At 38.4% G+C, this 72,089-nt stretch overlaps 2 protein-coding genes, 1 long non-coding RNA gene and 1 other non-coding gene across 4 annotated transcripts in view; 1 reads left to right on the forward strand and 3 right to left on the reverse strand.

Annotated features, from left to right (window-relative positions):
• LOC138894942 (uncharacterized) overlaps positions 1–456 on the reverse strand; it is a 1,553-nt gene extending 1,097 nt beyond the window's left edge. The window contains exon 1 of the long non-coding RNA XR_011409131.1: positions 1–456. This exon is cut by the window's left edge and continues 567 nt beyond it. This is a non-coding gene — a long non-coding RNA (uncharacterized lncRNA).
• An 18,991-nt stretch (positions 457–19,447) lies between these two features.
• On the reverse strand, positions 19,448–21,484 carry LOC117274281 (uncharacterized). The gene is made up of 2 exons (XM_070178550.1): positions 20,479–21,484; positions 19,448–20,106 (listed from the first exon to the last, which is right to left on the reverse strand). Exons 1-2 carry the CDS (start codon positions 21,482–21,484, stop codon positions 19,448–19,450), a joined length of 1,665 nt encoding a protein of 554 aa, XP_070034651.1.
• LOC117274282 (small nucleolar RNA R71) lies at positions 20,873–20,977 on the forward strand. Its single transcript, XR_004504379.1, has one exon. It is a non-coding gene; the product is annotated as a small nucleolar RNA R71 (small nucleolar RNA).
• Positions 21,485–22,772: 1,288 nt separating the features above from the next.
• LOC138893883 (uncharacterized) lies at positions 22,773–23,528 on the reverse strand. The gene is made up of 2 exons (XM_070178551.1): positions 23,087–23,528; positions 22,773–22,831 (listed from the first exon to the last, which is right to left on the reverse strand). The coding sequence occupies exons 1-2, from the start codon at positions 23,526–23,528 to the stop codon at positions 22,773–22,775; spliced, it is 501 nt and encodes a 166-aa protein (XP_070034652.1).
• Positions 23,529–72,089: the final 48,561 nt, after the last annotated feature.

The following is a 72,089-nucleotide window of genomic DNA, read 5'->3' on the forward strand; positions in this document are numbered from 1 at the left end:
ATATTGTCATACATATTTTTTTCAATATGCATGACGTCTAAATTGTGGCGTATTAGATTATTTTTCCAATAAGGAAGTTTGAAAAAGATGCTTTTCTTCCTCTAATTATGAATGCCTTTACTTTTTTTTGTGTCTTTTTCTCTTTTGGGTCTTACCAAATTTAATGTCTTCCAAGCTATCCAACTGGTTTAAAATATCATCTCCAGAGAGAATTTTTGGAGTAGGTCTTCTTTCTACTTCCCCATTAAAATCACGTTTATTTCCCCGCCACTTATGATTAGGCGATAAAAACCTACGAGTACCCATATAAGAGAACTTACGGCCATACTTTAATCGAGTAGACGGAGTCTCTTTGTTGCATGAAGGGCAAGCCAAAGCTCCCTTTGTGCTCCATCCAGACAAGTAGGCATAGGCTGGAAAATCATTTAAAGTCCATAAGAGTGATGCTCGCATACAGAAGTTCTCCTTTCTCGATGCATCATATGTATTGATTCTATTATACCACAATTCTTGCAACTCATCAACCAAAGGTTCTAAGTATACATCGATATCATTTTCAGGAGCTTTAGGGCCAGGTATCAACAAAGACAAGAAGCAATATGGTTGTTTCATGCACATCCAAAGGGGTAGGTTATACACAATAATAATTACTGGCCACGTGCTATAAGAAACACTTAAATTGCCGAAAGAATTTATCCCATCAGATGCTAATCCAAGTCTAACATTACGAGGATCTCTGGCAAAGCCCGGATTACATGTATCAAAATGTTTCCATGCATCTGAGTCGGCTGGATGTCTAAGAACCCCATCTTTCAAACGTTGATCATGATGCCATGTCATGTCTGAAGCTATTCCCGATGACGTAAACAACCTTTGCAATCTTGGTTTCAAAGGAAAGTAACGTAAAACTTTCCGAGGAATTTTGCTCCCACTCTTTTCTGTATTAGCCCCATTAGCTTTTTGACCTTCTCTTAATTTCCACCTAGACTCGCCACAAACCAAGCAAGATTCAGCTTTTGCATTATGTTTCTAAAACAGGCAGGCAGCCCCGATCCACACTCATCCTCACAAATCAGGCCATCGGCCTCACTCAGCCATAAATATATTGCAGGCGGGCAGCCCCGATCCACACTCATCCTCACAAATCAGGCCCTCGACCTCACTCAGTCATAAATCTCTCAAGCCACTCGGGCATTTCAGTAAAATAGGGCATTCGACCCAAAACATTTATATGCATCAAAATAGAGTCATAAAACTGAATTATGCGGTAAACAAGTATAAACATGACTGAGTATAGATTTTCAATCAAAAACAATGAGAGGATGGCAAGAAACAGCCCCTAAGGGTCCAAACAACATTGGCGCAAGGCCCAAACATGGCATTCAGCCCAATTTAAAAAAATTCTTTCTAAAACATATAAGTATCAAATGGTTTCAACAAAGTATGCAACTTTATAGTTGCTACGGGGCGGACCAAGTCACAATTCCCCAATAGTGCACGTCCACATGCCCGTCACCTAGCATGTGCGTCACTAAAAATAGTAGAATGATACAAACTCCGGGGTTTCATACCCTCAGGACCAGATTTACAATCGTTACTTACCTCAACACGTGAAACTTTTTACTCTGCTATGCCTTTGCCTCGCAAATCGGCCTCTGAATGCCTCGAATCTAGTCACAAATAATTCGTTTCAGTCAATAAAATTTATTAGAAGTAATTCCATAAGAAAATACTAATTTTTCATAAAAATCCGAAATTTAGCTCAAAAATCGCCCGTGGGGCCCACATCTCGGAACCCGACGAAAGTTACAAAATCCGAAAGCTCATTCAACCACGAGTCTACCCATATCAATTTTACCAAAATTCGACCTCAACTCGACCCTCAAATCTACAAATCTTATTTCTAAATTTTTAAGTTCTAATCTCCGATTTACACCTCAAAATCATATAATCTAGTCGGATTATTCGAGGATAATTCAATATTATGGAGTATAAATGATCACAAGGGACTTACCTCAAGTTTTTTCTTGAAAATATATCAAAAATCGCCTCTCCTCAAGCTCCAATTTATCAAAAATGGCAAATGGGACGAAGTCCCTGTTTTTATAATTCTGCCTAGACAACCTCGGTTCTGCCTCGATCTTGGCCTTCGATCGAGGTCCTCGATCCTGGTCCTCGATTCTAGGCCTTCGATCCTGGCCCTCGATCTTGGTCCTCGATCCTGGCCCTCGATCCTGGTTCTCGATCCTAGGTCTTCGATCCTGGCCCTCGATCCTAGTTCTCAATCCTAGGCCTTCGATCATGTCTTCGACCCGGCCTTCGACCGTGAGCCTCGACCTTGGACTCGATCATGGCTTCGATCGTGGTCCTCGACTCTGGGCTCGATCATGGCTTCGATCGTGGCCCTCGACTATGGGCTCGATCATGACTTCGATCGTGGCCCTCGACCCTGAGCTCGATTCTGAGAGATTTTTGGGCTCGAATCTGGCAGAAGAAATTTCCAACAGAAGGAAATTGCAGCAGCTGTTGTAGTTTAATTTTTGATCTGTTAACCATCCGAAACTCACCCGAAGCCCTCGGGACCTCAATCAAATATACCAAAAAGTCCTAAAATATTATACGAACTTAGTCGAATCCTCAAATCACCTCAAACAACGCTAAAACCATGAATTACGCCCCAATTCAAGCCTAATGAACTTTGAAATTTCTAATTTCTACAAATAACTCCGGAACCTATCAAATCACGTCCGATTGACCTCAAATTTTGCACACAAGTCCTAAATGACATAACAGAGGTATTCCAATTTTCAGAATCGGATTCCAACCCCGATATCAAAAAGTCAACTCCCCGGTCAAACTTCTCAAAAATAAAACTTTCGGTATTTCAAGCCTAATTCCTCTACGGACTTCCAAATAATATTCCGGACACGTATGTGCGTCACCTCAAAACCAATCACATAACATATAATTAAGGGTTTCATACCCTCAGGACCAAATTTAGAACTGTTACTTACCTCAACCCGTGTAATTCTTTATTCTGCTATGCCCTTGCCACGAGAATTGGTATCCGAAAGCCTCATGTCTAGCCACAATTAATTTGATTCAGTCATTACCAATTATTGTAATTGATTCCATAAGTAAATACAAATTGTTTTCCCATAAAATCCAAAATTTAACTAAAAAATCGCCTGTGGACCTCACGTCTTGGAACCCGACAAAGTTACAAAATATGAACGCCCATCCCACCACGAGTCCAATCATACAAATTTCACCAAAATTCGACATCAACTCGACCCTCAAATCTTCAATTAAAATCTTTGAAGATTTCTACCATTTTCAACCAAATCTTTAACCATTTGAACTCATAAAGTTTTCCACAAACCTTATTGATACAACAACATATAATTAATACTCTTACACCCAAGAATCATACTCATAATCAACCATCTTCTACCCAAATCCAAAATTGAAAAACTAGGGTATGAAACCTTACCTCTTAGATGAAGAACTTGAGAGATTTCTTGTTGGATTTCAAGGCTTGAGCAAGATTTGATGAACAAGACACTTGAGTTTCTTCCTCTCTCTCTAGAACACTCTCACTTCTCTATAAAAATATTAGGTTTTAGCTCAAAAATAATTTAACCCCTCTATCTACCCGGCCTTGGGGTATTAAATGAGCTCCTACGTGCGCGATCGCGCACCTGGGCAAGTGGCCGTGCATCCAGCCACACACACAAGGCAGAAACTCCCAAATATGCACGGCCGCACATCTGGACGCGCATATGACATAGGTCCAGTAAAATGGCCATAACTTTCTGTATACATATCCAAATGACGAACGGCTTGATGCGTTGGAAACTAGACTCAATATTATTTAATTTGATAGGTTATACACCATATGATCATCTCTAGTTAATATTTATTAACTCCTACATCAAATTTAAATAAAACTTCTCTAAGTATCACTCAAGATTTATCCTGACAAATGCTTCGAGAATAGTTATTTTACTCGGACCTTCTTTTTTTTATATATAAAAATAATACCTTTTAGCGTAATTAGAGGTGTTCATCATTCTATTCGGCTTAATTTCGCAGGAGCTTAATAGCTTACTAGTAAATTTCACATATAACTAAAATAAATAGGGTGATCATTTCTAATTAAAATTGATTAACTAATCTACCAAATTTTAATAAAACTTCACTAAATATCTGTCTCGACTCGAAATTCCCTTCTTCGGACCATGATAGCGTCTAACATTTCACTTGCTAGGCAAGCCAACGTTAGAATAATATTAACCAATTTGTAAACAACTTTTAAATTATTAATAATCAAGGAAACAAAAGCGGAAGCAAAGTTTGAAATATAGTGAAATAATTTATAAAAATAACGGTGTCTAAATAAAAATAGCATGTAACAATTAATGCAGAAATTCAAGAATTAATATTTGACAAAGAATATGAGAGAAATAATTATTATAATAATTAATTTATGATTTTTCAAGTAAGCATGCAAACAATTAATTTCACGACGTATAAACACTCGTCACCTCGCCTATACATCGTTCACATGCTTTTCACATAACAAATAATTTAAGAGTTCTATTCCCTCAAGTCAAGGTTAACCACGACACTTACCTCGCTTTGCAAATTCCAATCAATTATTCAACCACAACTTTTTCTTTTAATTTTATCTCCAAAAGTTTCAAATTTATTCACAAACAATTTGATATATTCAATACTAATCATAGGAATTAATTCCATATGAATTTACAAATTTTTCGGATAAACATCTGAAATTTATTAAAATATTCGACAGTGGGACCCAAGTCTCAAATCCTGAAAAACTCGTGAAATCCGAACACCCGTTCCGATACGAGTTCAACCATACAAAAATCGTCCAATTCCGATATCAAATGGACCTTCAAATCTTAATTTTTCGTTTTTGGAAGAATTTATAAAAATCTGATTTTTCTTTCATAAATTCACGGATTCATGATATAAATGAGTATGAAATCATAAAATATAATCAATATAGGATAAAGATCACTTACCACAATATTTTTCCGTAAAAATTGCCCAAGAATTGCCTTACCCGAGCTCAAAAATAAAAAGAGTTAAAAATGGGTCGAAACCCCATTTCCAAAACTTAAGTTCTGTTTCTGGAATTTTTACTCATCGCGATCGCGGAAATTCGTTTGCGATCGCGTAGAACAACTTTTGCCCAGGTTCATTTTACTCTTCGCGATCGCGGGAATGGCTTCGCGATCGCGAAACACATTTTGGCTGCCCAGACTTTTAACTTTACACGATCGCGGAGTATATTTTTCCAGCCTTACGCGATCGCGTAAATGCTCATGTGATCGCGGGGCACAATTGACATGCCTAGCTCTTGCCTTCCTTCCTTCCACATGATCGCATCTGGTCCCTTGTGTTCGCAGTGCACTGGGAGTTTACCTTCCGCGATCGCGTGCCTATCTTCGCAAACGCGAAGGGTAAAACTCACTACTTACAATTTACTCTTCGCGATCGCAGGAATGGCTTGGCGATCGCGGAGCACAATGCACGAGATGACAACAGAAGCTCAAAAACCAGATTTTCTTAGTTCAAAATCATCCCGTAGCCTATCCGAAACTCACCTGAGCCCTCAGGGTTCCAAACCAAACATGTACACAAGTCCTAAAACATCATACTAACTTGCTCGCGCGATCAAATCGCCAAAATAACACCTAGAACTACGAATCGGACACCAAATCAAAGGAAAATTTCAACTCCGATTCTCACCAAATTCGGCAGACAAGTCATAAATATTATAGTGGACCTATACCGGGCTCCTGAACCAAAATACGGACCCGAGGTCAATAAATCCAACATCAGTAATTTCTTAAAAATCATTAAGCTTTCAAGCTTTTAATTTTTCATCAAAATTCCATATCTCGGGCTAGGGACCTCGGAATTTGATTCCGGGCATACGCCCAAGTCCCAAATCATGATACGGACCTACCGGAATTATCAAAACACTGATCCGGGTCTGTTTGCTAAAAATATTGACCAAAGTCAACTCAGTTGAGTTTTAAAGTTCTATTTCACATTTTAATCTGTTTTTCAGATGAGAACTATCCGGAAAATTTTTTTCGGACTATGCACGTAAGTCGAGAAATGATAAATGGTATTTTTTGAAGTCTTAGAACACAAAATTACTTATTAAATTTAAAGATAATATTTTGGGTCATCACATTATCACTCAAGCTTTATCCTGATCAAGCGCTTCAAGAATAGTTATGTTAATAAAATATAATTATATTAATAAATTATATAACATATAAATATAATTAGATTATATGGAATAACAATGTGTTTATATTAATAATATTATTATCTAACTTCTTTTGGACTGATTTTTACGAGGAGGGAAACATAAATTCACAATTTGAAAAATAAAATATGAGTTACCAAAAGAAACAAGTTCCCTCCAAATTATTTCCCTCTAATGTTTTTGTGCCTAAATCACAGTGTTCTTTTCCTATTAGAGCCAAAACATAAACTAAAAGAGGCAAAAACCCTAAAATACTAAAAGTCTCAAGATTTGGGGAGCAAAGGTACGTCTCTTCCCCTGCATCAAAGGTACGTCTCTTTTCCTTTAACTTTGATTAACTATTATCCACTAACTCTTTTGTTTTTATGGATGAATTACAAGATTTGAGTGTCTTACAAAATAAAATATTCTAGTTTCATTTTATGTTGAGAATTTAATATTTTTTTTTTGTGTGTGTGTGTGGAAGGGAATATTATTATTAATGTTAGAGAAATATTACATGAGTACTAGTGCCGTTTGCGCTATGGTTATCTTTATTTTAAGAAAAACTTATGATCATTATACTAATTTAGTTGTTTCATTCAGTTTATTTTTAATATTAAAAATTATAGTTTGATAAAACTGCATATTGAATTTCTACTTAATTATAAATAGTTATACATCTTGCTTCAATTACTGATGTGGAAATAGTTTGGGACTTAGTGAATAGTAAGCAGCCTTTTTTGTGGGTTCGACCGGTTCCATTACTGAAAATGATTGAAAAAAAGGTTACGCTGTGGAATGGGCACCACAAAAGAAGTACTAAAATATTCTGCACTTGGAGCCAATGTGGTTTGATTCTACACGGAGAGCATTTGTGAAGGGGTTCCCTTGATAAGTAGGCCTTGAGCTTCTACTTAATCTTAGAGAACTACCATTTGCTTTTATACTTATTATACGAAATATATTGATGTCTTACAAATACTTGTTTATAATCAGACATGGGTAGAAACGGTCTTCGAAAAAGAAATAATGGATTGACTGATGATCATGAGACGGAACCTTCGAAAAGTTCCGAGAAGGCATTTGTTACAGAAGATTTAACCACACAACATATAGAAGAAGTTGTTTATTCGGATAATTGCAATAAAGCTTTTATAAAATATAGAATTCTTTATCAATTCATTTTCAATTAGACAACATTTTGTGTTTGTTTAATCATCTAGCTAACCTATATTATAAATTTTCTAGGAAACATGAATATGACAAGAGAGTTGGAATTTAGCTTCCATTATGGTGGCCATTTTATATTTTCTCCTTCTAGAAAATATGTAAGTGGGCAGTTGGTGAAAGCAAGCATTGATATTGATTTCATAGCTTTCTTTGATCCGCTGGATGAAATGAAAAAGCTTTGTAACTTCAATATTCTTGAGGGAGATAAATTTGTTTATTTGAGAGGTGATAGAGTTATCAGTGATTGTGATGGGTTAGTGGATGTCGTGATGATTCAGATGTTAAGAATATGCTTCTCAGTTATGAGAGGCATAAGGATAAGTCAATTGATATTTATACCCTCAGAAAAAATGATATTTTTATGAGTTCTTTTCTAGGAGAAAATAGTTCTAGGGAGAACTCGTCTGAACAAGTGAGTGAAATAGTTGTGGAAGAACATGAATCAGCAAATTCAATAGGTATTCTTTTTCTTTTATTGATCTTTGTCAATCCTTTCGATATTTTTACGTGAAGTATATTTATGTAATCTTTAAATGTAGGTACTAACTTTGTGAAAAGAAAAATCAGAGGGCCTATACGATGCGTGAAGATAATCAATTTACAGGAATGACAAAAATTGATCGTCCAAGTTGATGAGGATCATCAAGCTGTTGGCGAGAATGCAACCGATTTTACTTGGTTTTTGGGTCAAACAATTAGAAGCCGAACTTGTTGCCCATTAAAAGTAAATGGTTGGAAAGAAATAGAGCAAGACAAGATCGACCACATGTGGGACATTATCTTGGTAAGAAAACTAGTAAACTATTAAAGTTTATAATTTTTTTTAATTTTTGGTGGGTTGACAATCTGAGATACTAAGCAAGTTTGGTTTTAAATCAATAGTTCTAACTTTTATAATGGTATATTTTATTTTTTATAGGAAAAGTTTAATTTTGATGTCTCTGAGGGAAGAAAAGGTGTAATTCTTGGTCATATGAGTGACCTCTACAGAGACAATAAGCACAAGTTAAAAAATAAGTATTTTGATTCAAAAGCAACTTATCAACTTCGCTTACGGAATAAGCCTAAACTTCTAACTGTAGATGAATGCAAATATTTGGTCAACCTTTGGAGCGGTGATGACTTTCAGGTATTTTATTTAATCTGTTTGGTCTTTTTAACTTATTATATGCTGTAGAAACTAATATTATTAATTTTTTTTAAAACTTTCGTGCAGAAGAAAAGCACGCAAAATAAGACAAATAGATCGAAATGTTCCTTGCCTCCATATAGTGAGACCAAAAGTTATGCAAGACTTAGATATGAAATGGTATGAACAACATGATATTTTTTTAGAATAAAGTTATAAGAATTATATTCACATATCTTATTCAATTAATGAAAATGATTAATATTTTCACAGGAAAAAAAAAAATGGAAAAGCTCCATCCCGTGTTGAAACTTTTTTGGAATCTCGCAAGAGAAAAAAAGGAAAACAAGTTGATGCTTTCCAACAAGATGTCATTGTAATGTCAATGTGTTCTATTTTATCTTTATCTCCTTTTAGAGTATACATTTGCTCTTATGTATGATTAATTTGCATTATTGATTGTAGGTTCAATTTGACCAATTAAAGAGCAGCAAAAAGAAGGAGAAATTTCTTTAAATGATGATGATATATTTGAAAAAGTACCTGGAGCAGAAAAACATGGATATCTTCGAGCATATGATCCCGAAAAGAATATCAGTGAATATTTTGGAGGTAGACCAACAAAGATACAACTTATAAAGCAAATAGAATTGACTAGAAAAGAAGCAAATGAGCGTGTGGAAGAAGTTAAAAGGGAAGCTAAGAAACAAGTCGAAGAAGTTAAAAGGGAAGTTGATGAAAAAGTTGAAGAAATCAAGAAAAACACTGATAATAAGCTAGTGCAGATGGAAAAACGATGGAATTTTTTTTTTCAAATAATACTTGCTGCTCGAAATCGACGGCCAAATGATGCAAATCAGATCGTAAGTAACTTATTATACTACTTACTAATATCTTTTAATGTTATCATTTCAAAAAAATATTCTTATTAACAAGTAAAGTTTATCTTTTTCAGCGAAAATATTTTATTGTACTATTTTCTTATATATTTTTTATTTATTGTTGCAGGTTATGGAATAGTGATGGAAGTATCAAGATTGAAGGGAAGATGAATAATTATTATTTCTTTTGTAAAAATGTACTGATATGTTTGAATAATGTAATATTCCACTGTTTTGAATGATATTATTGAACATTTATTAATTTTTTTTAATATTGCATTTATTGAATAATTACAATTGAAGGTATATTTCATGCCAAAAAACGATTCTTATCTACGTTATATGAATTATTGTGGCTAACAGTATTTGAGGCAAAATTCTCAATTAGTAGCTATGAATTTTTGAATCGTAGCAAAACATATGTACAATTGTCACATAGTATAAACATGGCTATACGTTTTTATTTTCATAGCAAATGAAGAATCTTTTGCAATAATTTTATGCTTTGTGGCAAAAAAGAATGAAATTTTAGTTATGCACTTTTGAATTTGTAGCTAAACATGGCTACGTTTTTTAACTTTTCGTAGCAAATAAAGAAAATATTTTGCTATAATAAGATATATTACATAACTAAAAGTATGAATTTTTAGCTGCAATAAGAAAATATTTGTGACTAATACTTCAATTCATTGCTATGAATTTTTGATCCGTAGTTGAATACGAGTACTATTGCTACGAAACTAAGCTGTAGTAATAGCAACAAAATATAAAGTTACGTGGCAAACAAATCAAATCTTTTGCTACAATACAACACTTTGTAGCTACAAAATAAAGATAGCTATACATTTTATTTGTCATGGCAAAAGAATAAAATTATTGCTATAATCTTCTTTTTCGTGGCAAGAATGTATTATCATCACAGCTAGAACACATAAAATTTCCATAGCAATAAGTATTAGTCCTTAGCCATGGATCATGTAAAGTTTGTAGCTAACTTTTAGTTACGCCACTTCTTGCTACGAATGCTACGAAAAAAATATTTGTGGCTAAAGTGTTTAGCTACGTAAATTTTTATATTTAGCTACAATATATTTTATAGCTATATATACATAATGTTGTAGTGAGAAGAGTAGCATGAGTACACCACAATCGGTACCCAATAAGTGCCAAGCCTAACCTTAGTAGAGTAGTGACGAGGTCAGGTCCGGGCCCTACTGGAATATGATAATAAAGCAAGGCAAAAATGAAATATCGCAGTAAAATAAAGACTGGAATTTAACAAGAAAGAATTTATAGAAGGTAACAACTCAATACACAGAAATACAACAGGGGATCTCCCGAGATACCGTCTCGTAATCCCAAACGTAAATGTGCAGGGGGGATCTCCCGAAATATCGTTCCGTAGTCCCAAAGTAAATATGTAAAACAGGGGATCTCCCGGAATACCGTTCCGTAGTCCCAAAGTAAATATGCAGTATAGGGGGATCTCCCGAAATACCGTTCCGTAGTCCAAAAGCAAATATGCAGTACGGAGGGATCTCTCGAAATACCATTCCGTATTCCCAAAGTAAATATGTAGCGCAAAAATAGAAATATAACTACATCATGAAATCTTACGAATTAGACTAAGTACCAGTCAAGGAATAAGAAGAAAATTCACTAAGCCTGCTGCACAGAGCTCATATAAGCAATTAAGACATGTAGACATATTGTATTAGACTAAACAGGATAGCTACACATATTAGAATAACTCAATTAAGAATGAAAATAGATTAATACTCATTAAAATGGTGTAACTCAAAATAAAAGGAAACCGGGTTGCTGCTGAGCAAGAAAATCAGATTTTTCCACAACTAGCCCGTGTACATACTCGTCACCTCACGTACACGGCGCTCACATATCACAATAGTTCCAAATCTTAAGAGGATTTTTCCCACACAAAGTTAGGCAAGCCACTTACCTCGAACCAAGCTCAATCAATCGGTCACAATGCCTTTCCCACGAAAATCCGGCTCCGAAAGGCCCAAATCTAGCCAAAAGCAATTACATATCATAAATACAACCATAATAGACTCATCTAATTAATGAAATCAACACTTTAACAAAAATTCTGAAATTAACTCAAAAATCGCCTGTGGGGTCCATGACTCGAAATCCGATAAAAGTCATAAAATACGAACACCCATTCACTCACGAGTCCAGCCATATAAAAATTACTCAAATACGACCACAAATCCCCTTTCAAAACTCGAAATCTTTGTTGAAGAAGTTCTTCCATTTTTCTCCCAATTTCAACCCCAAAATCCGAAATTAAAAAGCAAATTAATGATAGATTAGTGGAATATAACCAAAATAGAGTGTAGAATCATTACCCAATTGATATCTCTGAAACTCCGTCAAAATCTCGTCCAAATCCGAGCTCCCAGCTCAAGTTTTTGATAAAATGGCAAAAACCCCATTTTTGTAATGTTTAAGCACCTGCCCAGTGATTCCTTAATCGCGATCGCGGAAACAGCCTCGCGATCGCGAAGAACAACTTCGCTCCGTAAAAAATTTACTCTACGCGAACGCGATGCACTAGCTGCCATACCTACGCGATCGCAATTATCCTCACGCGACCGTGAAGAGTAACACTCAAACTACACTGCTGCCTCACTTCTTCTTCGCGAACGCGGCCTAGCCCACGCGTTCGCAGTGCACTACCTGATAACCTTACGCGATCGCGTCTTCATCTTCGCGAATGCGAAGAGCAATTTTAGCTGACCTCTCATATGACCTACGCGATCACGAGATCTCCCTCACGAACGCGATGAAGAAAAATGTCTGCAATAACACCAGAAAATCTGCCAATTCCCCAAGTCCAAAAATGACCCGTTGAGCATCCAAAACACGCTCGAGACCCCCGGGACCTCAACCAAATATATCAACCAATCCTAAAATACCATACGAACTTATTCGAACCCTCAAATTACATTAAATAACGCTAAAATCACGAATCACCCTCCAAATCAAACTTAAAGAAACTTGAAACTTCCAAATTCGACAACCGATGCCGAAACCAACCAAACCACGTCCGATTGACCTCAAATTTTGCACACAAGATATATTCAACACTACGGACCTACTCCAACTTTCGGAATCGGAATTTGACCCCAATATCAAAAGTCCACTACCGGTCAAAATCTCCAAAAATTTGACTTTCGCCATTTCAAGCCTAAATAAGCTACGGACCTCCAAAACACAATCCGGACACGCCCCTAAGTCCAAAATTACCTAACGGAGCTAACAGAACCAACTGAATTCCATTCCGGAGTAGTCTTCACATAGTTTCGACTACGATCCAAATCCTAAGGCTTAAACCTTCATTTAGGGATTGAGTATCCCAAAACACTCCAAAAACCAAAATGAAACTTTCCGGCCTCCCGGCTAGTCACAATAGCAGAAATAGATATGGGAGAAGCAGTAAATAGGGGATCGGGGCTATTACTCTCAAAACGACCGGCCGGGTGGTTACAAATTTTCTCTTCCCGTGCTCCAAAACTCAAAATAATGAAAAATGAGCAAAAACCTCAAAATATATCAAGTTGTTAGGCCTCTCGTATCTGCGCTCCAAAAATGCGCATTTGCGAGCTCGCTTCTACGGCCAAAGCCTCGCATATTCGAGCTTTGAGCCTCATGCTTCTCTCCTCTTCTGTGACCATCACAAGCATATATGAAAGCGCAGGTGTGACAAAACTCTGTAGGCGCGACCTCTCCATGCATGACCAACCTTCGCAGGCGCGGAATCCATCTCGCAGGCGCAACCTTGCACCTGCATACAACTAGCCGCAGGTGCGTCCAAGCTAAAAAACTTGGACCTTCACTGATGTGAACTATCCATTGCAGGTGCGGCCTCCGCACCTTCCTCTGCAAGTGCGAGATGCACCATAAATCAGAAAAGTTCCAGCAATACTAATATGGTCCGAAATCGCCCCGAAACTCACCCAAGTGTCCCAGCAAGTGTCCAATCATACCAACAGGGACAAATACGTTATCCAAACTTATCCCAAAGCTCAAACATCCAAAATAACATCAAAATCAAGAATCGAAGATCAAAATCTATCTCTTAATTTCCAAACTTTCCAACTTCGCCAAATACGTTCGAATCATACTTAAACATTCCGCATTACAACTAAACTTTGCAAACACTTTCATTACAGCCAGATAGGCCCCAAAACCACAATTAGAGTCCATAATAACAAACAACTATTGGTCAAACCTACAAACTCTCTAATTTTTCAAATTGCCAACTTTTGGCAAATGGAGTCAAAACCTCATAAGAATGTCCAAATCACGAACATACTCCTAAGTCAAAACTTACCATACGAACCTTTTGGGACCATCAACTCACCAATCTGAAGTTGTCCACTAGGTCAACTCTTACAACTTAAGCTTTCAAAGATGGAACTAAGTGTTCCAATTCACATTCAAACCTTCCAGAAACCAAACCAACCATCCCCGCAAGTCACAACCATTAAACAAATATTCGGAAAGCATCAAATAGGGAAACATGGCTCTAATATACAAAACGACCAGTAGGGTGGTTACATGCGCGGCCCAGTGCACTGCCGCGCACCAACCGCGCACCTGGGCAATTTCATGCACTCTTCTTCGTTCTTCTTTTTAAGCGCGCTAACCTCCTTCGATCCTCAAATGGGATCCCAATTTATTCCATAAGCTTTTACTTGGCCTTCAATGCTCCATATTAGCTCCAAAACACTCCTTAACTTCATCATAGCCCGGAATTGCTCCTGCAAAGCATAAAGTTTTCAATCAGAGCAATTTATTATCATTTAATGCTCAAACATCAATAAAGTTCAGCCAATTTAGAGTGCAAATAGTGGCCAAACTACATAATTATAGCCTACTATCAATACCCCACACTTAAACCATTGCTCGTCCCCGAGCAATCAAACCACACTCTACATAGGCACAACTTCACTAAGCAAATTTCCTAACTCATCACACCAAGAATATTTCACATAGATTAAGCACAATAGTGTAACATCTTCACCTCAAGAGTTGACTCACAAGCACCACGCATTATTCCCAACTTACTCACTTACTCTAACACAGAGGTCAAGAATTACCTTCCTTCATGAATCAAGTGCCTGCTCACAACAAAAGAGATTCGTCCTATAATTAATAAAATTCACGAACAATGAGGAACTTCAAAATAGACAGAATTCACTCACTCTTAGAAACGATATTCATGTGCCACAAAAGATGCTACATAGGCTTGCCCGTAGTGTACTACTCTACTAATCGAGTTCATTCAGTCAAGGATCAAGTAGGACTTTTAACTGGTTGTAATGTAGGCTACGGGACGGGTAGGATACATTTGTATAAAAGGGTGACTCAACCTCCCTAAGCACTTTGCTACATACACTTTAGCAGTCAGAACCCCACACTTATGTCAAACCATACTCCACCTTCAAATCAATATACATTAACTCCCAATTATTTAAGCACATCATATCAAGAATCACCACTTATCAAGGAATATATATATATATATATATATATGTCAAACCATACTCCACCTTAAAATCAATATACATTAACTCCCAATTATTTAAGCACATCATATCAAGAATCACCACTTATCAAGGAATATATATATATATATATATATATGTCAAACCATACTCCACCTTAAAATCAATATATATACACTTTTTTTTTTGTTTTTTTTAATTTCAATTCTAGTGACTCTTACTTTTTCAAAATAGTGCACCTTTCTCCTTATTTCATTAGTTCCACTCAAAAGCCAAACCAACCACCCTCACTTTAACTTTTACCAAGTTCATAACTATTCAAGTGCTCATGCGAGGTTAAAGGGTTCAAATAGATGGCTAATTCAAACAAAAGGGTAAGACTTGTAATGTGGTTGCCAAAGAATCAGGATTGCGGCTCAAAGGGGTTAACTACGATACATAACAATTAGGTGGGTAAAATATACATATCTGGCTCAACAAAGAAATGCCTATATCACTTCCCAGACTGAACAAAACTACTATTTCACTTTGCAAACACACATGGCAAGTTCTAGGCATCACCTGCAATGCACAAAATACAACAAGCCTCACACACATATGGCACATGACTCACTCAAGATTGGATCATCAGAACACTCTAGTCAAAGTACTTAAGCCAAGTTAAGAACATACAATTTAAGGCACTTCTACAAGAGTCAACAACTGAGCCTAAGCGTCGCACTACATCACCCACTATCTTCAAGGCATAACACAGTTAAGAGACCCTGTTTCCATTTCAGCCCATAGCCCACGGGTTCCTACTTCTTAAAAGATACACCGGTTCAAACGAAACCCTTAGAAAAGAACCGTGGCCCAAAGAAAAACCAAGGGGGAATTGATACACTCCTAACAAAAGAAAATCTTTTTTTTTTCTTCTTCGACTTTAATCTCTCAAGAAAACCGTCGAATGATATCCATCGTCGGGACAAATCGAAACTTTTGATTTTTGTTTGATAACATCCCGATCCCCCGAGCCTTTTATATACCCAATTTACATGTCCTACACCATTCTAGTTATAATTTCTATGACTACAAAGGAAATGCAACTCTACTCTACTTTAACTAAAAAATTTAAGAAGCTAAACTATTAAAGCAATAAAAATTGGGTTGCCTCCCAACAAGCGCATGATTTAACGCCGCGACACGATGCAGGGCGTCGCTTACTCATCTGCGAGTAAAACTTTGGTCTTCTCACGATCAATTATTCCTCCCAAATAATGCTTGACTCTTTGTCCATTCACCAATTAAAGCTCGCAACTCAATTGCACTATAAGGAGTGACTCTCACCACCTCAAAAGGGCCTGACCATCTCGATTTTAACTTCCCAGGAAATAGCCTTAGTTTAGAATTGAACAATAATACATGTTGGCCTGGCTCGAAGTGACGTGGCTTGATACGCTTGTCATGCCATTTTTTAGTCTTCTCTTTATATAGCTTAGCATTTTCATAAGAGTACATCCTGAACTCATCTAATTCATTCAACTACAGGAGTCTTTTCTCACCCACGGTGTCAAGGTCCATATTCAACTTTTTAATGGCCCAGTATGCTTTGTGTTCAAGTTCAACAGGCAAGTGACATGCCTTTCCATAAACAAGCTTATACGGCGACGCCCCAATTGGCGTTTTGTATGCAGTTCTATATGCCCACAAGGCATTATCTAACTTTATCGCTCAATATGTTCTTGTGGCATTCATAGTCTTTGTCAAAATGCTCTTTATTTTGCCTGTTCGACACCTCAGCTTGTCCACTTGTTTGAGGATGATACGCTGTCACAACTCTATGGCGGACCCCATATTTAGCTAGAAGGTTATTCAACAATTGATTGCAAAAATAAGTTCCTTCATCACTTATCAATGCACGTGGAGTCCCAAACCTCGAAAATATGTTCTTTTTCACAAACGCAGCTACCACCATGGCATCATTTATTGGCAATGCGATCGCCTCTACCCATTTTGACATGTAGTCAACTGCTAGCAAAATGTATTTGTTTCCTCTGGATAATGGGAATGGTCCCATGAAATCTATCCCCCATACATAAAAAATCTCAACCTCCAGGATGTTATTCAAAGGCATCTCATGCCTCCTAGTGATTATTCCTGTTCTCTGACATTGCTCACACTTCTTAACAAATGCATGGGCATCCTTGAATAAAGTTGGCCAAAAGAAACCGGATTGTAATACCTTTGCAGCTGTTCTATCTCCTACATGATGGCCCCCATAAGGTGATGCATGACAATCATACAATACTAATTCTGCCTCCTTTTCTGGAATGCATCTCCTCATCAACTAATCAGCACATTGCTTGTACAAATATGGCCCATCCCAATAGTAGAAGTTCACATCATGTAGAAACCTCTTTCTGGCTTCAGATTCAATTTTAAGAGGAAGTACCCCACTCATAAGATAATTCACATAGTCTGCGTACCATGGGGGAGGGTCTTGGGTGGTAGCAAAAAGTTGCTCATCAGGAAATACTTCTTTAATTTGGCCACCCTCCTCCACGTGGTTGTGATTTTCCAGCCTTGATAGATGGTCAGCTACTTGGTTCTCTGTGCCCTTTCGATCTCGTATTTCTACATCAAATTCCTGCAACAATAAAACCCAGTGCATCAATCTAGCCTTGGATTCTTTTTTTGTAAATAAAAACCTGATTGCTGCATGATCGGTATGGACTATGACTTTTGTTCCCACCAAGTATGCCCGAAATTTTTCAAAGGCCCACACGACTCCTTTTCAGTGGTGGTGTAATTCAGTTGTGCATCATCAAGAGTCTTACTCACATAGTAGATGGAATAAAACACCTTGTCTTTCCTCTGGCCTATCACTGCCCCAACAGCATGGTCACTCGCATCACACATAAGTTCAAATGGCAAGGACCAATCTGGTGCCACAATAATGGGAGCAGCCACCAACTTCTTTTTGAGTTCTTCAAATGCTTTAAGGCGGGCGTCATCAAAATTGAAAGTTACATCTTTTTCAAGCAACATGCACAAAGGAGTAGCAATTTTAGAAAAATCTTTAATAAAGCGCCGATAGAATCCTGCGTGTCCCAAGAAACTCCGAACACCTTTCACAGAAATAGATGGAGGTAATTTTTCAACCGCCTCCACCTTCGCCTTATCAACTTCAATGCCGCTCTTAGACACTCTGTGACCCAAAACGATGCCTTCCTGCGCCATAAAGTGACACTTCTCCCAATTCAATACCAGATTTGTTTCTTCACAACGGGCTAACACCTTGCTCAAATTCTTCAAACAATCTTCATAAGAAGACCCAAAGACTGAAAAATCATCCATAAAAACTTCCACAAATATTTCCACCATATCGGTGAAAATAGCCATCATGCATCTCTGGAAAGTAGCTGGTGCATTACAAAGACCAAACGACATTCGCTTGAAGGTGAAAGTGTCATAAGGACAAGTAAAAGTGGTCTTCTCCTGATCCTTTGGGCATATGACAATCTGATTTGTATCCTGAATAACCATTAAGGAAGCAATAATATTCATGCCCCGCTAATCTGTCCAACATTTGGTCAATGAATGGAAGTGGAAAGTGGTCCTTGCGGGTTGATTTGTTGAGCCTTCTATAATCAATGTAGACTCTCCACCCCGTCATAGTGCAAGTAGGAATTAGCTCATTTTTCTCATTCTCAATTACAGTCATCCCTCCCCCCCTTTTGGGCACACATTGAACTTGGCTTACCCAGTTGCTGTCAGAAATAGGAAGGATGATACCTGCATTGAGCAACTTGATTACTTTCTTCTTCACGACCTCTTTCATAATGGGATTTAACCTCCTTTGGTGCTCAACACTAGGGCGGTGTCCATATTCCAAGAAGATTTTATGCATGCAAAACGATGGACCGATTCCCTTGATGTCAGCAATTATCCACCCAATAGCCTTTTTATGCTTGCGAAGGACTCTGAGCAATTTTTCTTCTTTTGTGTTAGTCAAGATGGATGAGATAATCATGGGCAATGTCTCAGAGTTCCCCAAATAAGCATAGCGCAGATGCGCTGGTAGGGGCTTGAGTTCTAGCTTTGGAGCTTATTCAATAGATGGCTTAGGAGGGGTCAGAGTGACAGGCTTGTCCAACTTCTCAAATTTTCCAAACCCATGGACATAACTGCAGGACATATCAAGTACTTGCTCAAATTCTCCCATCATTTCATCTTCGTTGTCTTCTTCATCCCCAATCAAAGCTCGTTCAAGAGGATCTATAGGGGTCATATAAGGCACTAATGATGTAGCATCACTTTTCACCACAGAAATCATGGATAACTCTTCATAGTGGGCTGGCAATCTGAGTGCTTTATATACATTGAATACCTCCACTCAATCTCTTACTCTCATCGTCATCTTTCCTTTACAAACATCAATAATAGCTCGGCCCATGGCTAAAAATGGATGCCCCAAAATAAATAGGACTTCTTGATCAGGCTCGTAGTCCAAGATAATGAAATCAGTAGGGAATATGAAAGAACCCACTTGAACTAACACATCTTCAATCACTCCTTCAGGATGAGCAAGGGAGCACTCAGCCAACTGCAAGATTACCGTTGTTGGGCGTGGCTCACCCAACCCCAACTGTCTGAACACAGATAGCGGCATCAAATTAATGCTCACTCTAAGATCACATAAGGCTCGCTCGACTGTATGCTTACCAATCGAGATTTGGATAGTGAAACTACCCGAATCCTTCAATTTCTGAGGTAGCTTGCTTTGAATTCTTGAGCTACATTCCTCAGTGAGTGCCACAGTCTCGAACTCGGTCAACCTCTTTTTATTTATCACTATGTCCTTGATGTATTTTGCATATTTGGGCACTTCTTGCAAGATGTCTACCAAAGGAATATTAATTTGCACCTGCTTCAAAATATCAAGAAACTTCTTATACGCGGCATTATCCTTCACTTTCTGCAATCTTTGAGGGAAAGGAGGTGGTGGCCTCTCATTAAAAGTCACATGTTTTCTCTTTTTCGATTGGACTTCTTCTAATTATCTCCCATTCCTCAATGAAACAACATTAATGGATGCCTTAGTATTAGCTTCAGTATCACTTGGAAGAGCTCCAACTGGTCTAGTATTTTGGGCACTAGCAAGTTGTCCCACTAGGGGCTCCAAATTTCTCATTGCTGTGGCTTGGGCTTGCTGATCAACCATCAATTTCTTTATCATTTCCTCAAGGTGACTTGTTGAGTTTTCCTGTTGTTCAGAATGAGGTGGTCTATATTGTTGTTGAGGTGCTTATGGTTGGTATTGATTTTGAGCACCTTGATTTCCACCCCAAGAGAAGTTTGGGTGGTTCCTTCAGTTAGGATTGTAAGTGTTCCCCTATTGGTTTGTCTGGCCCCTATTTGCATTACCTACAAAGCAGACAGACTCTGGATTAACTGGGCATAAGTCGTTCGTGTGACGTTCTCCAAATACTTGACAAAACACTTGAACCTGTTGCACTAGTTGAGCTTGTTGCTTGTTAATAACCATGGTCATCTGATTAACTTGGTTGGTCAGTGTAGAAATCTGTGCTGATAATGCCGAGATGACATCTAACTCGAGAACCCCTGCAGATTTTTGCACCGTGTGTATGCCCATTTCTCCTTGCCAATCCGGATTGATTTTGGAGAATTTGTTCAATAATGCATATATCTCGTCAAAGCTTTTCTCCAACACTTGACCTCCAGCTGCAACATCTACCACAATTTTTGTTTCAGGATGTAGCCCTTCTATGAAAGTGTGAGCTAACACTTCGTTTGTCTGATTGTGATGAGGACAGTCTCTAAGTAGCCCCTTGAACCTCTCCCAAGCTGAGTATAAAGACTCTCCCGCTTTCTGTTTGAAGGCAACTATCTCACTTCTGATCTTTGCAGTTTTGCATGAAGGGAAGAACCTTACCAGAAATTTCCTTGCTAGATCATTCCATGTTGTAATAGAATTAGCTGGTTCTGCCTTCAGCCATCGCTTTACTTCACCCAACAGAGAGAATGGAAAAAGTGTGAGCCTTACATAGTCTGGAGTGACCCCGTTAGTGATATAAGTATCACTAATTTCCAAGAAGTTCAGGATATGCTGTTGTGGATCCTCGTGTGGAAGACCCATAAACTGCCCATTCGCATGAAGTAGCTGGATCATGCTCTTTTTCAGCTCAAAGTGCCCAGTGATCCTGGGCTTCGTAATGCTGGAGGTGACATTAGCAATGATGGGCATTGCTACCTCCTGAACAACCATATGTTCCTCTGCCATGTTCACAGGAAATTGAACAAGTGCCTGAATATTATTCGTGTCCCTTGCTTCCCTCAACCTCCTATGAAATGTTCTCTCAGGTTCGGGGTCAAAGCCTTGAAGTCGGTCCTGGCTTTTGACCCATCGCATTCAATCAAAGTTCTTGGGATCAGAGTAAAAATCAAGTAACGTTAGACTTGACGAAATAAACAATGAAAGTAGAAACTAGAAAGTAGTCAATATTCAAGTCCCCGACAACGACGCCAAAATTTGATCAAGCCCAACTATGCCTTATAAAAAGGACTAAGCGGTCGTTGCAAATATAATCTGGTTTACAAGTCCGGAGTCGAATCCCACATGGAATTAATGTACTAATCACAACTTTTAGTTCAGCAAGAATCCAAATAATCAACTTCCAACAAGATAAAATAATGACTTGAGTGTTTATTAACTAATAACAAGGTAATAAAAAGCTATAATTTTATTACTAACAAAGCAATTGTTTTAGACAAGATTAGGAAGATCTAGAGTTACGATTTCCCCTCTTATCGGAATCCTCCCTGCTACATCTGCTACAAATCCGCCAAGGTATTCTCTACCGATTGTGAGCAATTTAGGTGTTGAAATTCCCTTCCAATTAACTACAACAATTTTCTAAACGTATTCTTCCGAATTACGCTAGCTAGCACTATTTGACCGCTCACTACAGTCGCATCAAGGTTTTGTTATTCCTAAACCCACCTTTAAACCCTCCGTATTGATCCCTCTTATACGTTAGGAGTGATGTTGTTCAAAAACTACCTAAACATATACCTTTTTCCAAGTAATACACACTAAATAGGCATAGCCGATTGAGGGCCCTTCAATCAACCACAATAATCACGTGGTTGAACAAGTAGAGAAAATTCAATGGCGAATTTATATTAAACACAACAAAGATTCATCCTCCACGAGGTTCCATCAAACCCTAGAACAAAGAGTTTAGCTACTCATAATTGTTTTCACAATCACAACATAAGAATTCATCATCAATGATAAAAAAGGGAGAAAGAAAGATAAAACTCGTTTTCGAATCTTTCGTCTCGCTCCTTGCCTGTTCTTGCCTTCAAAGTTCTTCTAAAAACCCAGATACCATCTTTTTGGGCGAGCTGGGCTTCATATAGGTCAAGGATGGTCGCCTCTGGAATTATAATTTTAACCTTGGAATATTTTTTCTCGGAGGGACGTGTGCGGTCGCACACCTGGGCAGGTGACCGCGCATCTGGCCGTGCACTTTGGCCAGTTTCTGCCTAACTTGCGCGGCCCAGTGCGCGGCCGCGCACCAACCGTGCACCTGGGCAATTTCAGGCACTCTTCTTCGTTCTTCTTTTTAAGCACGCTAACCTCCTTCGATCCTCAAATGGGATCCCAATTTATTCCATAAGATTTTACTTGGCCTTCAATGCTTCATATTAGCTCCAAAACGCTCCTTAACTTCATCATAGCCCGGAATTTCTCCTGCAAAGCATAAAGTTCTCAATTAGAGCAATTTATTATCATTTAACGCTCAAACATCAATAAAATGCAGCCAATTTAGAGTGCAAATAGTGGCCAAACTACATAATTATAGCCTACTATCATTACATTTCCCCCTCCAAAACAAACATTCATCCTCGAACTAGTTTAGAATCATACCTGGAATGCCAAAAAGATGAGAATATTTGCTCCGCATATTATGCTCGATCTCCCAAGTCAATTTCTAGACCGGTTGACCTCTCCACCGAACCTTTACCGATGCAATCTCTTTCGACCTTAACTTCTTAACCTGCATATCTAGAATGGCCACTATATCTTCCTCATAAGCTAGATTCTTATCCGACTGCACCGAACTGAAATCCAACATATGTGACTTGTCTTCATAATACTTCTGAAACATGAAAACATGAAATATCAGATGAACTCCCAACAAGCTGAGTGACAAAGCATGCTTGTAAGCTACCTCACCAACTATCTCAAAAACCTCAAATAGGTTAATATATCGAGGGCTCAACTTGCCCTTCTTCCCAAATCTCACCACGCCCTTCATAGGCAAAACCCTAAGAAAAACATTCTCATCCTCCATGAATGCCACATCACGAACCTTCCCATATAAGGCCTCATACGGAGCTATCTGGATATTAGACCGGTAGCTATTGTTGTAAGCAAACTCCACCATTAATAGAAGCTAATCCAACTTATATCCAAAATCAATGACACAAGCTCTCAACATATCCTCAAGGATATGAATGGTTCGCTTGGACTGCCCATCTCTATGTAGGTGAAATGCAGTGCTAAGCTCTACCCGCATGACCAACTCTCTCTAAACAACTCTCCAAAAGTGCTATGTAAACTACGTACCATGATCCGATATGATAGAAACTAGCACACCATGCAAACAAACAATCTCTCTGATGTAGACTGAGCCAACTTCTCTGAAGTATAGGAAGTCATCACTGAATGAAATGCGCAGACCTAGTCAATCCACAATGACCCAAATATCATCAAACTTCCTTAAAGTCTGTGGCAATCCTATTACAAAGTCCATAGTAATGTGCTCCCACTTCTACTCTGGTATACCGCTGAATCAAACCACCTGGTTTCTGGTGCTCATACTTGACCTACTGACAATTCAAACAACGCGAAACATGTCCAACAATATCCTTCTTCATCCTTCGCCTCCCAATAATGTTATTTTAAGTGACTATTTATCTTTGTAGCACTTGGATGAATAGAACACCACGAACTATGAGCCTTCCCAAGAATCAAATCCCTCTAGCCATCAACATTGAGAACATAAATCCGACCCTAAAGTCACAACACACTATCATCACCAATGATCACCTTCTTAGCACCACCTCGCAACACCGTGTCCTTAAGGATAAGCAAATAGGGATCATCATATTGGCGAGCCTTGATGCGATTAAACAAAAATGACTGCATAACAATACAAGCAAGAACTCTCCTAGGCTCGAAAATACCCAATCACACAAATTTGTTAGCCAATGCCTGAACATCCATAGTCAAAGGCTTCTTCTCAGCTGGAATGAATGCCAAACTCCCCATACTCTTCGCCTTCCTACTCAAAGCATATGTTACAACATTCTCCTTACCCGGATGATACAAGATAAATAATGTCATAATCCTTAAGCAACTCAAGCCACCTTCGCTACCTCAAATTTAAATTATTTTGCTTGAACAAGTGCTGAAGACTTCTATGATCAATGTAGACCTCAGATGGCACACCATACAAGTAATGCCTCCAAATCATGAGTGCGTGCACAATAGCTGCTAACTCCAAATCATAAACTAGATAATTCTTCTCATGGGGATTTGACTGCCATGACACATAAGCAATTATCCTACCACCCTGCATCAACACCGCACCAAGAACAATGCGTGAAGCATCATAATACACTGTGAATGAACCCCGAACATGTGGGCAACACCCGCACTGGGGTTGTAGTCAAAGATGTCTTGATCTTCTGAAAGCTCTCTTCACACTCATCAGACTATCTAAAATGGATACATTTATGAGTCATCTTGGTCAATGGGACTGCAATAGATGAGAACCCATCCACAAAGCGACGATAATAGCCTGTCAAACCCAAGAAACTCCTAATCTCTGTAGCTATAGAAGGTCTATGCAAACTCTGAACCGCCTCAATCTTCTTCAGATCCACCTTAATACCATCACTAGACACCACGTGGCCCAATAATGCTAGAGAATCCAACTAAAACTCACACTTTGAAAATTTAGCATACAACTTCTTCTCCCTCAGAATTTGGAGCACAATCCTCAAATGCTGCTCATACTCCTCCCTACTACAGGAATACACCAAGATATCATCAATGAATATAATGATAAAAGAGTCCAAATATGGCTGAAACATATTATTCATCAAATGCATGAAAGTTGCCGGGGCATTAATCAAACCAAAGGACATCACCAAGAATTCATAATGCCCATAACGAGTCCTGAAAGTCGTCTTAGAGATGTCCGAAACCTTAACCTTCAACTGGTGATAACCCGATCTTAAATCAATCTACGAGAATATTTTGGCACCCTGAAGTTGATCAAACAAATTACGAGGTAATGGATAATTTTTCTTAATAGTGACCTTGTTCAGCTGCCTATAATTAATGTAGATCCTCATAGAGCCATTCATTTTCTTCAAAAATAACACCGGTGCATGACAAGTAGATACATTAGGTGTGATGAATCACTTATCCAACAACTCCTGCAACCGCTCCTTTAATTTCTTCAACTCAGCTAGAGCCATGCGATACGGTGAAATAGATATGGGTTGAGTGCCTGATACCAAATCAATATCCCTATCTAGTAGCATGCCCGGTAGGTCAATAGAAAACACATCTAAAAACTCCCTCAACACTGGGATTGAATCAACAGTGGGAGTGTCAACACTAGTATCTTTAACAAAAGCCAGATACGCCAAGCACCCCTTCTCAATCATCCATTGAGACTTCAGAAATAAAATCACCCTACTAAGGGTGTGACCAAGCGAACCCCTCCGTTCATACCTTGGCAATCCCGACATAGCCAACATTACTGTCTTAGGATGACAATCAAGAATAACATGATAGATAACCAATAACAAACATCACATCAAAATCTGCCATATTCAGCACTAGAAGATCAACCCTAATCTCATAACCCCCAATAGTAACCATACAAGATCGATATACATGATCCACCATAATATAATCACCAACGGGTGTGGATACATGAACATGAATATCAAGAGAACCATGAGGCATATCTAAGTAAGGAGCAAAATATGATGACACATATGAATAAGTAGACCCCGGATCAAACAACACATAAGCATATCTATGATAAACCGAAATCATACATGTAATCACTACATCTGAGGCTACCACCTCGGGTCTAACCGAAAAAGTGTAGCAACTAGCCTGACCACCACCAACCTGGACCCCTTTTCTTGGGAACCCTTTAGCTGCCTGACCTCTCCCTCTAGCTGACTGGGCATCAGATGAAGCAACTGGGGCGGGGACTACAGATTAAGAAATCTGCGGAGCTGCTCCTCTAGCAAGTCTGGGCAATACCTCCTCATATGGACATGCTCTCCGTACTCATAACAACCCTTAGCTGATAGAGGCTGTTAAACCTGAATCTGCCCTTGATGACCCGAATACCCACTAGAAGAACCCTGAACAAACAAAGCATTGTACGAACTCACTGGGAAGGCACTAAAATATGATGGAACTGGAGTGCTAAAAGATCGTCGAGACACTGCACCCCTGCCTACATGCTGTGTAGAATAAGCTGGTCTACCATGATGGCCTTTACCAAACTCATCCCTATATCCTGATGAGGTACTACTGAAACTACCAGAACGACGAGGCCTCTTATACCTCATCATAGCCTCTCTCCCCTGAATACGAATACGATCGATCCTCCGAGCTATATCCATAGCATGGTCCAAATCTCTAACTCTCGAGCCATAGTAATCTTGATGCCATAAGTCAATCCCTTGATGAATCGCCTCACCTTCTCTGCCTCGATGGTGTTAACACCCAATTTTGGCTCACCGTATTTAAAAATTAATATCAACAAGCTTTCTAGTCCTTAATAGTAAAATATAATATTTTTGTTCATTTTTAGCTTTAATACAATTTATTGATAATTATCCTTTTTTTTTTGTAAAATACGAGAATTTTTATCATTTTATTGCAATTAGTTAAATACTACTATTTTATGCATTTTTTTGAATTTCAAAATAATTTATTGATAATTGTCCTATTTTTCAAATACTAAGATTTCCTATAAACTTATTGTCCTTGGATAATAACTAATAGATTAAAGAGTCTTTGAGTGGACAAAAGGGTTTAATTTAATATCCAATGGGTTCAAAGGGGGTTAATTTGCACTATTTATGAAGTTTTAAGGGGTCAATTTTAAAAGGGGATCAAATTTTATTCAAAGGGTTTTAACCCTAAATTGCTTCCCCCCCCCCCCCTCTCTCTATCTATCTCATTTTATGGAAGATTAGCCGTCTCTATCCCTTGGCCACTGCTGGCGCCGGAAAAATACTGGTCGGCCACCTCAACATCGACCCTCCCCCCTTTCATTTTTCTTTCCTGTTCCTCCCTTCTCCCACTCTCCTTTTCTTCAACAGCGGACGACCCTACTATTTTTTCCCTCCATGCCACTACTGTTGTTCACGCAGTCGCTATCAGATTTGACTACTGGTTGGCGACTGCTACCAGTACCACCACCACCGACTTGGCAGAACCAACAATCCCATATGATCTTTGCTCTTCTTTCTCTTTTCTTTTGTATCTTTCTTGCATGTTATAGACATACGAATCCGAAACTTCCCCTTGCTAGAAAAGTAAACCACGCCAGAGTTTATTTTTTTTAAAACTGACCGAAAACTGCCATCACCGGTGACCCCTCTTTTGTGTTGTTTCATCACTGTTCTTGGTGGTATCTGGTGTCGCTCCAAACTGGCCTTGTCTCCATTTTTTGTAGTGATTCCATCATGAATTCGCTGGTTCTCGGGTCTCTTGACACTGTATTTGTTTGACTGATATTATACCCATTATTAAATTGATGATATTGTTATAAAATAAAGACTGTAAAGTAAATAAATCGAAGACAAGTATAGAGGGAGATTGATATTTTTATTCAACTTCAAACTGTTGTCCATAATGAACTGAAAACTCCTTTATTTATAGAAGAAATGAAGCAACTGCGAGGCTTTTCAGGAAGCAGCTGCAAGGCTTTTCTTTAGCTGCTTGTAAGCTATCTGCATGAGCTGCTTGCAACCTGCCTGTTTAATAAGAAGTTGTTGCAAATCATTTCATTGAGTTGCTTGCAACCTGCCTGCATGAGCTGTTTGTAAGTTGTCTGCATGAGCTGCTTGCAACCTGCCTGTTTAATAAGAAGCTGCTGCAAATCATTTTATTGAGTTACTTGCAACCTGCCTGAATCAGCTGCTTATAGATAAACTTCAACAGAGTACTAAATGGATAATCTTCTTCAGAAAGATTATCTATAGCGGAGTAATGAATTAACATCCACAATATAATATTTTCATAACACTCCCCCTTGGATGTTCAATTAAAGATATTGTGCCTCGTTAAAACCTTACTAGGAAAAACCCAGTAGGAAAAATCCTAGTGAAGGAAAAAGAGTACACATATTTAGTAATACGCAATTCTAGTTGCCTCATTAAAAACCTTATAAGGAAAACCCTGTGGGAAAAACCTTAGTAAGGGAAAAAGAGTACAACGCGTATTTTACTCCCCCTGATGAAAACTTTGTTTCAAATATTTGAGTCTCCGCATTATAATTTTGTATATTATTTTCTCAAAAGTTGAAGTTGGCAAAGATTTAGTGAACAAATCTGTTGGATTGTCACTTGAACGGGTTTGTTGCATATTGATGTCACCATTTTTCTGAAAATCATGTGTATAGAATAATTTTGGTGAAATGTGCTTCGTTCTATCTACTTTTATAAATCCTCCCTTTAATTGGGCTATGCATGCAGTATTGTCTTCGCATAAAATTATGGATCTTTTATCACATTCTAACCATATTTTTCTTGAATAAAATGAATCACTGATCTCAACCATACGCATTCCCTACTTTCTTCATGAATAGTTATTATCTCAGCATGATTTGAAGAAGTAGCAACAATTGATTGCTTTGTGGAGTGCCATGATATGATAATACCTCCACATGTAAACATATACCCGATTTGAGATCAAACTTTATGGGGATAGGATAAATAACATGCATCTGCATAACCAATATGATCTGCACCATCTATGTTAGCATTAGCAAGATACATAAGTGCACCAATTGCACTGACATAGAGTATTTCAGGACCAAGGAGTTCCTCATCCTCTTATGGAGGTCAGAACGGATCCTTATTCACTTCAATTGATCGAACACCCATTTGGTGTACTTAATGGGTGCGCTTTGTCCATGTAAAAGCGTTTTAAGATATTTTCTGTATAGACAGATTGATGGATAAAGATCCCGTCTGCTAAATATTCAATTTGTAGACTAAGATAAAGTTTTTCCCTTTGGAGCTCTTCTGGAGTTCTTATGAGATTTATGGCATTAACATAAACAACACGTATAACAAACTCTGATGTTGTTTTCTTTGTAAAAACGCATGGACAAATGCCATCATTTATATAACCTTCATTCATCAATTATTCACTAAGGCGATTATACCATATGCGCCCAGATTGCTTTAAACCGTACAAAGATCTTTGTAATCTGATTGAATACATTTTCCGAGATTTTGAATTTGCTTCAGGTATTTTAAATCCTTCAGGGATCTTCATATAGAATTAATCAAATGAGTCATATAGGTTATGATTTACATTTAAATGGCATGACATCTTTAGGTGTCTGGACTACAGGTCCGATCCTCACAATCTTTTACAATATTGTGCACTATATTGTATCAAATATATCGTCGACGATCATTTCGTATCAGTTCGCAAGCGACATAACTTGTTGAGATCTCATCACTTTCTTTATTTTCAGGTACCTAAACTTCTTCTGGAGTTTCATGAAATGTTATGTCGTGGGCTCTTCCAGAGCTTATTTCCTCCTTATTATGATTATTTTAATCATTTGCTCCTATTCTTTTCAAGGATTGTTACCTTTGGAACCGATTGTTCTACCACGCTTCATGCGTACAGTAAACTCTATCCTTCAGGGACTTTAATTTTAATAGGAGCATTTGCAACTGAAATATGATATTTAATTTTGGATTAGCAAATGCTTCTGGCATTTGACTTGAATTATCTTCTAAGAGAGGATCATATTAATGATAATTCGATTCATATAATATATTTTTCAGCTGTTTTATTCCATGACCCAAATATTAGAAAAACTAACTCATATCCCTAATATTCTTTGGGAAACATATCTTTGTGCATTGTGGTAGAGAAATTAATCATATACCACACATCAAAAGTTATTAGATAGTAAAAATATTTGATTTCTGATCCTAAACCAATTGTGAGGGGAGGACTTATCATATTTTGTTGGTCTGATGCATACAAGTGTTGATGTATGCAATTTAGAAAATCTTAGACCAACATATGAGGCTTTGGTCTCATAAGCAATAGTTTAGCCATTAATAGGAGGTATTCAATGCTAAACTAGCTTGGATATAAACCAGCATCATCAAGTTGAACCATCTTGATTTCATAATTTGAAAATTTTGCTCTTAATTGAGAAAGATAATTTCAAATGCCAAACTGCAGGTTGACAATAAGCATACATGTAACCATCTTATATATGCATCTATATGTGGTTCACATGATAGGTGAATGGGCACATATTCACTTTTTTATATATTCCAGAATTCGGGGATTTTAGTCCCAACTTTAGCTGGTATAATCAAGTTATTATGAGAACAAGCAACACAAGAGAATTCTTGAAAAATCTTCTAGTTCTTCAGTATATGCTTATCTGAATTCTCAAATAACTCATTTAAAAATGGCAAATGAAAACTTCAAGTTTATCATGGCATGTGTTATCTCTAAGTAAATTTCTGGTTTACTATGGTATAAAATTTTGTATCAGTAAACTTCTGATTTACTGTGGCTACTTTTGTATCAGTAAATTTCTGATTTACTATGACTGCTTTTGCATTAGTAAACTTCTGGTATACTGTGATACATGATGTAGTACAAATTTGAAGAATAAGACAGGTAACTTCTCACATACATATTTACCCTATATGATTGTAGAAACATGAAGATTTTTAATCTTTCAATTATTTGTAGTCTCAGTATGATAGTCATATGTATTAGTAAACTTCGGTTTATCATAACATATGTTTTGACCACAATAATGACAAATAAGCTCTTCGAGAGCCTTCCATTTATTGTCCACAATCAAATATTATTCAGACACTACTTGTGTCATGTGTCTTCTAGACAAACAATTAGCTATTCAGGAGCTTTTGTTGTACTACCAAATATTCCTCAGACACTTCTGGTGTCATGAGAGAAAATCATAATCAAATGAATAATATAAAGCTAATTCTAAATTTATAAATGACAAAAATTAAGAATTTTAATATTTCTACCACTAACTTTGTGACAAATATCTCCTTCAAGGAGAAATATCATTAAAATCTGAATATTTTGAATCAATACGGCAACCACATAGTCATTGCATCTTTTAAGGAAAGATACACGAGTTGTTATTTCCTTCGGGGAACTCAATAACTAACCATAATATATTAATGTGGTTGTAGTAGAAAGCATTCAACAAGAATGCTTTTGCCTTAGAATGATACATAATAAAATTATCCATGATATTTTACGTACAACAGGTACGTACGACAATGATCTTTATGCTACAAAAAATAATATTTATATCCTCTGTTATTCTAGCTCTTCCGGAGGTAAGTTGTGGTATTTCTTCATTCACTCCAGGGAATGAAAATGTGCTTCAAAAATAACTTTGAATCGCTCATTATTTTATTTACGCACAGAAAGACACAATTTCATAATATTTTCCTGCTTCGGGGGAAAATTTCAATTGTGTTACTTCTTCAGGAGCAAATTAAAATACGAAAAATTGAGTATATATTCTCTCAATCATATTACCTCTTCTGGAGGTGAATCGTAATAAATTTACATCAATAGCGCGCTCATATTTACGGCTTTATTAATATTGTCACATTCACTTCAGGGAATGGACTAATATTTATACAAATTCACATCCTTCAGGAAATCGAACATAATTATCTGAACACGCATTAATCACATCAAATTATGATGCTTCAACCTATTTTAAAATATTTACTACTTCAGGAGCAAATCGAGGCATGCATATAATATAGAGAATATTTCTCTAGCTTATCTTTAATTGTAACCATAGAAAGCCTAAATTATCACTTCTGGTAGTCATAGGCATATACCACTTCTAGTGGTTAACAAAATTTAGTTACAATGAGATATATGAAATATAACCACTTCTGGTGGTTGTATATTTCTTGCAAACTCTGTTGTAGTTTAAGTGGATCTAACAATGTTATCCACTTTGTAATCCTTTATTAAGATAATAAGGATGAAAACAAATACCAAAATAGGTACTGTATACGTAACATACAACCAAACAAACGATGATAAAAATATTAAAATATAAGCAAAAGGCTCAAATTAAATTACGCAAATTTAGCCACTCCAGATGTAAGTGATATCTACATCACTACCGCCAAGAAGAAAAACTCACCACCTCAAGGATATAATCTGTCTTATGATGCTAGGAATGAACAAGATCTAACCACAGACGTAAGAGAGCCACCTTACATCGGAGATGAACACTAAAATAAAAATTAAATTCGAAGTAAGTGCCCAAAATGGTAGAGTCTCATGCTGATAACGTGTTATAAAATAAAGACTGTAAAGTAAATAAATCGAAGATAAGTATAGAGGAAGATTGATATTTTTATTCAACTTCAAACTGTTGTCCATAATGAACTGAAAACTCCTCTATTTATAGAAGAAAGAAAGCAGCTGCGAGGCTTTTTAGGAAGCAACTGCAAGGCTTTTCTTTAGCTGCTTGTAAGTTGTTGTCACGACCCAAAATCCAACTAGTCGTGATGTCACCTAACCCAACCCGCTAGGTAAGCCAACTTTCAATTATCCAATTCCAATAAAAATTATTAAAGCAATTTAAGTAAATAAAGATCTTAATCTTATACAATCCCCAAGAACTGGTAGTACAAATCATTAGCTTCTAAGAATAGAGTATACAAAGCGGAAATGAAATAAATACAGAGTCTGTTTGAATAATACATAAACAGAGCTTTTATAAATCTAAGACTACCCTGAACAAGAGGCAGCTACAACAGGAACGCAGGTACATCATCAAGTCCCGCAACCATCGAGCATAGCAACAACAACAGCCAACATCTGCACGCAATGTGCAGAAGTGTAGTATCAGTACAACCGACCCCATGTACTGAGTAAGTAACAAACCTAGCCGTAGGTTGAAAGTAGTGACGAGCTTCTACCAAGGCCGGGTCCATAACCAATAGTCCACAACAGTCCATAACAACATAAAGCAAATAATACCAGAAGTAACTCAGAGATAAAATGCTCAGCCAAATCATGATTTCAAAAATAATAGTTCTTCCTTTTAAATACATCAGTGAAAACCCAAATCGTTTGCCGAAGTTGCCAAAAATATGAATAGTTTGAAAACAATAATTTCTCCCAAAAGTTTTTCAATAATAAATAAGATATTTTATTTTCCTTCCGGATAACCCGTGTAAAACAAATGCATCACTATGCCTATTTGTAAAAATGTGTGAGAAATTATGAATGATGTGATGTTGTACAGCATGAGGAAAATACATCTCTATGCCTGTATGTCATGTGTGCATGCCAATGCGATGCAACTCAGTGATAAAATCATAAACAGCCCCTCAAGCAGACCTCACAATCACTCGTATACAGCCCCTCGGGCTTACCTCACAATCACTCGTAAACAGCCCCTTGGGCATACCTCACAATCACTCATGCCTCCCAGTCACTCATCACTCGGCACTCGCACTCCATAGGTACCTGCACTCACTGGGGGTGTGTACAGACTCCGGAGGGACTCCTTCAGCCCAAGTGCTATAATCTGTACGGATAACTCACGTGCCATAATATAAATATCTGGATCTGCACGGCTAACTCACGTGCTACATGGCGAACTCATGTACTCTATGGCCAACTCACGTGCAATAGTATAATATAAGGATCAGCACGGCCAACTCACGTGCAATAGTATAATATATATATAAAGCCAACATAGCCTACTGCGGCGTGCAGCCCGATCCCAAAAATATCCTCACAATCAGGCCCTCGGCCTCCCTCAGTCATCAGTCTCTCCAGTCTCTCTCTCTTGGGTTCACAATGTCATGAAAATATCCCAAAAATGATGATATAATGTATCAATAAATAACAAAAGAGACTGAGATATGATATGGAATGAAATAAATATGACTGAGTATGAATTTTGTTTATTTAAAATAAATAATTCACAGCAATATGATCTTTGTGGGTCCCAATAATACTGGCACGTAGCCTCAACATGATTTTTAATATGCTTTTCAGATCAATTTCTTTAACTCATAAAACCGCATGGAAAATGACAAGATTATTTAACTACAAAATTCCACAGTAACAATTATGTCACAATTTCTATAGTGCACGCCCACACGTCTGTCACCTAGCATGTGCGTCACCTCCCAACAATTCACGAAATATATATATTCAGGGTTCATACCCTCAACTCCAAGTTTAGAAGAGTTACTTACCTCGAACAAGCCAAATCCAATGTCGAGCGAGCTAAGCAATGCTCCAGAAATTCCATTATGAGCGTATCAACTCCTGAACGGCTCGAATCTACCACAATTAATTTGATTCAGTCCACATAATTTATAGGAATTAATTCCATATCAAAATGCTAATATTTTCCACAAAATCCGAAATTACGCCCCAAAAATTACCCGTGGAGCCCACGTCTCGAAATACGACGAAACTCACAAAATACGACAACTCATCCAATTATAATTCAACCATACTAATTTCACTCAAATCCGACTCCAAATCAGTATTCAAACTTGAAATATTCATTTTGTGACATTATAGAAATTTCCTTCTATTTCTCTTGAAGATTCTTACACCAAAAATAAAGATTAATTCATGGAATATAATTACAAGGGAGTTAAGAACACTTAGCCCAAGTTGTGTGGAAAATTTTCTCTCCAAAATCGCCCAACCTGAGCTCCAAAATCCGAAATTGGGTGAAAAATGTTGAACCCTCGAATTTTAAAGGATTCTGCCCAGCACTTTCGCAGATGCGGACAAGAGGTCGCATCTGCGACCTTCGCTTCTGCGGGAAAAATCTCACTTCTACTAGAACAGCTTGGCCAGCCATAATCGCTTCTGCGATGCCAAGGACCGCACCTGCGGTTGCACTTCTGCGCCCTGGCTTCCGCTTCTGCGATGCCTTCCCAGCCAGCACTCCCTCGCTTCTGCGACTTGAGTGTCGCTTCTGCGACCATCGCACCTGCGAGCCCATTTCCGCAGGTGCGAAGACACCAGCAACAGAAAAATTCCAGCCTTAGCCAAAACTTCCAAAATGCTCTGAACCTCATCCGAAACTCACCCGAGTCACTCGGGACCCCGTCCGATTATACCAACAAGTCCCATAACATAACATGGACCTACTCGAGGCCTTGAAACACACATAACAACATCGAAACGACGAATCACACCTCAATTCGAAATCATTGAACTTTGAAACTTCAAATTCTATATCTTGTGCCGAAACACATCAAATCACGTCCGATTGCCCTCAAACTTTGCACACAAGTCACATTTCACATTACGGACCTTTTCAAATTTCCAGAATCGGATTCCGACCTCGATATCAAAAAGTCAACCCCCGGTCAAACTTCCCAAAAATTCATCTTTCAGCATTTCAAGCCTAATTCCACTACGGACCTCCAAATAATTTTTTGGACACGCTCCTAAGTCCAAAATCTCTGTACGGAGCTATTGGAATCATCAAAATTCCATTCCGTAGTCGTTTACACATAAGTCGATATCCGATCACTATTTTAACTTAAGCTTTAAACCTTGGAACTAAATGGTCCAATTCATTCCAAAACCTCACCGGGCCTGAACCATTTACCCCGGCAATTCACACAATAACTGTGAAGTACAATTTGAGCAGTAAACGGGGTTGTAATACTCAAAACGACCGGTCGGGTCGTTACATTCTCCCCCACTTAAATATACATTCGTCCTCGAACGTGCCAAGAGTTATTTCCAAGCCATCAAATCACTGTTCCATCTTACCACACACGTACCCGGGGGTGAACCCACGTCACCCTATTCCACATAGGCTTGACTACACAATACAACTGAAAATCATTAATTTAACCTTAGCCCATAAACCTTGGAGTTTAATTTCCAACCTTTAGAATTTCTTTCAAGACACAAATCTTACATTTACACATCGTATAAGTCCGAACAAGTTGCATCACATGATCGTAGCACCATTCTTGATCGCAATGACTACTCCCAAACCAACCACATACTAGTATTAAACCCTTATCGAACCAAACCTCATCCTAAAACCTTCGTACACTGTTGATAATAAATGAAACATGCGAAATTTCATGACCACTCACCAGATCAACAAGTCACGGAGCTCTCTCGCCCCAACCAGAACTGTAATCACTTTCTGAGCCAACTTTCAATATTATACTCCCGAATATACCGAAATTAAACCTGATAGTACCAATTCCAGGTCCAATAACCTTATATTACTAAACATAACTGTTCCACGGACATACTGCACCAATATAACTCGGAGCCACAACTCGTGCCATCCGTGCACCAATACGTAACCATTCAAATGTACTCAATCATGAAAAAAAATGACTCAAATGAGAGAACTGCCCCGCCAGATTAACAAGTACCGCCACAACGAAATGCTGAAAATTCATCACACACCGTAGAACCATCACCCGATCCTAACACAAGGTTCATATCTTAACATAACTCCGCTGCAGTGCGTGACCCCATCCAAACGCTGGTCCATAATATATATCTCGAGCCACCCCGCTCAAAATCAATAACCACAGAGAGGCAAATGACAAAAATGCCACACAAAACCTGAAAGAACATAACCATTACGCAATCGATTATGCAATACCCACATACTCATCACACTCAAATTTCGCTATAAAGTTCAAATAGAACTGCACCATCTGTGCACATAACCAATGAATCACAACTCCTCGTAGCATAAAGGAGTAACTCACAGATCATTTCAGAACACAAATAAGTTCAACATCAACCGAATGACACATCCCTCAATAATAGCATTATAGAGCCAACCACTCCAGCTCGGTGTAGAATACACATCTTAATTGGGCATACCTATGGACCCCCAAATCAACTCGGGTTACCCACAAATAGATAAAAATCCCTCCGAAAATCCATAATGACTGAATCATAACAGATTTTATCATCTGGCTAGCTCCGGCCACAACTTCACAGTCTACAACCATGAAACAATCTGCTCCTGAGAACTCCCAATCTCCAAATCCATAAAACACGCGAATCACAATATTTGACTCCATCTCCATCGCCCGAATGCCTAACACCTCTCTCATATACGATCATCCCACGGAAAATACTTTAAAAGTTCTTCCGTGCCACTTGAGAAAATTTGAATATCAGCAGTCGATCAACCAGGAAAATGCCGCAATACCTATGAGATATCCATAATTCAAAACATAGTGCGCCTTCTGAAATGTACACTCTACTCACGCAATACCAAATAGTTATAACATTCATCTAAACATCGAAAACTATTCATGCCCTCTAAGAATTTATGACCTCCCTTTCAAAGCTAAACCATGACCTTGCACACGCCAACCTTAATCCCACACAACACACCGCATCTATCATGCCATCATTTGAAAAATACGAGAACCTCATAATCATTCTGAGTCACAAGTAAAATACATATCTGATCAGTCAGAAGCCTTACATTTGATCCCATCCGGTATAAAATCACAATACTTAACAAGCTCCTCAGGCCGGTAGGAGAATACCCATCTCAAACCGTGGTAGAAAACCTCGAGAATGCTTTGGAATCCATTTGCACATAATCAGGACATCAGAGTTGAATCTCTCTACATGAACCAAGTCACGCAGGTCGCCAAGCCTGTGTGTATTCCATAAAGCACATGTAAAAAACCCCCACATCATAAGCACCCAAAGAACCGATCATATCCATTACTATACTGATCCAACCTACTACCCGTTTGTCTTATTTTCTCCGAGTTTCTTCCGAATTTGTCTTCAGAATAATACTTCTCCTTGCTAAAATGCTACGATCTTTAGCCACAACTCACCCTACAAACCTAGCATAGAACCACAATGCCCTACGACCCATAAGCATTTGTATTCTTCTTAAGCACCTTCAAAAATACCACAACTATAACACTCACTCAGAGAATACCTTATGTGAATTTGAAATTGTTCTTCTTACCTTCATTATACAAAAATGTAGAATCCATAGTCATATAGAATTTCCGAAAGTCCAGGCACCATCAAACGCAAATCTCGGATTTTATCCATTCACAAGTCCGAAAACATTCTCAATTGCTATATATAATTCTCAAACCCATTGGAATTTTCTCGGGAGTCACCCACTTTTATCAAATCTAATTGCACCGCCCAAATGGGCAAAAAGACGCGTGCCCCATTAGCACCACAACACTCAAAGAAGTAACTCTACTTTAAAACCACATATCAAATTCATACTCCGTGCGCACTACATCATTCACCAATAACAACTCACTCATCCCACGAATTTTATATACTCATACGTGCAATATAATCCTTAACCAGGAATTTTCTTATTCGAGTCATCCTCGATCTCAACTTCTTCAAGTCATAGTTAACCCACAATTATGCCTCAGACCAAAATTAAAATTTAATACCTAACCATGAAATCAAATTGTCAATAGCAGACTCCCCTACTTGGCTCAAAGCCATAGATTAAAACATTCCATAACTCACAATACCAATACTCTCTTACTGCCATAATGCCACATTCAGTCCAACAAAACTTCTTTCCAAGTTCATACAACGCCAACCATAAAAATACCTCAATCATCCGCTAAGCTCGTATTCATCCTCTTAACACACAAGTCAACTTTCTCAACCAGATTCAGATTCAAATCTCCACCCATACACCCCGTCGGCAGAAAAGAAACTCTCTACTCACATTATAAGGAATATTCCTACGTAGATTACTCCGCAGGGGATAATCCACCTGCTTAGCCTCAAACTGGTATCTTGTTATACCCTTTCGCAGTCATAGTTACTATGCAATCACTTAGTCTATCTGAGTCCAAACTTATTAAGCAGACATGAGAGTTTGGTCTGTCCCAAAATTTAACAATGTGAAAGATCCTTCAAAATATTCATTACTCGAGACTATTCGTCACATCAAATCAAATATCATGCACCCAATGGCCTTTCCTTTACATTTCAAGGAAACACTTCTCGTCATATTCCAATCGTCTTAACACATCCCACGGTTACATCATACCCATCACACCGCCATTCCACCGCTCATCGAGCATCAAATTCCATTGTAGGGTTATTACCGGACATATAAGTCCAATTGTATGAGTTACAACTGAAGCTACCGAGCTTAAGTTGCGGTCTAAACCTGGCCTCAAGTCCTCTAGACTGGCCCATCACCAAAACATAGAATACGCATCTCAAACTTCGCTCATGGAATCACAAGCCGGCGATGCACAACTGATACCGAGCACTCATGTGTGCATAAGGATACGTGGAAGGAATTCAAAGAGTTTATGTCTCAAGCTGAATAAATCTCGCACGATAAGGAAAGAAAGATGGGAAGTATATATCCTAAATGCCATGTAGCCTCTCGAAGATAAGTATGGACGTCATCATACCGATACGCAAGACTCTACTAGACACTTGATCATGACTTGTAGAACCTATGAACCTAGAGCTCTGATACCACCTTGTCATGACCCAAAATCCAACTAGTCGTGATGGAACCTAACCCAACCCGCTAGGTAAGCCAACTTTCAATTATCCAATTCCAATAAAAATTATTAAAGCAATTTAAGTTAATAAAGATCTTAATCTTATACAATCCCCAAGAAGTGGTAGCTTCTAAGAATAAAGTATACAAAGAGGAAATGAAATAAATACAGAGTATGTTTGAATAATACATAAACAGAGCTTTTATAAATCTAAGGCTACCCTGAACAAGAGGCAGCTACAACAGGAACGCAGGTACATCTTCAAGTCCCGCAACCATCGAGCATAGCAACAACAACAACCAACATCTGCACGCAATGTGCAGAAGTGTAGTATCAGTATAACTGACCCCATGTACTGAGTAACTAACAAATCTAGCCGTAGGTTGAAAGTAGTGACAAGCTTCTACCAAGGTCGGGTCCATAACCAATAGTCCACAACAGTCCATAACAACATAAAGCAAATAATACCAGAAGTAACGCAGAGATAAAATGCTAAGCCAAATCATGATTTCAAAAATAATAGTTCTTCCTTTTAAATACATCATGTGTGCATGCTAATGCGATACAACTCAGTGATAAAATCATAAACATCCCCTCGGACAGACCTCACAATCACTCGTATACAGCCCCTCGGGCTTACCTCACAATCACTCGTAAACAGCCCCTTGGGCATACCTCACAATCACTCATGCCTCCCAGTCACTCATCACTCGGCACTCGCACTCCGTAGGTACCTGCACTCACTGGGGGTGTGTACAGACTCCGGAGGGGCTCCTTCAGCCCAAGTGCTATAATCTGTACGGATAACTCACGTGCTATAATATATATATCTGGATCTGCACGGCCAACTCACGTGCTGCATGGCCAACTCATGTACTGCATGGCCAACTCACGTGCAATAGTATAATATAAGGATCCGCACGGCCAACTCACGTGCAATAGTATAATATATATATATATAAATATATAAAGCCAACATGGCCTGCTGCGGCGTGCAGCCCGATCCCAAAAATATCCTCACAATCAGGCCCTCGGCCTCCCTCAGTCATCAATCTCTCCAGTCTCTCTCTCTTGGGTTCACAATGTCATAAATATCCCAAAAATGATGATATAATGTATCAATAAATAACAAAAGAGACTGAGATATGATATGGAATGAAATAAATATGACTGAGTATGAATTTTGTTTATTTAAAATAAATAATTCACAGCAATATGATCTTTGTGGGTCCCAATAATACTGGCACGTAGCCTCAACATGATTTTTAATATGCTTTTCAGATCAATTTCTTTAACTCATAAAACCGCATGGAAAATGACAAGATTATTTAACTACAAAATTCCACAGTAACAATTATGTCACAATTTCTATAGTGCACGCCCACACGTCTGTCACCTAGCATGTGCGTCACCTCCCAACAATTCACGAAATACATATATTCAGGGTTCATACCCTCAACTCCAAGATTAGAAGAGTTACTTACCTCGAACAAGCCAAATCCAATGTCGAGCGAGCTAAGCAATGCTCCAGAAATTCCATTATGCGCGTATCAACTCCTGAACGGCTCGAATCTACCACAATTAATTTGATTCAGTCCACATAATTTATAGGAATTAATTCCATATCAAAATGCTAATATTTTCCATAAAATCTGAAATTATGCCCCAAAAATCACCCGTGGGGCCCACGTCTCGAAATCCGACGAAACTCTCAAAATACGACAACCCATCCAATTATGAGTTCAACCATACTAATTTCACTCAAATCCGACTCCAAATCGGTATTCAAACTTGAAATATTCGTTTTGTGACATTATAGAAATTTTCTTCTATTTCTCTTGAAGATTCAATAATCTTACACCAAAAATGAAGATTAATTCATGGAATATAATCACAAGGGAGTTAAGAACACTTAGCCCAAGTTATGTGGAAAATTTTCTCTCCAAAATCGCCCAACCTGAGCTCCAAAATCCGAAAGTGGGTGAAAAATGTTGAACCCTCGAATTTTAAAGGATTCTGCCCAGCACTTTTGCAGGTGCGGACAAGAGGTCGCATCTGCAACCTTCGCTTCTGCGGGAAAAATTTCACTTCTACTAGAACAGCTTGGCCAGCCATAATCGCTTCTGCGATGCCAAGGACCGCACCTGCGGTCGCACTTCTGCGCCCTGGCTTCCGCTTCTGTGATGCCTTCCCAGCCAGCACTCCCTCGCTTCTGCGACTTGAGTGTCACTTCTGCGACCATCGCACCTGCGAGCCCATTTCCGCAGGTGTGAAGACACCAACAACAGAAAAATTCCAGCCTTAGCCAAAACTTTCAAAATGCTCTGAACCTCATCTGAAACTCACCCGAGTCACTCGGGACTCCGTCCGATTATACCAACAAGTCCCATAACATAACATGGACCTACTCTAGGCCTTAAAATACACATAACAACATCGAAACGACGAATCACACCTCAATTCGAAATCATTGAACTTTGAAACTTTAAATTCTATATCTTGTGCTGAAACACATCAAATCACGTCCGATTGATCTCAAATTTTGCACACAAGTCACATTTCACATTACGGACCTTTTCAAATTTCCAGAATCGGATTCCGACCTCGATATCAAAAAGTCAACTCCCCGGTTAAACTTCCCAAAAATTCATCTTTCGGTATTTCAAGCCTAATTTTACTACGGACTTCAAATAATTTTTCGGACATGCTCCTAAGTCCAAAATTACCGTACGGGGCTATTGGAATCATCAAAACTCCATTCCTGGGTCGTGTACACATAAGTCGACATCCGGTCACTATTTTAATTTAAGCTTTAAACCTTGAAACTAAATGGTCCAATTCATTCCAAAACCTCACCGTACCTGAACCATTTACCCTGGCAATTCACACAACAACTGTGAAGTATAATTTGAGCAGTAAACGGGATTGTAATACTCAAAACGACTGGCCGGGTCGTTACAGTTGTCTGTATGAGCTGCTTGCAACCTGCTTGTTTAATAAGAAGCTGCTGCAAATCATTTCATTGAGTTGCTTGTAACCTGCCTGCATGAGCTGCTTGTAAGCTGTCTGCATGAGCTGCTTGTAACCTGCCTGTTTAATAAGAAGTTGCTGCAAATTATTTCATTGAGTTGCTTGCAACCTGCCTGCATCAGCTGCTTGTAGATAAACTTCAATAGAGTACTAAATAGATAATTTTTTTCAGGAAGATTATCTATAGCGGATTAATGAATGGACATCCACAATATAATATTTTCATAACAGATATGGCTATTTTTGTTTGCCTCTGTTTTTGCATTGGCCTTATTTTTTCGGTGATCACTCGGATCGGGTACTGCTCCTGTCGGTAATCGTTTTCTTCAAAATTGGTTCTTGGCAAATTCCTATGAGCCTTACAACTTTGTTGGCTGCTTTTCTTCATTCCTCTATTGTTCATGACACACGTACTCTCTTAAATTATAGTATAGAAAGATGCCGAACCTACATAGATTGGTTTATCTATTCTACAGACGTTTCTTATTTTAATTACTATTTGAAAAAATCTTGTGAATTAACTAACTAAAAATGTATGAATAGAGCAGTAGAAAATATTTTGTTTTTCACAAATATAATAAAAATATGTTGGGATCATAACTTCACTTAATATTTCTATTATATAATAGATAAAATTATCCTTCAATTTCTATTTCTCACAAATGTATAAATGTCTCTCACGATTACATTTATATATTATTACTTAAGTAGAATAATTAATTGCAATCCTCTCGATTATACAAATTAATCGTCAAATAGTAATATTACAGAGCAAGAAATATATGCTTAAACTAAAATTTGCTCTTTTTAGTAAGTCCATTTTGGTTAACCTACTTGTTATAATTGATTACTACAATATTCGCCTCTTTCGATTACAAATAAGTGTAGAATCAATTTTAACATATAAGAGTTAGCTGTCACTAAATAAAAGTTAACATCTATCAATACCAAAATTAACTATATTACTCTTCCGCCACTTTTGATTACAGAATTAGTAAGAAGTTAATATGTAGTACGAAATGCATAGATGTTAACAAATTAAATAGCACCTAACTATAAAGCAGATAAAATTTAAATGGAAAAAACTTCAGCTCAAACATGTGAAATTGAGGGATAATATCTACTATTATATAGAAATATTAAGATTCGTCATTCTCCCAACACAAGAAAAATTACTCCATAATGGAGTTAGTACTGACAACGGAAATATTCTTACCCATTAAATAAGAAAATAGAAAGAAATATTCAAGAGAATAATTCCTCCTATTTAATTAAAAATAAGTGCTATAGTAATTTTCAACATTAGAATTTATTCATAACTAGAAATGAAGACACTATAATAGCTAAAAGAAGAAAAGAAAGTACTGAAAGAAGCAATGAAAAGAAGAAGCTCTCCTCTCAATTTTCTGTGTGTAATGAGAAGCTCAATGTAGTGCTATTTATAGATGAAAAAATATGTCATGTACATTGATTTCTCACATATATTTTTTCAAGTTGGCAACTTGCATGTGCTTGTAGTTGTAAAGTTTACTGAAATGTAATCCTCCATATTGGCAAGTGAGTCATTTGCTTGGATTTTTTCATGTGCACAAATACTTTCATCATTTATAAAGTTGCATACATCACTTTACTTTTGAATTTTCAGCATTATAGTTCTTCTATGCAAATTTGGAAAGTGAACTTTTTCTTCTCATTGTTCCTTTTTCTTATTAGTTTAATTATTTCCTGCAAAGAAAGAAAAACTATTAGTACTAAAAATTAGATTCTAGCTCAACTTATGCATGATATTTTTCTCTTATTAAATTCTCTCACACTTAAATGTTTGCTTGTCCTCGAGCAAAAAACAAATCAAATAAATATGGTAGCTAAACACTTTAAGTGAAATCATGAGAAGTTTTGACAGAGAAGAATTAACTAAGAACAATCTACGAGTTCAAACAACTTTTAACCGTACTCATGTTCACCTATTGAGTATCGAAATTATAATATTTTCTAATCCTAAGTGTATCTCACTAGATGAAGAGAGATGCCCATATATCACATAATATATAGATAAATAACATGGAAGGGCATGAATAGAAAAATTCGCTCACTCTCAACAAAAAAAAGTATCTCAAGCTACTGAAAATTGCCATAAACTTGACTATTATGTGGTTCTCTACTAATATAGGAGTCTATGAGTTGAGATCATGTAGGACTTTTACAAGGTTATAATGAAGGCTTAGGGATTGGAATGATACATATGGATAATAGTGACTCAAATTCCATGTAGGCTCTACACTTTACTTTATCGCTCAAGCACAATTGTCTTCCATATTTCTTTAAGCAATCGACATCTCTTTTTTTTTTTTTTTTTTGTAATTTTACTAAAAATATAATTTTTTAGTTGTAACATATACTTTTTTTTTGCCTTTTGCTTTTAACAGAGAAAAACAAAACTTTAAAGAAACACATATATAACAAACATATTTCTCTACCACCAAGCTTAAATAATATCATGTCCTCATAATAAACAAGTTAAAAATAAAAGAAGATAAAGGAGCTTCCCTGATTTATTTTCGATTCTGTCCTCATTTTCTTTTTCTTTCTTAGCTTCTCAAGGTTTTTCTCATATAACAAAGACAAGATTATAGCAAAAAAAATATTCTTTTTCTTGATAGGAGAAAATTTTCATTGTCGAAATTATGGGAGTGCTTCTTTATCATGGCAAAATATATTAATACATCCTACATACACACACATATATAATATAATACAAACATGCAATTATTAATTTTTTTTACTTTTTTTTTATTTTAAAAAAGACTAATTTTATTATATATATTTACTAGAAAAAAATATTATATGTTACTACTAATAATTATTTAAAATATTAAAGAGAGGGAGAGAAAATAGTTCTGAGTTTAACATCGCCAACTCGACTTATTTTAAGAATTAGGCAAAAAGGATTGTTGAAGCCTGCTTGTCGAAGAATCTGCTGATACAAGGCTTTAAACGATGACCGTTTACTTTGAATTTGTCTCCCCCATCTGTACGTTGTAGTTCAATGGCACCATAGGGGGTCACTTCTATTATAATGTACGGTCCTAACCAACATGACTTGAATTTTTTCGGGAATAATTTCAACCGGCTATTGTACAAAAGAACTTGGTCTCCAACTGTAAACTCCTTATGGCGAATAAAGTTATCATGTCATTTTTTTGTCTTTTCTTTGTACAATTTAGCATTTTCATATGGTTCAAGTCTGAACTCTTCCAATTCATCAAGCTGCAACAGACGATTTTTACCTGCATCTGGCAAATTTAGATTTAACAAATTTATAGCCCAATATGCTTTATGTTCTAGTTCCACAGGTAAATGACAAGCTTTTTTCCAAAACTAGTCTATAAGGATATGTGCCTATGGGAGTTTTGAAAGCAGTTTTGTATGCCCATAAAGCATCATCTAACTTTAAAGACCAATCTTTTCGAGAAGAACTAACAGTTTTTTCTAAAATTCTTTTTAATTCTCTATTGGATACTTCAACTTTTTCGCTTGTTTGAGCATTATATGGAGTTCTTGTTTTATGAGTTACTCCATATCTTGACAACAAACTAGTGAATTGTTTATTTATGAAATGAGTTCCTTGATCACTTATGATAACTCGTGGAGTTCCAAATATAGAAAATATATTTTTCTTGAGAAAAGCATAAATAATATGAGCATCATTTTGTCTAGTAGCCACTGCTTCTACCCATTTTGAAACATAGTCAACAACAACTAAAATATATTCACATCCATTTGAAGGAGGAAAAGGACCATAAAATCAATGCCCCAAACATCAAATATTTCACATACAAAGATAGAGTTAAGAGGCATCTCATCCTTTTTTGAAATATTACCGCTTCTCTGGCATTTGTCGCAAGTGGCGACATAATTCCTCGCATTTCTAAATAAAGTGGGCCAGAAAAAATCAGCTTCAAGCACTTTTGCGGCTGTTCGTCTTCCTTCATAGTGTCCTCCTACAGCTCCATCATGACAGTGGCTTAGGATATTATTTATCTTTGTTTCTGGTACACATCTCCTGATCATGCCATCTGCATAAAATTTAAACAAGTAAGGATCTTCCCTAAAATAATATCTTATTTCTTTTTTGAGTTTTTTCCGTTGTTCGTAAGACAAATCTTTTGGGATCTACCCTCCAACCAAGTAGTTGGCAATGTCATCAAACCAAGGTGGTTGATTTGCAATTGTTGTGATTGTACATATATGCTCATCAGAAAATTTCTCCTTGATATATGTTGTCTCCGTTGGAGAATTTTCCAAACGTGATAAATGGCCAGCTACCTGATTTTCTGAACCTCACCTATCTTTTGTTTCAAGATCAAATTCTTGAAAAAGAAGTATCCATCTTAGCAATCTGGGTCTAGCATATTTCTTTGCTAAGAGGTACTTTAAAGCAGCATGATCAGTGAATATTGTAACCTTCGTTCCTATCAAATAGCTCTCAGTTGTGACATAATTCTTTTGAGCTTCATTGAGGGTTCTATTGGCGTAGTAAATAGGCCTGAAAATCTTGTCTCTCTTTTGTCCCAATATCGCTCCAACTGTTGTATCACTTGCATCGCACATTATTTCAAATGGTTCACTCCAATTAGGAGAAACAACAATTGGAGCATTAGTTAAATGTTTCTTGAGAATCTTAAATGCTTTCTTGCAATTATCTGAAAATTCAAACTTCACATCTTTCATCAGTAGGTTAGTCAGAAGTTTTGAAATTTTTGAAAAATCTTTTATAAACCTTCTATAAAAACATGCATGCCCTAAGAAACTACTAATTCCTTTAACAGTGGTAGGAGGGAGTAATCCTGCTATAAGATCAATTTTAGCCTTATCAACTTCTATTCCTTTAGCAGAAAATTTATGTCCTAAAATAATTCCCTTTGTTACCATGAAGTGATATTTTTCCCAATTTAGAACTAAATTTGTCTCTTCACATCTTTTAAGCACCAAAGTTAAATGATAGAGACAATTTTCAAATGTCTTACCGAAAAGTGTGAAATCATCCATAAAGATTTCAAGAAATGTTTCAGTCATATCTGAGAAAATTGCGGACATGCAATGCTGAAATGTAGCTAGAGCATTGCATATTCCAAATGGCATTCTTCGGTAAGCATACGTACCTTGGGGCATGTGAATGTAGTTTTCTCTTTATCTTCTGGAGCAATTGGTATCTGATTATACCCAGAATATCCGTCAAGAAAACAGTAAAAACCATGGCTTGCAACTCTTTCAAGCATTTGATCAATAAAAGGCAAAAGAAAATGACCTTTCCTTGTGGCATCATTAAGTCGTCTGTAATCAATATAGACTCTCCATCCTGTGACTATTCTAGTAAGTATGAGTTCATTATTTTTATTTTTTATTATGGTCATACCTCCTTTCTTTGGTACTACCTACACAGGACTTACCCAAGAGCTGTCAGATATCGAATAAATGATACATGCTACTAGAAGTTTCACTACTTCTTTCTTGACGACTTCTTGCATTGTTGGGTTCAGTCTCCTCTGGGGTTGGACTATTGGCTTGTAATTATCCTCCATAAGGATCCAATGCGTGCAAATAGCTGGACTGATTCCTTTGATGTCAACTATAGTCCTTCCTAAGGCTCTTTTGTGTTCTCTTAACACCTCTATTAGTTTTATTTCATGTTCTGTAGTCAAAGAAGATGAAATAATTACTAGAAATAATTCAGGTTCAAGAAAAATATATTTCAAATGAGAAGAAAGAGTTTTGAGTTCAATTTTTGGTTGAACTTCTTCTAGTGAGACTTTCTCATTTTCAGAATCCTTTTCTAGTATTTCAGCTTCTTTTCTGATTGTGATGTCATCATCCGTTGTGGTACCTGACTTTGCCCAATATCTTTCCAATGAATCAGTAATCAACTGATCATCTTTATATTCATCTGCAAGGTCATTCAACAAATCAACTTGAAACCAAGATGATGATGACTCATCCTCGGGATATTTCATTATTTTCTGCATATCAAAAATCACTTTTTCCTCATCAACTCGCAAAATTAATTGTCCTTGATGAACATCAATTATTGCTCTTCCTATTGCAAGAAATGGTCTACCTAAAATCAATGGCACCTCAATATTTTCTTCCATTTCAAATACTATAAAATCAACCGGGAATATAAATTTATCAACTCTAACGAGGACATTTTCAAGTATTCCTTTCGGGTTTTTAGTACTTTGATCAGCCAATTGTAGAGACACACCAATGTCCTTTATTTCACCAGGTTCTAATTTCCTGAAAATTAAAAAAGGCATTAGATTTATTGAAGCACCTGAATTACATAATGCTTTTTTAAAGTGAGCACCTCCCAAAGTACAAGGAATTATAAAATTGTAATGACCTAATCGGTCATTTTGAATTTTAGAACCTCGTTCTCTAAAATAAAATTTTCTGTATGTGCTTTTACTGATTTATGACTTACGGGTATATTTGGTTCGGGATTTGGAAGTGTTTGGGTTGAAATCGGAACACTTGGTTCCTTAAGTTGGCTTTAAAAGGCCAAGTTTGACTTCGGTCAACATTTTGAGAAAATAACCCCGGAATAGAATTTTGACGATTCCAACAGCTCTGTATGGTGATTTTGGACTTAGGAGCGTGTTCGGAATTTTATTTGGAAGTCCATAGTTAAATTAGTCTTGAAACGGCTAAAATAGGAATTTAAGTTTGGATGTTTGACCGGGGAGTTGACTTTTTGATATTGGGGTCGGAATCCAGTTTTGAAAATTTTTATAGCTCCGTTATTTCATTTATGACTTATGTGCAAAATTTGAGGTCAATCGGACTTGATTTGATAGGTTTCGACATCGAATGTAGAAGTTGGAAATTTTAAGTTTCATTAAGCTTGAATTGGAGCATGATTCGTGGTTTTAGCGTCGTTTTATGTGATTTGAGGTTTCAAATAAGTTCATATGATGTTTTAGGACTTGTTGGTATATTTGGTTGAGGTCCCGAGGGCCTCAGGTGAGTTTCGGATGGTTAACGGATCAAAAGTTGGACTTAAAACAGCTCCTGCAATTTTTCTCTTATGCTGGAAATTCTGGGTTGTGATCGAGCCTAAGATCGAGGCCCAGGATCGAGACCCAATATCGAGGTCATGATCGAGGGTCATGATCGAAGGCAGGGCTCGAGGGTCCTGATCCAAGGCCCATGCTCGAGGTCCATGATCGAAGGCAAAGGCTCGAGGGCCATGATCGAAGCCACGATCGAGGCCGAGGATCGAGGGTCATGGTTGAAGGCCTAGGCTTGAGGGCCATGATCGAAGCCACGATCGAGGCCACGATCAAAGCTATGTCCGAGGCAGGACCGAAGGCTGCCTGGGCAGAATTATAAAGGAGGGCATTCGTCCAATTCGCCATTTTTAATAAATTGGAGCTTGAGCAGAGGCGATTTTTGATCGATTTTCAAGGAAAGACATTGGGGTAAGTGATTCTAACTTGGATTTGGTCAATATGCACGAATATATCATTGTTTTCACTATTTAATTAGTGTTTTGAGATTGAAATTTAGAAAATTTTAGAAATCTCATAAAAATGAATTTTTGAGATTTCGGAGTCGGATTTGAGTGAAACTTGTATGGTTGGACTTGTAATTGAATGAGTTGTCGGATTTTGTGAGTTTCTCCAGATTCCGAAACGTGGATTTTTGAGCTAATTTCGGATTTTTATTTTAAAATATAGTATTTCTTATGAAATTGAATCCTATAATTTTTGGTGACTGTATCGAATTATTTTGGTTAGATTCAAGCCAATCAAAGTTGGATAATCGAGGAAAAGGTCTACTAGTAGATTAAATTAGAGCAAGTCAAGGTAAGTCTCTTGTCTAATCTTGTGAGGGGGAAATTACCCCATAGGTAATTAAATTAATAATTGTTTCTAATTGTGGGGGCTACGTACACACGAGATGACGAGAGTCCGTGCGTAGCTACTATTTATGCTAAAAAGTCCGGGTAGTTTAGGACTCAAATCATGAATTACTTGTGTAAATTATATTATTTATTTAATCAAATTATTTGATATATATTGTGAATTGTTAGGGAATAATATTAAAGATGAAAATCTCATATGCTTAATTTTCTGTTTAAAATAATTAATTATTAAAAAAAATTGTTCATCCTCTCGAATTAATCTTATAATAAATATATTCTCCTTTCGGAGGTACATAAGAAAATATCATCCTTTCTTGTGGAGCGGGCCGAATGCCTCGGCAGGATAGATGCATCTATGGATCGCGCCGCACGTCCCTTGGCAGTGTACACGATACTCTGGATCGGGCCGTATGACCTCGGCAGAAATTGTGCCTAATAATAATAATTACATGATACTTTGATAGTTTATTGCAGCTTGTGAAGCTAATTAATAAATTGGAAATCTTTGGAATTTAAAGAATTAATTATCTCTGCTTATTAAGGAAATTATTGTTATTCCTGTAAATGAGGCTAATTGATAAATTTGAAATTTAGTGGAATTGAAAGTATTTAATTAATATATTGAGAATTGTTGCATCTGAAGAAATTTAATTATTTCTGTTGGTTAAAAAAAATCATTGTAAATTCTATAAATCATGTTGATCTAGATATTGCTATTTTTATTTTATTTATTATTATTGACTCTTAGTGAGTGTCAAAGTCGACCATCTCGTCTCTACCACTTCGAGATTAGGCTTGATACTTTTTGCGTACACGTTGTTTACGTACTCATGCTACACTTGTTGTACTTTTTGTGCAGGATCTGAGGCGGGTACTAGTGGAGGACCTATCATTGTAGATCCACATTATCCAGAGGCGTAGTGGTGAGCTGCCTTGCTGAGCCGTTCTATAGCTACCAGTGCCTCTCCTTGTATTTTCATTCTGTCTATTTTTATTTCAGACAGTATTTGGAATTTTGTATAATCTACTAGATGCTCATACACTTGTGACACCGGGTCTTGGTATACACATTGGTAGAATTTGGAATGGTATTATCTACTTGGATTTAAGTTAATCGGTATCTTTTCTAATTTCTTGTATATTGCTAGTAAAATAATAAAATTACTTAGAAAATTATTCTGAAAACAATTGATCTATGTTTAATTTATTTGTTGGCTTGCCTAGCTGTAGTGTTGGGCACCATCACGACCTATAAGTGAAATTGGGTCGTGATAACATGGTATCAGAGCGCTAGGTTCACGTAGGTCTCACAAGTTATGAGCATACCTAATAGAGTCTTGCGGATCGGTACGGAGACGTTTGTACTTATCTTCGAGAGGCTATAGGGTCTTAGGAAACTACCTTTCTTCATATTCCATCATGAAATTGATGTAGTACTAAATATCCTTCTCTTATTCTCTCACAGATGGTGAGAACGCGCTCTAATGAGGTTCCAGACCAGGGAGGAGCTACTCCCCCAGTTGCTAGGGGCTGAGGCGGAGGCCGAGGGAGGGTTCCAGCCCGTGGTAGGAGGCAAGGACATCCCAGGAATGTTCCAGTTATGCCGCCAATGGGTCCAGCAGAGCATTGTTGAGGAACAGGGCGAGGTGCCTGTGGCAGAGCCAGCTCCGGTGGATTTCACATCTGCACCGGGATTCCAGAATATTATGGGTCATATGTTGCGGTTCATGGACAATATGACTCAGGCCGGTTTATTTCCGACAGACCCAGCCACATCCCAGGCGGGCGGGGGAGCATAGACCCCTACCGCACAGGCTCATGGATAGGCGGCTACTGTATATTAGACCCAGGGTGCACTACCCGTGTGTGGAGCCCAGCTAGTGGCAGCAGCTACACCTGAGCCCAGGCCAGCTGCAACTGCTGATCCGCAAAAACTATTGGACAGATGGACTAGACGACATCCTCCTGTCTGTGGGGGTGAGCGACATAAGGATCCCCAGGATTTCATTGATCGGTGCAAGGATAGACAGTACAACATGAGGATATTGGAGTCTCATGGGGTAGACTTTGCTACTTTTTAGCTAGAGGGCAGAGGCCGTAGATGGTGGCAGTCTTATGTTCTTGGCAGACCAGCAGATTCTCCTCCTATGACTTGGGACAGGTTCACCCGTATTTTTCTGGACAGGTATATTCCACCCTCCCAGAGGGAAGAGTTGAGGTTTCAGTTTGAGCAGCTCCAGTAGGGTCAGATGTCAGTGACCGATTATGAGGCGAGGTTTTTTGAGTTATCTCACCATGAACTTATGATACTCCCTACTAAGGCGGAGAGAGTGCGGAGGTTTGTTGCGGGTTTACATACTGGCATTCAGGCCACTGTGGCACGAGAGGTTGAGATGGGTACTTCTTATGAGCTAGTCGTGGAGATAGCCCGCAGGATTGAGGGTGTACGTCAGCGGAGCCGAGAGCAGGTTATGAGAGATAAGCGGATCAGGTATTCTGGAGAGTTTAGAGGTGCTTCGTTTGGGGGCGGAGGTCAGTTCGTGAGAGGGTAGTCCAGCAGGCCCCCATATCCAGCACCACCACCTCCTCGAGGTGCTCTAGTGCGACCCTATCTCAGTGCTATACCAGAGAGTTCTTATCGTCCACCAGCTATTCAGGGTCCTCCCAGTGGATATTCAGTTCCCTAGGGACAGACTCTTAGTCAGCAGCCCATCGCACTGAAGGGTTGTTACGATTGCAAGGATCCCAGTCACATACAGAGATTCTGACCCAGGCTTTGGGGTAAACTAGTGCAACAGGGTCAGCAGCCTATGATTACTGGACCAGTTGCTCCACCAGTTGTCCGACCACCAAGAGGTGGAGGACAGGTGGGGTAGGGGTCGTCCTAGAGGTGGAGGTCAGCCGGGCGAAGGCCAGCCAGTGGGCGCTCCAGCTCGGTTCTATGCTTTTTCGGCCAGACCAGATGCAGAGGCCTCAGATGCTGTGATTACAGGTATTATTTCTGTTTGCGTCAAAGATGCCCCAATATTATTTGATCTAGGATCTACGTATTCATATGTGTCATCTCTATTTGCTCCATTCCTGGGTGTTTCTCATGAGTCCTTGAGTACTCCTATTTATGTGTCCACTCATGTGGGAGATTCTGTTATTGTGAACCGAATCTACCGGTCCTGTATTATTACATTTTGTGGTTATGATACCAGAGCAGATCTTCTACTGTTTGAATGACCGACTTTGAAATTATTCTGGGCATGGACTGGTTATCTCCATATCATGCTATTCTAGATTGTCATGCCAAGACTGTTACCTTGGCTATTCCAGCATTGCCTAAGATGAAGGCTCAACGCATGGTTGAGAAGGGTTGTTTAGCTTATCTAGCCTATGTTTGGGATGCTACTGGCTATTGATTCTGTCACAACCCAAAATCTAACCATGGTCGTGATGGCGCCTATCGTGTTACAAGGCAAGCCTACTTCCCAAAATATTTCTACTAAACCGATTATAAGAATTTAATAAAATATTTCAACATTTGAATTTCTCATAAACTAAATCAACTCTAAATATAATTTTAGAAATACGGAAACGAGCCCCAAACATCGAGGTGTCACTAAGTCATGAGCATCTAAATCTATGAACTAAGAAATAAAACTGTCTAACTATCAATACAATCCAAAAGAAGAAATGATAAAAGGAGTAACAAGGTCCTGCGGACGCTAGCAGCTACCATGCAATCTCCACAGATAGTCGACCTGAACTCAACGATCACCGCACTCTAACTCACCTGAATCTGCACATAAAGTGTAGGGTGTAGCATGAGTACAACCACCTCAGCAAGTAACAGAAATAACTAAGGAACTGAGCAAAATGACGAGCTAAGTAAAACAGTCCAATTATATATTTTTCACAATTTAAAAATAAACAAAAATAAATAGGTAAATTCCATAACTCAGTAAATGCCACAAAGAAGTTTAACAGATAAATGCAGCAACAACACAAATAAATACAACCTCACAGCAGTGTCACTCTATCACTCATCACTCGTACTCAGCACTCAATACTCAAAACACTCAACACTCTGCGCTCACTGTGGGTGTGTACAGACTCCGGAGGGGCTCCCAAAGCCCAAGCGCTAAGCACGGACAACTCACGTTCCATCATATCAATACCTGAATTCGCACGGTCAACTCACGTGCTACGCGGACAACTCACGCGCTATGGTATCAATACCTGGACCTGCACGGTCAACTCACGTGCTACGCAGACAACTCACGCGCTATGGTATTAATATCCTCACAACCAGTCCCTCGGCCTCACTCAATCATGTACCTCACTAGCCTCATCATCACCAACAAATAAGGGAACATAGCCCACATCAAGTATCACCGCATATTAGCAATTAATAGAGACTGAGGTAAACATGTACAATAATTTCTATGACTGAGTACAAATAATATGAGCATGAATAAAGCCTAAGCATGATCTCTAACATGAAGGCAAACAAGTTCAACAACAAATAAACACATAACCATAGATAATAGCCATTAGGCCTCACAGCCTCACGGGACGGACCAAGTCTCAATCCCTTGCGGTGCACACCCACACGCTCATCACTAGCATGGGTATCACTTCCAAACAATCACGTGATGTCAAATCTCCGGGTTTATACCCTCAAAGCCAGAGTTAAAACTGTTACTTAACTTAACAGCGTAAAAATCCTACTCTGGGATGCCCTCGTCTTTGGACTCGGTCTCCAAAAGCTCCGAATCTATCCATAATCAGAATAAATCAACATAGGCTAAAGAATCGAATTCCAACGGAAAAACTACATAAATAGGCCAAAAATCCGAAATCGGCCAAAACCCGGTCTCCGGGCCCACATACTTTGGTAATTTGGTCATAACGTCTTGTGGGAATGTCTAAATGACGAACAGTTTGAAGTGTTGGAAACTAGACACATAGAACTTCCTTTTGATAGGTAATACAACATATAACACTTCGTATCATGAGAGTTATGCTCATTTGAAGTTAGGTCTTGTGCGAACTCACTTAAAACTTTAGTCTTATGAAATTTTCAACTTCCAAACTTCTCGTTAACCATCCGAAATCATCCCGAGCCCCTCGGGACCTCAACCAATATTTCCCACAAGTCATATATCACTACCCGAACTAAGTCAAACCTTCGAAACAACCAAAACAACACCAAAACACCAATTCAACCTCGGATTCAAGCCTAAGAACTTCTAAACTTCAAATATTCGCCAACGACGCTGAAACCAATCAACCCACGTCCGAATGACCTCAAATTTTGCACACACGTCACAAATGATAATATGAACCTACTCCAACTTCCGAAATTCCATTCCGACCCGGATATCAAATTTTTCCACTGCCGACCGAAATCGCCAAATTTTTAATTTCGCCAATTCAAACCTAATTCTACCACGGACCTCCAAATCACATTCCGGATGCACTCCTAAATCCAAAATCACCTAACTGAGCTAACGGAACCATCAAAATTAAAATCCGAGATCGTTTACACATAGGTCAACATCTGGTTGACTTTTCCAACTTAACTTTCTAACTAAGAGACTAAGTGTTCATTTCACTCCCAAACTACTCCGGACCCAAACCTACCAACTCGATGCAACTCAACACAGCTGAACAACACATAAAGAAGCATAAATGGGGAAACAGGGCTATAATTCTTGGAACGACTGGTCGGGTCGTTACATCCTCCCCCTCTTAAACAAACGTTCGTCCTCGAATGTGCCAAGATTTGTTCTCAAAACCATCAAGAACTCTCTTCGAACCCCAATGGCACAAAACCAATCCTTCAGGATTGAATCCTTCTAACTCAACCAAGCTACACAGACCACCAAAACCCCAAGGACATTGCCACAAAACACCTGTAGAACTCATTACCTCATACACACCCAAATAACTAATCAGACTCATTGCTATGCCGATCCAACCTACTACCAAGATGTCCTATCTATCCGAGTTCCTTCTGAATTACCTTCAAATTGATACTTTGCCCCGCCATAACACCACAATCCTCAACCCAGACTCACCACACGATACCCAAGCATAAAATCACACCCCCTCTAAGGCTCATAAGCCGCTGAATACTCTCTTAAATATCCCCAAAAGTACCACAAGCACGCGCTCACACAATCAACACCTCAGTGCTCAAGCTACAGTCAAACTCTGGCCTCATGTCCTCCAGACTGGCCCGACATCAACACAGAGAAATCACATCTCGCACTTCATCCAGGGAATCACAAGCCGTCATTGCACAACTGATACCGAGCGCCCATGTGCGCATACGAATGAGTGGAAGGAATTCAAAAAGTTACACATCAAGCTGAATTAATATCGCACGATAAGAAATCAAGAATGTGCAGTTTTCCTAAAGGTTCTGTAGCCTCTCGAAGATAAGTACAGACGTCTCCGTACTGATCCACAAAACTCTACTAAACTCGCTCATGACTCGTGAGACCTATGTAACCTAGAGCTCTGATACCAACTTGTCACGACCCAAAATCTAACCATGGTCGTGATGGCGCCTATCGTGTTATAAGGCAATCCTACTTCCCAAAATATTTCTACTAAACCGATTATAAGAATTTAATAAAACATTTCAACATTTGAATTTCTCATAAACTAAATCAACTCTAAATATAATTTTAGAAATACGGAAATGAGCCCCAAACATCGAGGTGTCACTAAGTCATGAGCGTCTAAATCTATGAACTAAGAAATGAAACTGTCTAACTGTCAATACAATCCAAAAGAAGAAATGATAAAAGGAGTAACAAGGTCCTGCGGACGCTAGCAGCTACCATGCAATCTTCACAGATAGTCGGCCTGAACTCAACGATCACCGCACTCTAACTCACCTGAATCTGCACATAAAGTGCAGGGTGTAGTATGAGTACAACTACCTCAGCAAGTAACCGAAATAACTAAGGAACTGAGCAATAGTGACGAGCTAAGTAAAATAGTCCAATTATTTATTTTTCACAATTTAAAAAAAAACAAAAATAAACAGGTAAATTCCATAACTCAGTAAATGCCACAAAGAAGTTTAACAGATAAATGCAGCAACAACACAAATAAATACAACCTCACAGCAGTGTCACTCCATCACTCATCACTCGTACTCAGCACTCAATACTCAAAACACTCAACACTCTGCGCTCACTGGGGGTGTGTACAGACTCCGGAGGGGCTCCCAAAGCCCAATCGCTAAGCATGGACAACTCACGTGCCATCATATCAATACCTGGATCCGCACGGTTAACTCACATGCTACGCAGACAACTCACGCACTATGGTATTAATACCTGGACCCGCATGGTCAACTCACATGCTACGCGGACAACTCACGCGCTATGGTATTAATATCCTCACAACTAGGCCCTCAGCCTCACTCAATCATGTACCTTACTAGCCTCATCATCACCAACAAATAAGAGAACACAACCCACATCAAATATCACCGCATATTAGCAATTAATAGAGACTGAGGTAAACATGTACAATAATTTCTATGACTGAGTACAAATAATGTGAGCATGAATAAAGCCTAAGCATGATCTCTAACATAAAGGCAAACAAGTTCAACAATAAATAAACACATAACCACAGATAATAGCCATTAAGCCTCACAGCCTCATGGGACGGACCAAGTCTCAATCCCTCACGGTGCACACCCACACGCTCGTCACCTAGCGTGGGTATCACTTCTAAACAATCACGTGATGTCAAATCTCCGGGTTTATAACCTCAAAGCCAGAGTTAAAATAGTTACTTACCTTAACAACGTAAAAATCCTACTCCGGGATGCCCTCGTCTCTGGACTCGGTCTCCAAAAGCTCCGAATCTATCCATAATCAGAATAATACTATCAACATAGGCTAAAGAATCGAATTCCAACGGAAAAACTACAAAAATAGGCCAAAAGTCCGAAGTCGGCCAAAACCAGGCCCCCGGGCCCACATCTCGAAACCAGTAAAAACAAATGAAAGAATAATAATCCTTGTCCTCTCCCGAGTCTAACCATATAAAATTCATCAAATTTCGACATCAACTCGACCCTCAAATCTTCAATTAAAGTCTTGAAGATTTTTACCATTTTCAACCCAATCTATACCCATTTGAACTCAACAATCTTTCCATAAACCTTATTGATATGTATAAATGATACTATTACACCTAAGAATCACTCTTAATCACCCATCTTTACCCAAACTCGAAATTGAAGACTAGGGGTTAGAACCTTACCTCTTGGGTGAAGATCTTGTGATATTTCTTTGTTGGATTTCAAAGCTTGAACAAGATCTTGATAAACAAAGAACTTGAGCTTCTTCCTCTCTCTAGAACACTCTCCCTTCTCTCTAAAAATGTTAGATTTTTTCTCCAAAATGAGTCCCAAAGCCTATTTATCAAAATGGGTTCGGGTTATGAAAATAGAAAAATTAACCCTTCGAAAGTTGGTCTGCGATCGCATAATGGACCGCAGAATGGGTATGCGGGTCGCAAAATGCATCGCAAAATCGATGCCCAGAAATGGGCTTCACTGGACAGGTTTGCGACCATTTTGCGGTCGCAAAACTACTTCTGCGATCGCATAATGGTTCTGCGATCGCAGAATTGGTCGCAAAATTGTATTTTTTAAACTTTGATAAGTTGGTCATAACTTCTTGGAGGAATGTCTAAATGATGAACGGATTGAAGCGTTGGAAACTAGACACATAAACCTTTCATTTGATAGGTAATACACTATATAACACTTCGTATCATGAGATTTATGCTCATTTGAAGTTAGATCGTGTGCGAACTCACTTGAAACTTGAGTCTTATAAAATTTCCAACTTCCAAACTTCTTGTTAACCATCCGAAATCATCCCGAGCCCCTTGGGACCTCAACCAATATTTCCCACAAGTCATATATCACTACCCGAACTTAGTCTAACCTTCGGAACAACCAAAACAACACCAATTCAACCTCGGATTCAAGCCTAAGAACTTTTAAACTTCAAAAATTCGCCAACGGCGCCGAAACCTATCAACCCATGTCCGAATGACCTTAAATTTTTCACACACATCAAAAATGACACTACGAACCTACTCCAACTTTCGGAATTCCATTCCGACCCCAAAATCAATTTTTTTCACTGCCGACCGAAATCGCCAAATTTCCAATTTTGCCAATTCAAGCCTAATTCTACCACGGACCTCCAAATCACATTCCGGACACACTCCTAAGTCCACAATCACCTAACCGAGCTAACGGAACCATCAGAATTCAAATCCGAGATCGTTTATACATAGGTCAATATCCGGTTGACTTTTCCAACTTAACTTTCTAACTAAGAGACTAAGTGTTCATTTCACTCCAAAACTACTTCGGACCCAAACCTACCAACTCGATGCAACTCAACACAGCTGAACAACACATAAAGAAGCAGAAATGGGGAAACAGGGCTATAACTCTCGGAACGACTGGCTGGGTCGTTACAGATTCAGTGCCTATAGTTCGGGAGTTCTTCGATGTATTTCCTTCAGATCTTCCAGGTATGCCACCTGATCGTGATATTGATTTCTGTATTGACTTGGCTCCAGATACCCAGCCTATATCTATCCCTCTATATCACATGGCTCCGAAAGAATTGAAAGAATTGAAAGAATAGCTTGAGGAGTTACTAGCCAAAGGGTTCGTCAGACCGAGTGTATCACCTTGAGGTCGGGGTACCATCTGTTAAAGATTCGGGATTCGGATATTCTGTAGACTACTTTTCGGACTAGATATGATCATTATGAGTTTCTGGTGATGTTCTTCGGTTTAACTAATGCCCCGGCAGTGTTTATGGATCTGATGAATGGGGTATTCAGGCCATATATTGATTCGTTTGTCATTGTCTTCATTGATGACATTTTGATCTACTCGCACAGTAAGGAGGAGCATGAGCAGCATATGAGAGTAGTGCTTCAGACGTTGTGGGAATTTTTGGGGCTAGAGTCTGTAGCATTTTTGGGGCATAATGTATCGGGTGAGGGCATTAAGGTTGATCCCAAAAAGATTGAGGCAGTTCAGAATTGGCATCGTCCCACTTCGGCAACTGAGATCAGGAGTTTTTTGGGTTTCGCAGGTTATTATCGTCGATTTGTAGAGGGTTTTTCATCTATTGCAGCACCTTTGACCAAATTAACCCAGAAGGGTGCTCCGTTCTGATGGTCCGATGATTGTGAGGCGAGCTTTCTGAAGCTCAAGACAGCATTGACTACAACACCAGTGGTAGTGTTTCCTTTCGGTTCGGGGATGTATACAGTGTATTTCAGCGCTTCACACGTTGGCTTGGGTTGTGTATTGATGCAGGAAGGGAGAGTTATTGCATATGCTTCACGTCGGCTGAAGCCCTATGAGAAGAATTATCTGGTACATGATTTGGAGTTAGCTGCGATTGTTCATGCTCTAAAGATTTGGAGGCATTATCTTTATGGGGTGTCTTGTGAAATTTACACTGATCATCGCAGTTTGCAGCATTTGTTCAAGCAGAGGGACCTAAATCTGAGACAGCCCAAATGGCTGGAATTACTGAAAGATTATGATATTACTATCATATATATCCGGGCAAAGCAAATATGGTTGCAGACTCCTTGAGTAGATAGGCGAAGAGTATGGGTATTTTGGCTTTCATTTCAGGAGATGAGAGGACATTATCTTTGGATATTCAGTCCTTGGCTAACAGACTTGTGAGGCTTGATATTTCAGAGCCCAGCTGAGTTCTTGCATGTGTTGTAGCTCAATCTTCACTATTTGAACAGATCAAGGCTCGCCAGTATGATGATCCACACTTAATGGTTCTTCGAGAAACGGTACTACGGGGTGGTGCCAAGGAAGTTACTATTGGAGCGGATAGTGTTCTGCAACTCCAGGATCGTATATGTGTTCCTAATGTGGATGGACTGTTGAAAAAAATCCTAGAGGAGGCACACAGTTCTCGGTAATCTATTCATCCAGGTGCTATGAAGATGTATCATGACCTGAGGCAACATTATTGGTGACTACGAATGATAAAGGACATAGTTGAGTATGTAGCTAGGTGTCTAAATTGCCAACAAGTTAAATATGAGCACCAGAGGCCAGGTGGCCTACTTCAGCAGATGACTATACCAGAGTGGAAATGGAAACGCATCACTATGGACTTTGTAGTTGGGTTGCCGTGGACCTTACGAAAGTTTGATGCTGTTTGGGTCATTGTCGATAGGTTGACCAAGTCGGCACACTTTATTCCTGTTGTGACTATGTATATTTCAGAGAGGTTGGCCCAGATATATATCCAGGAGATAGTTCGGTTGCATGGTGTGCTAATTTCCATCATATCAGATAGAGGCCCTCAATTTACGTCACATTTCTAGAGGGAAGTACAGAGTGAATTGGGGACCCATGTAGAGCTCAGCATAGCCTTTCATCCGCAGACTGACGGGCAGTCAGAGCAGACAATTCAGATTTTGGAGGATATGCTCAGGGCAAGTATAATTGACTTTGGAGGTTAGTGGGAACGTTTCTTGACTTTGGCCGAGTTTGCTTATAATAACAGTTACCAATCCAGCATCGAGATGGCTCCATTTGAGGCTTTATATGGTCAGCGATGTCGTTCGCCCATTGGATGGTTTGAGCCCGGTGAGGCTAAGTTATATGGTACTGATTTGGTGAAGGATGCCTTGGAAAAGGTAAAGTTGATTTAGGAGTGACTTCGTACAGCACAGTACAAACAGAAGAATTACGCGGATCAGAAAGCACGTAATTTATCATTTATGGTAGGTGAAAAAGTTCTCTTGAAAGTTTCGTCGATGAAGGGAATCATGAGATTTGGGAAAAAGGGGAAATTGAGTCCAAGGTTTATAGGCCCGTTTGAGGTGTTGAGATGGGTTGGGGAGGTTGCTTATGAGCTTTAATTGCCACCTAGTCTATCGGGAGTTCATCCGGTTTTCCATGTATCTATGCTCCGGAAGTATCATGCTGACCTATCACATGTGTTAGACTTTAGCACAGTTCAGCTAGATAATAGTTTGGGTTATGAAGAGGAGTCAGTTGCCATTGTTGATAAACAGGTTCGCTAGTTGAGGTCCAAGAGGATTTCTGCAGTAAAAGTCCAGTGGAGGGGCCAACCAGTCGAGGAAGTGACTTGGGAGGCCGAGGAAAACATGCGAAGCAGATATCCACACTTATTCAGCACTTCAGATATAATTCTAAACCCGTTCGAGGTCGAACGTTTGTTTAAGAGGTGGAGAATATAATGACCCAAGCGGTCATTTTGAATTTTAGAACCCCGTTCCCTAAAATAAAACTTCCCGTATGTGCTTTTAATCATTTATGACTTGCGGGGATGGTTGGTTCGGGATTTGAAAGTGTTTGGGTTGAAATTAGAACACTTGGTTCCTTAAGTTGGCTTTAAAAGGCCAAGTTTGACTTCGGTCAACATTTTGAGAAAATGACCCCTGAATAGAATTTTGATGATTCCAACAGCTCCGTATGGGGATTTTGGTCTTAGGAGCGTGTTCGGAATTTTATTTGGAAGTCCGTAGTTAAATTAGGCTTGAGATGGTTAAAATAGGAATTTAAGTTTGGAAGTTTGACCGGGGAGTTGACTTTTTGATATTGGGGTCGGAATCCATTTCTGAAACTTTTCATAGCTCCGTTATGTCATTTATGACTTATGTGCAAAATTTGAGGTCAATCGGACTTGATTTGATAGGTTTCGACATCGAATGTAGAAGTTGGATATTTTAAGTTTCATTAAGCTTGAATTGGAGCATGATTCGTGGTTTTAGCGTCGTTTTATGTGATTTGAGGTTTGAAATAAGTTCGTATGATGTTTTAGGACTTATTGATATATTTGGTTGAGGTCGCGAGGGCCTCGGGTGAGTTTCAGATGGCTAACGGATCAAAAGTTGGACTTAAAACAGCTGCTGCAATTTTTCTCTTATGCTGAAAATTCTGGGCTGTGATCGAGCCCAAGATCGAGGCCCAGGATCGAGACCCAAGATCGAGGCCCAGGATCGAGACCCAAGATCGAGGCCCAGGATCGAGACCCAAGATCGAGGCCATGATAGAGGGTCATGATCGAAGGCAGGGCTCGAGGGTCATGATCGAAGGCCCATGCTCGAGGGCCATGATCGAAGGCAAAGGCTCGAGGGCCATGATCGAAGCCACGATCGAGGCCGAGGATCGAGGCCATGATCGAGGGTCATGGTCGAAGTCCCAGGCTCGAGGGCCATGATCAAAGCCACGATCGAGGCCGAGGATCAAGGCCACAATCGAAGTCATGGCCGAGGCAGGACCGAAGGCTTCCTGGGCAGAATTATAAAGGAGGGCATTCGTCCCATTCGTCATTTTTAACAAATTGGAGCTTGAGCAGAGGCGATTTTTGATAGATTTTCAAGAAAAGACATTGGGGTAAGTGATTCTAACTTGGATTTGGTCAATATACATGAAGATATCATTATTTTCACCATTTAATTAGTGTTTTGAGATTGAAAATTGGAAAATTTTAGAAATCTCATAGAAACGAATTTGTGAGATTTCGGTATCGATTCGGAGTCGGATTTGAGTGAAACTGGTATGGTTGGACTCGTAACTGAATGGGTTGTCAGATTTTGTGAGTTTCGTCAGATTTCAAGATGTGGGCCCACGGGCGATGTTTGAGCAAATTTTGGATTTTTATTTAAAAATGTAGTATTTCCTATGAAATTGATTCCTTTAATTTTTGGTGATTGTATCGAATTGTTTTGGTTAGATTCGAGCCAATAAAAGTTGGATAATCGAGGAAAAGGCCTACTAGTGGATTAAATTGGAGCAAGACGAGGTAAGTCTCTTGTCTAATCTTGTGAGGGGGAAATTACCCCATAGGTAATTAAATTAATAATTGTTTCTAATTATGGGGGCTACGTACGTACGAGATGACGAAAGTCCGTGGGTAGCTACTATTTATGCTAAAAAGTCCGGGTAGTTTAGGACTCAAATCATGAATTACTTGTGTAAATTGTATTATTTATTTAATCAAATTATTTGATATATATTGTGAATTATTAGGGAATAATATTAAAGATGAAAATCTCATATGCTTAATTTTCTGTTTAAAATAATTAATTGTTAAACGAAATTGTTCATCCTCTCGAATTGATCTTATAATAAATATACTCTCCTTCCGGAGGTACATAAGAAAATGTCCTCCTTTCTTGTGGATCGGGCCGAACGCCTCGGCAAGATAGATGCATCTATGGATCGCGCTGCACGTCCCTCGGCAGTGTACACGACACTCTGGATCGGGCCGTACGACCTCGACAGAAATCGTACCTAATAATAATAATTACACGATACTTTGATAGTTTATTGCAGCTTGTGAAGCTAATTGATAAATTGGAAGTCTTTGGAATTTAAAGAATTAATTATCTCTACTTATTAAGGAAATTATTGTTATTCCTGTAAATGAGGCTAATTGATAAATTAGAAATTTAGTGGACTTGAAAGAATTTAATTAATATATTGAGAATTGTTGCATTTGAAGGAATTTAATTATTTCTGCTGGTTAAAGAAAATTATTGTAAATTCTATAAATCATGTTGATCTAGATATTGCTATTTTTATTTTATTTATTATTATTGACTCTTAGTGAGTATCAAAGTCGGCCATCTCGTCTCTACCACTTCGAGATTAGGCTTGATACTTACTGGGTATACGTTGTTTACGTACTCATGCTACACTTGCTGCACTTTATGTGCAGGATCTGAGGCGGGTACTAGTGGAGGACCTATCATCGTACATCCACGTTATCCAGAGGCGTAGTGGTGAGCTGCCTTACTGAGCCGTTCTGTAGCTACCAGTGCCTCTCCGTGTATTTTCATTCTATATATTTTTATTTCACACAGTATTTAGGATTTTGTATAATCTACTAGATGCCCATACACTTGTGACACCAGGTCTTGGCACACACATTGGTAGAATTTGGAATGGTATTATCTTCTTGGATTTAAGTTAATCGGTATCTTTTCTAATTTCTTGTATATTGCTAATAAAATAATAAAATTACTTAGAAAATTATTCTGAAAATAATTGATATATGTTTAATTTATTTGTTGGCTTGCCTAGCTGTAGTATTGGGCATCATCACGACCTATAGGTGAAATTAGGTCGTGACAAAAACTACCTGGATCACCAAGTTTTTGTGGATGCTTATTTTGAAGTATATCATTACATTTTTCTGTAAGCTTAACAACTGAAACTTCTTCCAATTTTCTTTTACTTGACAAAATTTCTTTAAGAAATTTAGCATATGCCGGCATTTGCTTCAAAGCATCTGTTAAAGGTATGTTAATGTAAAGTTGTTTTAAAATTTCTAGAAACTTTGAGAACTGTTTGTCCAGCTTTTCTCTTTTTAGCTTCTGGGGAAAGGGGAGGGGTACAGAGTAAGGATTTGTCATCAATTCATTTTCTTGTTTTTTCCTTTATCTTTTTGTTCTTTTAGATGTTCAGAGTCTCTTTTATTCTCACCTTCATTTACCTGTTCCACTTATTGTGGCTTTCCTTGTCTATCTGCATATGGATCATAAAGAGTTTTACCTGACCACGGAGAGATGGCTTTGAGGTGTTTCTTTGGATTTTTCTCGATGTTACTTGGTATAGAACCTTTTATTTGCCCAGACATGAGGGTTGCTAATGGGCTCATCTGGATTTCCAAATTCTTGATGGCTGAATTTTGACTTTCAACTTTCTCGTCTGTAGCCTTAATGAATTATTCATCATGTCTTCAAGGCTTTGTTGATGAGCTCTTTGGGGATGTTGTTGATATTGCTGAAAATCTTGTTGCCCTTTATTTTTATTTTGAAAGCCAGGTGGTCCAGGCACATGCTGATTTTGATTAAAAAATCTTTGAGGATTTTCAGCACCGTTTGGGTTACTCCATTGGAATCCCGGGTATTTTTGTGCCATGGGACTACCAAATGGGTAATTGGTTCTTGTAATGACCCAACCGGTCATTTCGACTTTCAGAACCCCGTTCCCTTAAATAAAACTCCCCGAATGTGTTTTTAATAATTTATGGCTTACGGGGATGGTTGGTTCGGGATTTGGATGTGTTTGGGCTGAAATCGGAACACTTGGTTCCTTAAGTTAACCTTAAAAGGTCAAGTTTGACTTCGGTCAAAATTTTGAGAAAACGACCTCGGAATCGGGATTTAATGGTTCCAATAGGTTCGTATGATGATTTCAAACTTGGGCGTATGTTCGAATCGGGTTTTGGATAACCCGGGAGCATTTTGGCGCTTAATAGTGAAACTCAACTATTTGAAGGTTTAAAGTTTTTTAAAATTGGTTTGGAGTAGGTTTTTGAGTAATTGAAGACCGTTTGGAATTCCGAATTTGGGAATAGTTCCGTATAGTGATTTAAGACTTGCACGCAAATTTTCGTGTCATTCCGAGTAGTTTAAGTATATTTCGGCGCATTGAAAGTAAATTGAAAAACTTGAAATTCCTAAGTTTGAATCAATTTGGTTTAGGGTATGATTCTCAGATTTGATGTTGTTTTATACATTCTGAGAGTTCGAGCGAGTCCGTTTTATGATTTCAAACCTGTTGGTATGTTCAGCGGGGCCCCGGGGGTAACGAGTGTTAACCGAACGAGGCTCGGAACAATTTTGGAAAACTGAGCAAGGACAAAAGCTCCCAGCTACTGTCATAATCGCACCTGCGCTTGGACAGCCGCATGTACGAGCTCACAGGTGCGAGCCACCAATCGCAGGTACGAACGAGAGAAACCTGCCCAGCCATCACAGATGCGAAGCATTTGGCACACCTGCGAACGCGCTGGTGCAATGGCCTTGTGCGCAGGGCGCACATGAGCTTGCGCAGAAGCGAGCATTTCTTCCGCAGGTGTGGAACCAGGAAAAGAAGGAAAATGCGCACCTGCGAGGAATTTACGCAAGTGCGAAAGCCGTATGTGCGGTACTCCTTCCGCAGGTGCGAAAAACCTGCCTGGGCAGAACCTTAAAACGGACAAAAACTCAATCCATTTCTTTCTATTTTTCATCCATTGTTGGGCGATTTCAGAGCTCTTTGTGAGGAGTTTTCAACTAACAACTTGGAGGTAAGTTAATTCTACACCCCTTGAGTTAAATGCATAGATTATAAGTAGATTATAACTAGTAAATCTTAGAAATCAAAGATTTAGATGAAAAACCTAGATTTTTATAAAAATGAGATTTTAACCACGAAAATAGTTATGGAATTGGGTAAAAATTATATATTTAAGTTCTTAAGATTATGGGTAACGTTTTCATCCGAAAATTTTCAGAATCCGAGCACGTTGGCCCGGGGTGAATTTTAGGAATTTTACCATTTTGGATAAGGTAATTTATCTAATAGATAGATTTCGAATCATTTAGCATATATTAATTATTTTGTATAATATTTGGATAGTTTCGGATTTTCGGCGTCAAATCAAGAATTCAACGCGACGTGGTAATCGGAAAGTGGACTTTGAGACGAGGTAAGTCTCTTGTCTAATATTGTGAGGGAGAAATTACCACATAGGAATTAAATTGAATAATTGTTGCTAATTGCGGAGGCTACGTACGCACGAGGTGACGAGAGTCCGTGCGTAGCTACTATAAATACTAAAGTCCGGGTAGTTTAGGACTCAATGCATGAATTACTTGTGTAAATTGTATTGCTTGATTAATTAATATTGTGAATAGTTAGATAAAGATATTAAAGGATGAAAATCTCATATGCTTGATTTTCTATTTAAATCAATTAATTGTTAAAAGAAATTGTTCTCCTCCCGAATTTATCTCATAATAAATATACTCTCCTTCCGGAGGTACATAAGAAAATGTCCTCCTTTCTTGTGGAGCGGGCCGAACTCCTCGGCAGGATAGATGCATCTATGGATCGCGCCGCAAGTCCATTGGCAGTGTACACGATACTCTGGATCGAGCCGTACGTCCTCGGCAGAAATCGTGCTTAATAATAATAATTACACGATACCTTAATAGTTTATTTCAGCTTGCGAAGCTAATTAAAAATCTTTGGAATTTAATGAATTATTATTCCTGCTTGTTAAGGAATTATTGTTATTCCTGTAAATGAGACTAATTGATAAATTAAAAATTTATTGAAATTGAATTGCAGCTTGTAAAGCTATTTGATAAATTTGAAGTTTTATTGAAATTGCATGATTTAAATAAATAAATTGGAAAATTATTGCATTTGAAGGATTTTTATTATTTCTGCTTATTGAATAAAATTATTGTTAACTCTGTGAACCATTCTGATTTGAATAATTTCAATTTATTCTAATTATTATTATTGACCCATAGTGAGTGTCAAAGTCGGCTATCTCGTCTCTACCACTTCGAGATTAGGCTTGATACTTGCTGGGTACATGTTGTTTTCGTACTCATACTGCACTTGCTGCACATTTTATTGTGTAGGAACGTATATGTATAGCGGCCTTGTGGGCGCAGAGGTGCGGTTAATAATTGTGGGGACATATGTGAGCTGCATTCTATATTACGATCCGCAGCTAATAGAGTCTCCTTCAGAGTTATTATATTTTCCTGTCTAATTTGTATTCTGGACAGATGCTGTATTTTATTTTTAATTCCCTAGAAAATGCTCATGCACTTGTGACACCGGGTTTTGGGAATGGTTGTGAATTATTTAGAAATTTAGTTGCTAAAAATATTTATCATTTACTCTATGAGTTTTATCTTTACAATTTCATTGAAGAAATTTTTATTTCAAAAATAATAAAATAGGTAATTAAGTTAATTGATTATGGTTGGCTTGCCTGACAGTGGTGTCCGGCGCCATCATGGCCTTTTTGGATTTTGGGTCGTGAGAACATGGTATCAGAGCACTAGGTTCACTTAGGTCTCACAAGTCATGAGCGAGTCTAGTAGAGTCTTATGGATCGGTACGGAGACGTCTGTGCTTATCTTCGAGAGGCTACATGGCTGATAGGAATACTTCCCTTTTTGATTCCTTATCCTGCGATTCGATTCCTTTGAGGCTTATGCCTACATTTCCTCCATATTCAATCTTATGCGACGTGAAGCGCTTGTTATAAATTGAGGATCGAGAAAAATTTTAATGGTACTACAGATGTAGTGCAGGATGCTTCTCCCTGTGTAATTAATTGGGCTATTGTCTTCGCCTTGCGGAAGGACGCTCTATCGTTTCAGTTCAGTATTAATACTACCTAAGTTTTTGAGTTTTGGCATTGATTGTTATGACAATTCATGCATTGTTATCGCTAATTGTTTATGTAATGGTAGAATGCCTGTCTATGTGTCAGGGCAGTAAACGACTTGAAAGAAGGTTTTCTCAGTACATGATTCAGAGGTTCCATGTTTTAATTTCAGCGGAGAAAAGTCAATCGGACTATGAATGTTCAGGTTTGGGGTTGATGAAATAACGAAGCTTGATATATTCGAGTGTGGTAAAGTTCTCAATTTTGATGTGGTGTCGTCGCCTTGTAAAATGCGTTAAGGTTCGCTAGTGTTATGGTTTTCTTCAACTCGCCTTCACGACGGGGTGTTAGGAAATTGTATAGGGGAGGCAGACGTTAGAGATCGCGGTGTGCAATGATTCAGGATCGAAGCAGCATTTCTAGTATTGATGTCTCGAGAAGGATGATCGTCGGAAATATTTAAAACTGGTAACAAGCTATTGGTTCTAGTGCTACAGAGATAGATTTTGAGTTAAGGCAACAACTGGGCAGCGAAGTATGAGGAAGGACATGTGAAAGGTGCCTTGCGGTGGTTAGGCTCCGAAAAGGCCAAGTGTAAGAAAACATGAGCAGAGTAGTTGCTTAAAGGAGATGGTTGACCAAAGTGGGAGAGTGGAAAAGTAGCATATGGTTTACGTGGTAGGATGATTACACGTCTTGAGGAACGTTTGGAGTGATCTGGGATGTAGAATGGACAATGACTAGGTCTACGGACTTAAGTTGTAATATTAGCTGCTATATTAAGGAAGATTGGATACAACAGAAGGGAGATTCTTAATATGAAGAAGGATACAACATGACTTTGGATTGGAAGGTATTGTCGCACCTCTAGTTGACGTCCACGAGGAGTGAACGGACTAATGCAGCTGGTGAATGAGCTTGGACTCAGGATGATCTACTGATTTCGTAGTATTTGCACCCAGTGCAGCGACGTTGGAATATGTTATCTTGTAATTTCCACATGTGGGTTATCTCCTATAAGCAGGTTAGCGGTTGCGTGGTATTGACGAAGCTTCTGCGAAGAATTCTACTGGCTACCCAGTAAGAGATTTAATATGTAAATGTGGCTAGTAGTTCAGAGTGTTTATTAAAGGTTAATAGAAGGATTTCGAGAAAATTTTGGCGAGTTGCGTGTGCAGGATCATGTCAACGATGAAGAAAGAATCTCGGTGGATTCCAAAATTTTATAATTGTAGCTTCAAGCTAAGTGGGAGAGCGCCACCGTCTATGATTGGATTGCGTAGTGTCAACTTGTGCGGTTTCTGGTTATCGGTGTATTGGCGGGTCATTGCAACCAAAGAAAGAAAATATCAGTGGTAATTTGAGCAAAGTATTTGGGGAATGTGTGCCATATTAGGCCTTATAAATTCATATTCATGTTTTTGGAAGACTCAGAGTTTATGCTTCGTGTAGATGTAATGCATAGGAAAGTGAGACAGACCGGTGTTTCCTTGAGAAAGTGTCCATGTGCTAGCAGGGCCTTGGAGTTGATCATGTATGGGAACCAGTCAGAGCAAGTGACTCTCAATAATGATCCTAGTGGATTCAAAAATTTAAAGTGTGGTGTCTAAGGATCTCGAGTCTATAGTATGGTTGAGTATCGAGCTTTTGCAGCAGATTATGAAACGGGGCTCGGAGTACTCTGCGTTATCTTCAGGTTGTGGTGTAGCAATAGAGAAAAGGAAGAAAATAACTTTGGATTCATAAAAGAAGTATCAGAATGGGTGTACCAATTGAAGATGTGAAAGTGCGCACAAGAAGGGATATGAGATAATTAGTGGGTTTTGAAACCGCGTGATCTCGTGAAATAAGGTCACTCGGGATGAGTACGGATTTGAGTTCATGATGTA

This window comes from Nicotiana tomentosiformis, chromosome 6 (assembly GCF_000390325.3).
Source record: "Nicotiana tomentosiformis chromosome 6, ASM39032v3, whole genome shotgun sequence".
In the NCBI taxonomy this organism is placed as follows: Eukaryota; Viridiplantae; Streptophyta; class Magnoliopsida; order Solanales; family Solanaceae; genus Nicotiana; species Nicotiana tomentosiformis.

What these genes read in the sequence shown, in the direction of transcription:
- LOC138893883 (XM_070178551.1), bottom strand. Translation starts at nt 23,528, where the DNA reads ATGGTGGAGTTTGCTTACAACAATAGCTACCGGTCTAATATCCAGATA. An exon ending in GGTAAAGGTTCGGTGGAGAG is followed by an intron (nt 22,832 to 23,086) that starts GTCAACCGGTCT and finishes TATGCTTTGCAG; the next exon opens with GAGAAATTCCGGGCTATGAT.
- LOC117274281 (XM_070178550.1), bottom strand. Translation starts at nt 21,484, where the DNA reads ATGCGATGGGTCAAAAGCCAGGACCGACTTCAAGGCTTTGACCCCGAA. An exon ending in AGAGTCTGTCTGCTTTGTAG is followed by an intron (nt 20,107 to 20,478) that starts GTAATGCAAATA and finishes GGAGATAATTAG; the next exon opens with AAGAAGTCCAATCGAAAAAG.